We start from the raw sequence: 71,779 nt of genomic DNA on the forward strand, positions 1-71,779 counted from the left end.
ATATTGCTCTGTTTTGTTTATAGATCTAGGTATATATCTGGAACTCTCCCACTTAGCCTATTGCATAGTCTAAGTGTGAGAAGTTTTTTAGATATAATATGTGTTTGTTATAAATATGTGACTGTCATACTAGCCATTCCCAATTTTCACTTCACATCCCGTATCTGGGGCAGACACTTGTGAAGTGAGGGGGGGGAGCAAATGGCCAGTATGACATGTATATATGTGTTATTTGAGTCAGTGCATGTTAGTTTTTTTTTAGGTTTGTTTAGGTCTAGAAATTATGTGTTATGTTTTATGAATGGGCTTAAAACTCAACTGCCTCGAACTGACAGTGAGGGGAATTGAGGGAGATAAGGCATGCCGGAAAACAGAAACCACCCCCTCCAGTAACCCCTAGTCAGTGTAGATGATGCAAGTATGAAGGAAAAACCCATCCCTTAGGTTAGACACGAAAGTCCTCTTAAAAGGCGAGTTAGAAACCCTAAAGTGGAACTACTTTCCACTAAATACTGAAAAAAAAAAGAGAGGCTACCACATGATGTCGGGGGCAAGGTGACCGCGTGTAGCAAACCCTGAAGGCAATACTAAACCCCCTCCCATAAAAAAAAAAAAAAAAAAAAAAAAAAAAAAAAAAAAAAAAAAAAAAAAAAAAAAAAAAAAAAAAAAAAAAAAAAAAAACTACCCTTAGAACCCCATTTTCTAGCCTAACTTATACCCCGAAATAACCCATCAGCCACTGGAACTGTGTACGTGCAAGGCATGAGGCAAGGAAGCAACTGCCCAGGAGGACATACAAAAGGAACCACCTGAAGAAAAGAAAAACAAGAAAAAAGGAGAAAATCGATCTGAGGTTTCTAGATCCAAAAAAAATAGAAGAATGAATAAGGGTGGCAAAGCCACAAAAAGGAAAATTGAAGAAAATGGTCGCAGATACTTGACCACAAAAAGAGAAAGGAGGAAGAAGGAATAAGGGTGGCGAAGCCATTGTTAGAAGCTTAACTGACCAGTTGGAAGCCAATGTCAGAAATTGTCCAGCCGAAGAAGAAGCCCTAAAGCCAGAAGCCCGAATGCACACAGTTCTCCCTCATCAAATAAGTAGTTATTTTTGGACCTTAGAGCCTTAGGGACAACTACCCCAACGCTACAAGCCACTAGCCCCATTACAAGCCTTAAAGACCTTCGGGAGCTGCATGTGAGATTTAAGTCCGAAACATCTGTGGTTTAGCATTGAGAGAAAAAATCTCAACCCAAGCGTGGTAGCTAACCAAAACACCCAGGAAAGTCACCACAGTTATCTAAACGTGTCCATCCTCGTGAGATTCGACCTTTACCTCCATTATACTAGCCAGCAGAAATGGGTTGAGGAAATTTGTTTGAAGCCGTGTCCCTATGATTGTACCAACGACCCAAATTGGTCCGGAATCACTTCAAGATCACTTCCTGGTCACTGCGAGTGGAGCGGTTGGAAAACGACTGAGTGGTAAAGAACCTGGTTTTCAGGTGGTTACATCAGTCGTGGGTGGAGTTGTATCAGGTGGCGTCGGCAGGGGAGCCGCGGCGGTCGAGGGCGGAGGGGGAGAGGATGGAGATGGGAGGGTGAAGAGGATGAGGGAGGTGAGGATGGCGTTGGAGATCCAGCCAAGGATTCGTTTCTAGCTGAAGCATTTATTTTGCTGGCCGTGTTGTAGAGGGCAGGAAACTGTGTCGGTGATTTTGTAGAAATTAGGTAAAATATTTGAGAGGGGTGATTTAGGCAATTGATAAATGATTGGAGTGAAATAATATTAAAATAGAATAGAAAAAAGAGAAAAAATTAGAAATTCCTTATTCTGAAAAATACGCATTCCACGATCCCAAATTACGAAAGGTCGGCGAAATTAATCCCTCATTTCGAAAGGTCAGAAATTAATCCCTTATTCCGAATTCTCTCATATATTTTATGGCTAAAGGTCACAGCTCAGATATCGAACACGGTAAATTGGTTTTTGGGTAGGATTAGAGATGTCAAATGGGTCGGGCTGACCTAGGCCCGGTATGGGCCGGCCTTGGGCTGGGCCGCGTATATTAATTGGGCTCCAATTGGACCTTTTTACCAATCCAGGCCCTGGCCACTCAAATCCCGGTCCAGGCCCAGGACCGGCCCAAGCCCGGCGGAATCTGACTTATGCTGTTAATCCTGTAATGCATTTTGTTTCATATATTAGCTCTTTCAATACTATATTAGCTCTTTCAATAGTTGTTTATGCATGTATTATGTATATATATGAGTGAAGAATGAATACTCCATTATTCATTCTATAACATAATAACATTCGTATCTCATATTAATTTATTAGTATTAGATGTATGATTATACTATACTTATTAATAGTTAATAGCATTATATGTTACGCAAAATATTCGATCAATCAACTTAAATCAAAACATATAATGAATTTATTTCCATAATTATAGAGATTAGTTATTGACTAATTTTTTTTCAAAAATGGAGGATCCTAGAATTGATTGTGTTATGATAATTTTGATTTGTATAATTATAGAGATTAGTTATTAAAGATTTATCTCTATCAAATATAGTTCTATAAATATAGTGATTGATTAGATGTGTAATAAGTATGCAGATTGTATTATGCTTAAGTATAGATATGTACTCCCTCCGGTCTATAGTAATGGAGGCAAAACTTTTCGGCACGGAGATTAAGAAAAATTGTGTTAGGTGAGTTAAGTAAAGAGAGAATAAAGTGGAAAATGAAAAAGGTAGAGAGATGAAGAGAGGAAAAAGTAAGAGAGAGTAAAGTAGGTGTGGAAAAATGTGTTGACTTTTACTAAAAAAGGAAATGACTCTATTACTATGGAACGGACGGAAATGGAAAAAAACGCCCTATTACTTAATATGGAACGGAGGGAGTATATGAGAATGAAGATTGAGGGTTGTGCTAGCGTGCTAACTAATTTACAGTAATAACTAATAACTTTCAATTCAGTGTATTAAAATTATCAACACAAAGACATAATTATATCAATACAACATGTAAATTTAAATAATAACACAAAGACATAAGTTTATCAACACAAGAACATTTTAACATACAAAATTGAAATTAGTTATTAGTTATTACCGTAACTTAGTTAGTATTTGATCACACACCTGAAGCTTGATATTATTTCATACATACCTATATCTTTTCTATTAATATATTAATAAATGCATGATAATATTTTATTTATATGTTTCCAAGATAATCGTATCTTTTGTTAATGAAATTATGCAAAAAAATAATAATAAATCAATTCAATTACTCTACCTAAATAAAAGCTTATAACAAATTTGATTTCCTTAATTACATTTGTTTTGGATAATTATTGATATTGATTGTTTATATTTGCATGATTATAGATACCAGTTGTTAATTGATTTGTCTCTATTAAAAATAGTTCCATAATTATAGTATATTATGATTCCTAATTTTGTGGGATTATAAAATAAATATACGTGTGTAATCCATAACTAAAATACACAAATTTTGTGGGAATATATCTTCCCGTCTACAAAATCTTGTTTATACATTATTATACACTATACTATTCCAATATTGATCAATTAATGTTTAATTAGGACAATAAATATTTTGAACTTGGTCCAGGCGCCCTGGCCCGGCCCACTTACCATCTGGGCCCGGGCCCGGGTTGGGCTCATTATTTATGCCAAAACCCAGGCCCGGCCTGGCCCGGCACAGATATGGGTCTGGGCCGGGCTGGGCTCAAATCTCGCCGGGTCTCACTGGGCCCGGGCCCGGGCCCGGGCCCGGGCTGGGCCCATTATTTATGCCAAAACCCAGGCCCGGCCTGGCCCGGCATAGATATGGGTCTGGGCCGGGCTGGGCTCAAATCTCGCCGGGTCTCACTGGCCCGGGCTGGCCCAGGATTGACACCTCTAGGTAGGATTTTGACACCTCTAGGTAGGATTAATTATAACTAATTACTCCATCTGTCTCTCTTTAGGAGTCTCATTTGATTTCGGCACGAGTTTTAAAAATGTAAATGAAAGTTGATAAAAAAAATAGTAGAATGTGAGTTTCATTTTTATATATTAAATTACTCCTTAAATGGGACGAACTTAAATGGAAAATAGAGACTCCTAAAATAGGACTATGAGAGTAGTAAGTAAAGTTACATGAAATAGTTAACAAAAAGCAAGTAAATAATGGTTTTAGAATTCAGAAGAACAAGAGAATTCTAGTTATATGATTTCATAGCTTAAGTTTATTTATGATATCTAAATAGCGACTACATGGTTAATAAGACAAGTCGCCTAGTTATTCTCATTGATTGGTGAACATAGATTACTAACTTAAGGTCGTCAATCAAAAGATAGTAACTCCAAACTGATTGTAATATGGATCTTCATGTTGAAATTCTTCCGTATTTACCTAAGCTGTACCAATTATGTTGATCTACAATAAACCAATCCATCTCACTTTAAGTGGAGCATTTCTATTTCGGCACGGAATATTATGTAGTCTTGGTTTGTGAGTAAAGTGGAGATAATAAAGTAAGAGAGAGAGAGAGAAAGCAGAGAGGCTAATGTTTCTACTTTTAGAAATGTGTCATTTAGAGCGGGGCATCCCAAACAAGAAAATGGTTCACTTAGGGTGGTATGGAGGGAGTAATAAATAGTACTCATTCGGTCCCACTCTAAGTGGGGCATTTATATTTCAGCACGCGATTTTATGTAGTGTTGTTTTGTTAGTTAAATGAATAGAGTAAAGTAAGTGAGAGAGAAAAAGTAGAGAGAATAATGTTTCTATTTTTAGAATGTCATTTTTAGAGTGGGACATTGAAGAGAGTTTGATTCTGACTAGACTCGTGTGTGAATACTTCCAACTGGCTAGGAGGGTACCTAGACCTAGTTGTGTTGGTTAGGTCTGTGTCTATCTTCTCTATTAAAAGCCTCAACCCACTTCTACTGGCTAGTATAGTAGTGTAAATAACGGTTGTGATGACATTCCGGAAGAGTTGGTTTGCTACCACGCTTTAGGATTGAGTTTTAACTATGCGTAAATTAAATTGGGACCTTGACCTATCCTAACCAGTAAGACACGGAATGATTCATACTGCGGAATGTGTACGTGAAAGTGAACGTTGTACTGCTAATGTGCATGTGAAAAGTGGGAACTTACTTAAAATGGATAGAAAAAAGTAAAGGGAATAACAGACAGGCTAACTAACTACCTAAAACTGCAGAAAGCTGAAAAGGCGGAACGACAAAAGCTTAAAGCAATAAAGTGGTCCCAACTTAGATTGTAACATTGTCTTCTTACCAAGAAATGATGATGGCCAGAAAATCAAAACTCCATTAATGAATAATTGGAATCAAACTCAAACAATTCAGATGTAACACAATTCAAGTCCCGAAATTCAGATTTAAGTTAGAAATTTAACTGCAACAACTAAATTAGGTAGAAAGCAGCAGTTGCCTAACTAACTAACATGCAAAGTGGTGAAATTGAGACAAATGTCAGATCCATGCATCTAAAAGAATGACCGATTGAAACATAGAGAAACTCGAAGGAATTCCAGATCTAAGCATGTAAACAATAGAATCAACGTAAAGCTACTAGATCTATCAACTAGGCGGAATAAAAAATATGATTGAGCTGGAACACGAAATAGAACCAAAACAAACTTCATTACATTCGAGATTATCAACCAAAAGATGCTCATACTAAGATACCTAATGGAATCTAAATCAAATGCAACAAAACAAGCACGCAAACTAGAAATTCTTAAAGACAAATCAAGTAAGATTGTTTGGCTCCTTAGAGCGATGAAACTAATAATACTTCTAAGACTACGGGGGTAAATGGCTGTGACGGACGCCAACTTCCCTTCGGTAGGCGGCCGAAGATTCTTAGTGAAATCTGGACCAAAGAGCGAGCTATGAGAGTGGATGTAGCTAGTGTCCAATTGTTCCTTCCTTCTTCATTTGATCTTCTATTTATATGGTGGATTGCTTAGGGTTTCTCTTCTTCTGAAATAACAGCTCTGCCCTTCCTAATAGTTGATCGTTTCCTAGCAAACCTTTCACTCTCCTGCTCAAGCTCTGTGGCGTCCATATTGGTCAGTATTGCACCCTTCTGACATCATTTTCACTTGAACCTTCTTCGACTCCCTCCTGGCTGACTTGAACCCTAACCTGCACACTTCAACAACTTTCTTGCTCATAATATTCGTTAAAGCGCATCATCCTGACCAGTAACCAAAGCTTAAAACACGACTTATCAGACATCCCATAAAAAATGATTCACTTAGATTAATCAAAGTCATTAGCAGACTTAATGAATAAATCGAAATTGTAATATTAAACACATGAAATAAATTACACCAGTAAGGAAGCTTAAAGTCCAATAGATGCGCCCAATCTCCTTGAATCTCTGATATGACTCAAAATAAACTTTATAAATACTCCCCCGGTCCCACAATAAGAGTTTGTTTTGTCATTTTAGTTCGTCCCACAATAAGAGTCATATTTCACTTTTACCATAAATGGTAAGTAGGCCCTACACTCCACCAACTTATTCCACTCACATTTTTCTATAAAACCTAATATATATAAGTGGGACTCATTCCACTAACTTATTCAACTCACTTTTCTTTACACTTCTTAAAATCAGTGCCATAACTAAATAGGACTCATATTCTTGGACGGGTGGAGTAAGAGACTAGACAAGACACATATACATAGCCATCATAAAAGGGATTTTAAAAACTCTAGTTCTCCAACAATGAATTTTTAAAACCTCCCTATATACACTCTCAATTTTTGTCTCTTCTCTAGATAAAGTCCTATATGTGTGATCAGTTTTGTCTGCACAAAAGATCATACTATGAGTTTCAGAATATAACTATACAAGAAGATTCATGGTTGAGTACAAAATATTGTCACATGAAGAAACACAAGCAATCGTCGTTTCTCTGAAAAATCAAAACTATAAGTTATCTAGAATTTAAATTTTTTAGGTTGGTTAATTGCGCTCTTAGCATGCAGTTATTTGAATAATCATGAAAGCAGTTAAGTCTTCTGTTGCAAAACATAACGATTCGTTTGAGATACAGATTATTGTTTCATATCATAACCCATCATTGATCAAGCCATTTCAAGAAGTAATAGGATTGAATTCCTACTACTGGCAAGTAGTCCGAAAACTGTTCACGCAGATATTCACTTCCACGGTCAGATCATAGGCACTTGATAGTGCAAGTCTTACCATGAATATTCTCCACAAATGCCCTCAATTTCATAAAGAATTTTGACTAGTGACACATTGAATAGACATATCTAAATTTAGCGGAGTCGTTAATGAAAGAGATAAAGTACACTTTAGCATCTCTAGTTTGAGTTGACATTCGACAACATGCATTAGTATGAATGAACTCTAGTACTTCATTGGCTCTATTCCGCTTTTCCTTAAAAGGTTTCTTGATCATCTTTCCTTCCAAATAGGATTCACATCTATTTCTAGATTGATATTTTAATGAACCGTTTGTAAGCCATATCTCAACTTTAATGATTTCGATAATGAAATCTAATTCTAGATTTGAATTAATTCAACCACAACAATTATACTATAAAGTGGAGATAAAATCACCAACCTCCATCCATGCTTTCTTCATTTTGATGTAGAGGTTGAAATCCACCATTTGATGTTTATCCTGTCTTTCGACTGGATTCTCTAATTGATGTTATCCCCTCTTTCAACTCAAGCTTTAATGATTCTTTTAATGGACAAAGAATCAATAACTATATACATATAAATACCATAAATATATATATGTATATACATGTATTTTACTGCCGAGAACATACAATCTATTATTTTGTGAACGTCTCTTTCAGTTGCATGCATATAGCCTTTTATAGACTAAGAAGTCTGTTCATGAAAGAAGCTGACGGTTCACTTTTAACTAGAAAATAAATCAACCGACTCTACAACCAAAAGATACGTCGATTGGTAAATTAAAATGATGCATTGCTATTATATTATAATAGAAGTTACAACTTCTAATACAAATGCAAATGCCACCATTTCATATTAATTCTCGGCACCTATACACATACATATATAAATCCATTACTAATATATATTTAATGGGATGTATTCATATACTTTTTCTATCTTTTATGTTTTTTCCTTTTTAATCTCCACCATTCAATATTAAGATCTAAGGGCCGAAATTAAGGCCTGATCTAATCAATTTTATTCATTAAAAAAAATAGAAAAGGGCGTTTAAGGGAATTACATTAACGTCGGTTATGGTAAGTCCATGATTCTCTCCTTCACAAAATATTCTAGCGGTTTTATTCAACACATTACAGAATTCTTTCTTCTCTTACACGATTAATCTCTCATCATTCTCCATTGAACAAAATTCTGGTTTAAAAAAATCGTGCGGAAGTTTCATTTCGTAATTATCGTTTATAGAATATTTTTTGGGAGAGTACCGGGAATATTTTCTGTACAAGTAATTACTTCTAAAATGGAAGAAGGTTGTTCTGCAACAATGGACGAATCTTATGCTTCAACTATGGAAGAAGGTAAATTGTTTAGAACATTCTCTGATTATTGTTCTCTGAATATTATCGTTGGGCTTGGATTTTCTGTAACTGTAAATTGTTTAACGCAACCCTTTTCGATTTTCTGTAACTGTTAATTGTTTCTAGTTCTATAACCGACGTTAACAAGGAGCATTAGTTTACTTATGGGCTCGGCTAGGGTTTGGAATTGAGGCCGGCAGGGATGTCTTTATTGGATAAACTTAATGTACAATTTTTAAGTTTATAATGTAAAGTATTAAATAAATAATGCACATTTTATTTTGCATGGGCTAGGGTTTAGAAACGTGGCGGCTAGAGTGTTGTTTTATTTGATAATCTTAATGTACATTCATTAATGGATAATGTACAGTTGTGAATAAATAATTCAAGTTTTATTTTGTCATGGTTAGGGTTTAGACACGTGGCGGCTAGGGCTAGTGCACGTTTTATAATTTATAATGTTTATGTTAGCTGAGATTTTGTTTTTGTGATTGTGTACAATGGTTGTTTTACCTGATTGTTCGAAAGATTTGAAGCCTGTGGTTGGGCAGAAGTTCAAATCACTAGATTTTGATTTCGCGTTCTACGATGTGTATGCTCGTGTTGTTGGTTTTGATACGCGCAAATCACAAATGAGGAAAACCGATGGTGTAATTACTTGGTATAATGTGGTATGCAATAGGGAAGACAGCAAGAAGTCGAGCGAGGATGACCAAGCGAATGCACGGTCTGGTTTTTCGATAAAACGTCGACGGTTATCCAAGCGGTGTGGTTGTAAAACGAGTATCTCATTCAAGTTCTTCTCCGAAGGAGGAGTTTCAGGTTATACTATCGAGGATTTCAATGAGGTTCATAACCATTATATGGTTGAGACAGAGCATCAGCAGTTTATGTCAATCAATCGAAAGTTGGACGATGAACATCACCAATTTATTCTTGATTGTTCGAAGGCTAATATAGGCCCCACGCTTACGTTTAATGCGCTGAAGGAAATTCTCGGTGGTTTTCAGCTCCTTGGTGGCAATGTTGGGGTATAAGGAATGCTTCACGAGACATCAAAGCATACGCACATGGTATTGACGTACAAATGGTTTTGGATGATATGGCTAAGAAGAAGGAGATGTCCGAGGCATTCACATATGAGTACGAGGTTAATGCTAGCAACCAGCTGGTTGCTCTGTTCTGGTGTGATGGTTTGATGAAGAGGAATTACCACATGTTCGGTGATATTGTGGCTTTTGACACCACCTACAACACCAATAGGTATACCTGACGTGCATTATAACATTTTAATATGTGCATTATTGTATGCATTACAATTTACTTTATATGCATTATATCTGTCGTTTGATTGAATTATGTTGGCTTATGCTACGCAGGTATTGTATGATCTTCGCGCCATTCACGGGAAAGGACAATCATAGACGACCAGTAACTTTCGCTGCTCATTTGGTAAGCAACGAGAAGACAGGCGCTTTTGCATGGTTGTTTAGACATTTTGTCCAATGTATGGGGGTTGCTCCGAAGATGATCGTTACAGGTCAAGATTTGGGGATGAGATCGGCTATTGAAGAGATTCTTGTCGGGACTCTCCACAGATGGTGTATGTGGCATATCATGCATAAGTTGGCCAATAAAGTTCCTAGTCGGTTATTGAGGGACGAAGATTTCAAGAAAGAGTTCAATGCATGTGTCTGGTCGGACCTGCTTGAACCCGACGAGTTCGAAGAAGAGTGGAATGGAGTAATTGAGCATTATGGCCTGGATGTACGAGTATAGGCAATTATGGATAACTGCGTACTTCAGAGATTTCCCACTGGGCTCGATGATTAGGACCACCTCGATATCTGAGTCGGAGAACAGCTTCTATAAAAACTTTCTGAAGCCACGCAACAACCTTGTCGAATTCTACTTGAATTTCAAGCAAGCTATGGAATTTCAGCGGAATAGTAGAACAAAGCTGGACTACCAAGACGCTACTGCTCTGCCTGTATTGGCCACTACTTTGCCTTTCGAGAAACATGCTTCTACTATGTACACAGATAGTATGTTCAAGAAAATATAAGAGGAGATTGTTGAGGGAAATGACAGATGCCGCGTTTTGGGGTTCTCATCTACAGACAGTGTTGACACCTACAAACTTGGAGACAGCCTTCGCAATTCCTACTTTATGAGACATGATAGGACTGACGAGTCATATTCTTGCGATTGCAAATTATTCAGTAGGTAGGGGTATCTGTGCAGCCATATCTTCTTTTTGTTCCGGAACAATGAAGTTAAAAAGATTCCGGATAGCTACTGCGCAAGTAGATGGATGAAGACTCCGCTAGCTAAGGTTGTCCATAGACATTTTGATGAGACTTTACTTACACAGTCTGTTGTTGATGAAAGGAAAAACGTTTCAAAGCAAGGGATCTCACTGTTCTAAGGTTTTCTTCGTGGATTTGAGACGGACATTGATGTGCTTCGTGCATTCGTAGGTGGACTGGAGGAACTTGGTAATTCAATTCAAGCTAGAACTGCTACAACATCCGCCTCTGAGAAGAGGCGAATGATTGAACAGTTTTATGGAATGGAAAGGCCGGAAGTCGTTGAGGTCCACCCTCCGGATGTGGTAAAGACGAAGGGGCACGCGAGCAGCTCCGCTAGTCATCTGATTTCCAAGAGAGAAAAGGCTATCAAGGATGCTACTAGGCCTCGTGTAAGGCGTGCGACGAGTTGTGACATCACGACTCTAGAAATTGTCCAATGCTTAAAGAGGTTGAAACGAAGAATGAGCTGCGTAAGGAAAAGAGGAAATGTTGATGTATTTTGATTATAACAACATTATTAGTTTTTGTTTTGCGTTTTATGTTGAGTATTGAGGTCGATGTCTTCCCACTGTAAACAAGGTTTTGGAAATAATTGCTCATTTTAAATTGGTTTTTGTGCATTATTGTTATCTATATGTTACATTATTTGTATTTAGTACTTAATACTTTTTCAGAATTATTACAGAAGACGGGCATTTTGGAGAAACAATATTTACCTTAATGTGAATAACCGTGCATTACATACATAGTTTCATACATTATAAATGTGGATTTATTACATTATTTTGTTATACACACTGGTATGTCACTGCATTAGTATCCCGGAAAAATGCATTATAAATGAATTTACTTACATTATTTGTTTACTTACATGCATTGATTATCGAGCTTGTTGTGAAACATTATTATATTCAATGGTTGTGTTCTACATTATCCCTATATATTTTACATTATTAAGCAATAAATTGTCATTATTAAGTTATTTGTAGTCATTATAAGTTTTATGCAGCAAAAATTTAGTACCAACATATCTAAAACATCCCAACCCACAAATTCGATGTTCACCCTTCCAGCATGAGTTATCATAAAAAACCATCTAGTTCATATCCAAATTAAAAAACATCTAGTTCACTCGATCCCATAATTCTCGACCCACTTTTCGAAGCTGAATTTAGGCGGCCAATCCATCCAATGCTTCGTGGCTTGTGTTTGGTTGGTCACAGTCTTCGAGTTATGTGGAGAAGTTAGCAGAGCCGTTGCAAACTTCATTCGCAATATTTCCAGGCTCTTTGTTCCTTTGGCAGTTAGTCCGCAGTCCCAATCTTTCTCCCTCTCTCCAAAGTACGTCTCCATATGCCTCATCACATACACCCCCGTGTCCACGGTGCCACTGTTGTTCCTCCACGGCATTGTCACGACATGCGCATTACATTTTTTGACCTGTGCCGCCATTTTTGAAACCTTGGACTTCGTAAGTGCTGCTGCAAAGAACTCTTTCTACATCCAAAGAAAAGAAAACTTTAACAATTGCATATAATGTACAATTTGTGGTATATAATGCATAATTGATGGAGTTGAATGTATAGTACCAGCACGGAGGGTGTGTCCCCATATTTTTCTCCGAATGACCCGTGTGTTTCAGCCAAGGTGTGGTCAATGATGTTCATCTTGGAATCTGGAAGATCAAAACAGACCACATACTGATGGGTCGTCCCCCAAACTGGGAAGAAGAACTGCACAACGAAAGGAGCATTACAACACATAATATTATGTCCACTACAACTAAAAATCAACTACATTATTTTACTATAACTCACCATTTCATATTTCTCCCACTGATAGCTGCCCATTCCAATTGTTTACTCCAAAACCCTGGTCCAGAACGTATCAAACTGGAATTCTTCTGTCCATTCACGCATTGACTGAATCTGTAGTTTGTTTGTGTTAGCAGTTACAAACTTTAAGTTATTATAGTAACTTGACAGAAACATGGAGAGAACGGTGTACACTCACGCATGGTCTTGTAGAGAAGAAAAGCCTGGAAATCGTCTCTGGCGCCTTGTTCTTTTATCCTCTCTTTGACCTCAAGCTTTAATGATTCTTTAAATGGACAAAGAATCAATAACTTTATATACATATAAATACCGTAAATATATACATGTATATACATGTATTTTTCTGCCGAGAACATACAATCTATTATTTTGTGAACGTCTCTTTCAGTTGCATGCATATAGCCTTTTATAGACTAAAAAGTCTGTTCATGAAAGAAGCTAACGATTCACTTTTAACTAGAAAATAAATCAACCGACTCTACAACCAAAATATACGTCGATTGGTAAATTAAAATGATGCATTGCTATTATATTATAATAGAAGTTACAACTTCTAATACAAATGCAAATGCCACCATTTCATATTAATTCTCGGCACCTATACACATCCATATATACATCCATTACTAATATATATATTTAATACATACATGCGCCGCTTTACATATGTATATATGCACTGATGCATATATATATATAGAACATGTATTAAACTTATGAGGCAAGAGGGGAGGGTTATCAATACACCCGATTCTAATTCTTTAATCGAAACTGATCCATCACAGTGTCGTCTTTTATATTAGAATCCTTAATATTTAATATGAACTTAATCTTTAATATTAGACCAATAGATACATAGGTCACGTAAGAATAAAATATTCTTACACCGTTCACCAATCCTTTTTGGGTCAGCATAACCAAGTCTAAGGGCATGGTCAGTACATATATTCCTTCTTTCATGGCCACATTATAAGATTTCGTATTGCTATTGATTTAGCATCACGATTTTGCGTTTCAAATAGCTAATCAAGATTCTGTATAATGTTAGTGGCAGTCTGTATAACTTGATGACATTGAAGATAAAATGTAGCACTTTGTCATCTTATTAGTTTTGCTCCACTTGTTATATGAATCATAACCGCATTTGATACATTATTGAGAGTCAAAAAGAGTAGATTTAAATTCATTTTATTTGGGTTTGAGAAGAAATAAATGTAAATATCACGTAACATGCTCAAACCATAGTAAGACCAAAACTATTAAAAATCAATTGCACATCTTTCACATTGGTCAGATAGTCTATAGACCACTTAGTGACATGATTGACATTAACATAATACTCCCTCCGTCCAAAAAAAATAGGGTAATTGATGTATGACACGGGTTTTAATGTAGAATTGGTAAAGTAAGATAGAATGGAAAAAAGTAAGAGAGAAGGAGAAAAAGTAAGTAGAAATAGTGTTAGTGGAATGATGTATAGGGTTATTATTTGTTGAAAACTTTCCATAAATGAATGTGCTTTATTTTTTTTGAATGGCCAAAACTGATAAATGTGTCTTATTTTTTTTGGACGGGGGGAGTATATTTTACTAGTAGAATAATCGACATATAGTCTAGAAATTATTTGGATGACATAGAATACCTTTGAAGTAAAAATTTTATCGAGTTCAAATCTATAGAATATATAAAAGGGGAGTTTTGGGGGAGTTTTAGAGAATTTATTTGCTATTAAATTTAAATAATTATATTAAATTAAAAATGTTGAATTATAAAAGTCTACATGGAGTGAGTGGGAAGTTTTACAATGAAGGTGAGTGAGTGGGAGGTTATAAACATTAGATTAAAAGCTAAAATAAATAAATCTTACTTCAATCCAACTCCACAGAGTAAATAACAATTGTTTCCCCTCCAAACTCAGCCCCAATAAATCAATTGAGAAATATTGATAATATATGATTTTTGTTGTTATAGGTATATTTTATGCGAACTCACGACTTCAGTAAGACAGATGGGGTCGTCATCATCGTTGACGTTGGTGTCCCAATTACCAACTGCTAAGGAATTGAGGTATGAAATCTACTGGTTGTAAAAAATAATTTACTTTGATTTGTGGATCCATTGGAGTCTGAAACCTGCTGGTTGTAAATGATTTTTTACTTTGATTTGTGGATCCATTGGAGTACTTATTGTCAAATAAATATGCAATTGTAGTACTTCAAATTCCTCTCGGAATGACTTGATATTTGCATAATAGGTTGAGGAATCGATTACATGCATAATATTTTAGCCTATAAATATGTCATTTAAAGACTGGATATCCACACATATTCAAACATTCCATTTTTGCTCTTACCATAGGAGGAAAGCTTGACGCCATGAAACCATTCCACACCATGCTCAGTAAGCTCGAGACTTCCTCAATTTCTTTGATTGACTAATTTTATTCTTTTTAATTATGCTTTCGTTCCTTTTCATTTTATTAATTATATTTTTCTTTTTCTTAACATTATATTAATTATATATTTTTTTTTTTTCATTCATTTTTATATATAAAGTTTGATATAACATCGTATTTGTTTTATATATTATATGACTGTATCGGTATTTTTTTTCTTTTTAGTTATATTATTTGTTTCTTTCTGTTCATTTTTATCCATTACTATGTTTTTTTTAGATTGTTGTTGCCACCATTTTCTTTCTTTTGATTAAATTTTTAGTCCATTTATATTCCTGTATAGTTGAGCCATGTTAAAAAAATTATGTTGAAATTATAATTGGCTAATATTTTTTATACATATCTATAAGTATGTTGAGTCATATGAAAGGATTATTCTATAGGTAAATTTAATGTATAATTTAATTTGTCTTTAATTTTATTGAAAATTATAAAAATTGTTAGACGAAAGTAGCTATACATATTGATTATTGATTTTGTGCATTGGAAATTGATTTTGTTCCTTATTTTATTGTAGTTTTAGGTGAGGCGGACAACTTAATGATGACAAACTTTAATGATGACAAACGAGTTATTTTACCTATGAGTTCTGTTGAAGAGTGTGAAAATTGAAGGTTTTAGTTTATAATGATGAGGTTGATTTTAATTTTAAAGTTAATGTAGTGTATAAATTTTTTTTTAAAATGATGAGTTTAATTCTTTATTGTGTTTAATTCTTTATTGTGATAGAATTTTTATCTTCCTACTCCATGATTTAATGTTTAAACAATATATTTTATTATGCTGCAATGTTGATTTGTATAGGATTTTGATTCTCATATAACTAAAGTTTTACTTATATTGTTCATTGTTAATATTGATTATAATTTTGTTTAATTAATTTAAAATTTAAAATTATTATTTTAAAAATATATTGATATGTGCACAGATGTGATACTAGTTTTATTTAAAGTCATAGTTAATTGTCGTATAACATTATTAGAAACAAAATCAACTACTAATTAATTAAAGCTTGACAAGACTATGAATTAAGCTCCATGAAGGTGGAGATCGAGAGATAGAGAAGACGTAATATTTGGGAGAAGACGTAATATTTTGATATTGTTGAAAACGTGTAATATTTGAAAAGGCTTCAAGTTTTTCACCTTCAAGTCCTTTGGCTTTTCATGTTATGTAACCTCCAATTGGTTTATGGTGACCCTTAATGCCAAGACTTTTGAAATGGTCTCTCCTATCCTATAAATAGGTGGGTTTGAGAGATGAGAAACACACCAACAAAATGCATTCTCTCTTCTCTCTAGTTCTCTACATCATAGTAGCATTGCATAGCTCGATTCTCGGAACTTCATCAAGTTCGCCGGTGCCTAGCGGGTTTGAGGTGCTTCTACACGCTAGGAGGAAGTCGTTTTATCTTTGGGGGCAATACGACATTCCGTGAGCACTAGCCGGGGCGTAATTTGTCTTGCGGAAAGAGGGCTTCCCTCGACTCGACTTATAGTTCGGTTTGTTTTATTATTTCCGTTGTAATTTTCATTCCACTTGTTGTTATTATTATTATCTTCCTTCGATTGTAATAGTTAGAGTACCGCCTGTAACGGCTTGGGAATTTTATCCCATTATTTCTAACAATCGCAAGACAAATTAGTGTACTCTTCTAAGACATGGTTATACCAATTGAAGTTGGAGGAAACATGAGCTCCAAACCTGGAATGAAGAAACGAACAGTCGCAATGTCGATGCGCACTAAAGTGGTTAATTCCTTGAGATCATTTTTCTTGAGAAATGTGTTTATCGTTTGTCATTTGACAAGCAAGACCAATTTAGACTTGGTATAATGAATATACCAATGCACATATGGTTCAATATAATTGTGTACTTATTGTTGGAGACAATATTGTGCAAATTATTTGAACGTGTTGTTATAAACAACAAAGATCACGAGGTGGTCGCAATGGTCTCCGACGTGGACCATGGTAATAATCCAAATGAATGGTTTGTTGATTCGGGCAGAGGCAGACCTATGTGGGGGTATGGGGGTTCCTTGGAACCCCCACCCATTTTGCTATTTACTATATTATGTATAGTTAGAAAATATTATTCAAGTATTTAGTTAGCTCGGTTGGTTGGTGGTCTGGTCATGGAGCTACTTGATTGTGTGTCGAATCCCCCTTGCTTGTATTTCTTTTGAATTCTAAAATGGCTCCTTTAGTTGATTTCTCTCTTTTTAATTGTGATCAATTTTTTCACCTAGACATCCAAAGCAAAAAAACGTAGGCTGGAATAAAAATAAGTAAGAGCATGATAGAAATCAAATAAAAATACTCCCTCTATCCACGAAAAATAATCTCATTTCCAACATAGAAACTTTCTTTCATGCTTTATCCACTTTTTCACCTTTTCTCTCTTATTTTTTTACATCCCTTCTTCTACTTTATTACTTTTTCTCTCATCTCTCTTACTTTCATCCACAGATGAGACTTCTTTTTTTATGGGCGGAGGGAATATAAAATGTATCGGAGAAGAGAAAATGTAATTGATAAATACGAAGCAACACATAAGAGGAGAAAAATGCATCTCAAACTATTCATCTCTCTCGCAACTTCATAATGTCTCGGGTTGTTTCTACAATCGTCGACCCTAAAAAATATGCAACTATCGTTAGTAATTTGGACCCCCCAGTATAAAAATCCTGCGTCCGCCACTGGATACGGGTGCCACATGTCATGTGTGCTCCGAGAGAAACGTTTTTTCTACTTACAAATCTGTTGGAGGTAGAAAAGTACGCATGGGAAACCAAGCCTCTTTTGAGGTAGTTGGTGTGGGTAATGTGTTCCTAAAACTAGGATCTGGAAAGGTTCTTACCCTTAAGGATGTGCTGCATGTCCCAGACATCCGAAATAATTTGGTGTCAGGCTCACTTCTAGTAAATCATGGATTTTCACTAGAATTTGAGTGTGAAAAGGTTATATTGACCAAGAATGGAAAATTCATAGGTGAAGGCCACCTAGTGAATGGGCTTTTTGAGCTGAATGTTACGGTCATTCACCGTGGAAAAGGAATATGCAATAAGGAAGATGACACATCCTCTTATTTGCTTGAGAGCTCTGATTTATGGCATAATAGATTGGGACATGTAAATCTAAATGCTATAAAAAGATTAGTAAATCTTAATTTACTAAAAGTTGATAAGTTTAACTCACAAGAAAGATGTGAAGTGTGTGTTGAAGCCAAAATGGCTAAGTTGTCGTTCCATTCGGTAGAGCGGAGTACAAAACCTCTTGAGTTGATCCATACAGACGTATGTGATTTGAAATTTGTGCAAACAAGAGGTGGTAAAAAGTATTTTATCACATTTATAGATGATTGCACAAGGTATTGTTACCTTTACTTATTAAGAAGTAAAGATGAGGCAATTGAAGCGTTTAAAGACTTCAAAAATGAAGCCGAAAATCAACTTAATTGTCGAATTAAGTGTGTTCGAAGTGATAGAGGTGGTGAATATGTGGCGCCGTTTGCAGAATTATGTCATGCAAGTGGTATAATTCACCAAACCACGGCTCCATATTCTCCTCAATCGAATGGTGTTGCTGAACGCAAAAATCGAACACTGAAAGAGATGATGAATGCTCTGTTGATTAATTCAGGTTTACCCCAGAACATGTGGGGGGAGGCTGTGTTAACGGCAAATTATATCTTGAATAAGATTCCACTAAAAAGTAGGGATGTGACTCCCTATGAGTTGTGGAAAGGCAAGAAACCTTCGTACTCATACCTCAAAGTGTGGGGGTGCTTAGCGAAGGTAGAAGTGCCACCTCCGAAGCAAGTTGCAATAGGCCCTAAAACAGTTGATTGCATCTTTATTGGCCATGCACTTAATAGTAGTGCCTATCGTTTCCTAGTCCATAAGTCAGTTGTGCCTGGCGTGGCTGAAGGAACAACGATTGAGTCAAGGAATGCTATATTCTTTGAGAATGTTTACCCTTGCAAGAGGCAGGAGGATCGTTCTAGTGAAAGAATGATGGATGAATCCACTAGTTCCAATCCTCCAAAAAGGACGAGGTCAAGTCCTGAGGATGTAGAACCAAGACGTGGTAAAAGAGTTAAAGTTGCTAAGACATTTGGTCCCGACTTCATAACTTTTATGTTGGATGACGAACCAAAGTCGTTGGCAGAAGCGTTGTCTGGCCCAGATGCGCCATTCTGGCAAGAAGCAATCAATAGTGAAATTGAATCAATTATGAGAAATAACACATGGGTGTTAGTAGACTTGCCAGAAGGTTGTAAGACCTTAGGGTGCAAGTGGATCCTGAGAAGGAAATATAAAACTGATGGTACTATTGAAAAGTACAAAGCTCGCCTAGTTGTAAAAGGCTTTAAGCAGCAAGAAGGATATGACTTCTTCGACACGTATTCACCCGTTACGAGAATCACTTCTATTCGGGTGCTTCTTGCAATTGCTGCTTTGCACAATCTTGAAATTCACCAAATGGATGTGAAAACTGCATTTCTGAATGGTGAATTGGAGGAAGAAATTTATATGGAGCAACCTGAAGGGTTTGTAGTACCTGGCCAAGAAAGGAAGGTATGCAAACTAGTGAGGTCTCTATATGGATTAAAACAAGCGTCTTTGCAATGGCACTTGAAGTTTGACAATGTGATGTTGTCAAATGGGTTCACTATCAACGAGTGTGATAAGTGTGTTTACATTAAGAACACAAATAATGGGTTCGTTATTGTGTGTCTTTATGTGGATGATATGTTGATTATGGGCAGCAATAGTGTCATTATCAACGAGACCAAAAATATGTTGAAGAGAAATTTCGACATGAAAGATATGGGTCTAGCTGATGTGATTCTCGGAATCAAGATTAAAAGGAATCCTGAGGGAATAGCTTTGACACAATCTCATTACATTGAGAAAGTGCTTAAGAAGTTTCACTCCTTTAATTGTGAGCCAGCTAAGACTCCATTGGAACCCAATGTGCATTTGAGTAAGCACACGGGAGAGCCTGTAGCTCAAGAAGAATACGCAAGGATCATAGGGAGTTTGATGTTTATCACAAACTGCACCCGACCAGATCTTGCGTGTACGGTGAATAAGCTGAGCCGATATGCGAGCAACCCAAGCAAGGAACATTGGAAAGCTCTGCGTAGGGTTTTGAGATACATGAAGTATACTCTTAACTTTGAGCTGCAATACACAAGATATCCCCAAGTACTTGAAGGGTACTGTGATGCAAATTGGATCTCTGATTCAAAAGACTCGTTCTCGACGAGTGGGTATGTGTTCACCGTGGGGGGTGGAGCTGTTTCGTGGAAGTCAACGAAACAGACATGTATAGCTAGATCCACCATGGAATCTGAGTTTATCGCTTTAGACAAAGCAGGGGAAGAAGCCGAGTGGCTTAGAAACTTCCTAGAAGATATTCCATGTTGGAAGAAGCCAGTGCCGACAGTAGTGATACACTGTGATAGCCAAGCGGCTATAGGGAGAGCACATAGTGGCTTATACAATGGTAAGTCTCGACACATTCGTCGGCGACATAATACCGTGAGGCAGTTGATCACAAGTGGTGTTATCGCAGTTGACTATGTAAGGTCAGTGGATAACTTAGCGGATCCGTTAACGAAAAGTTTAAACCGTGATCAAATGCATAAATTGCTAAAAGGAATGGGACTGAAAACCACATTTTAAAAGATGATTATAGTGGTAACCCAACCATACGATTGGAGATCCCATGGGCTTGGTTCAATGGGAAAACAAAGCTATATGACTCTAGTTGTAACACTCGGAAGATATTTTATCTTCGCCCATTCTTTTGAAAGCATTGAGTGTTGTAACCTGCATGTGGTAAGAGGCTAAGTTTTGACTTTTAATGATTCTTAGAAGCCTCGAGGAGGTGGGTATTGCAGGATACCTGGAAAAGAATCACCTATGTAAGTGAAGAAGTGTGGGCCGCTTCAACATGTGAATCACTTATGAATCCAAAGTGGTGTTCCATGGCCAGTAAAGGACACAAACGTGAGAACTGATGAGTTTGTAAATAGTATTGTGTCAATATTATTGTCTCGGTATACACCAAGGAGGAATGGTTCAAGGCATCACGTCCACCAGGCCGCCGGTATGCCCGATAGTGTTGACTATGGAAAGTTCAAAGCCCCAAGCTACTATTCCAAATGCAATATTGTTTCTCGAGGATTGAGCGAAGAGTCTGCATGCATGCATACACGTCTTGTGTTGGTTTGAGCTTGCAGTGCTCTAACCAATGTGGGGGATTGTTGAAAACGTGTAATATTTGAAAAGGCTTCAAGCTTTTCACCTTCAAGTCCTTTGGCTTTTCATGTTATGTAACCTCCAATTGGTTTATGGTGACCCTTAATGCCAAGACTTTTGAAGTGGTCTCTCCTATCCTATAAATAGGTGGGTTTGAGAGATGAGAAACACACCAACAAAAAGCATTCTCTCTTCTCTCTAGTTCTCTACATCATAGTAGCATTGCATAGCTCGATTCTCGGAACTTCATCAAGTTCGCCGGTGCCTAGCGGGTTTGAGGTGCTTCTACACGCTAGGAGGAAGTCGTTTTATCTTTGGGGGCAATACGCCATTCCGTGAGCACTAGCCGGGGCGTAATTTGTCTTGCGGAAAGAGGGCTTCCCTCGACTCGACTTATAGTTCGGTTTGTTTTATTATTTCCGTTGTAATTTTCATTCCATTTATTGTTATTATCTTCCTTCGATTGTAATAGTTAGAGTACCGCCTGTAACGGCTTGGGAATTTTATCTCATTATTTCTAACAGATATATTGCAAGACAGAGAAAACCATCACCTTATACTATGGGTGTATGGTGTAGGTACATAAAGAGCATACAATAAAAACTCCCAAAAATGACTAACAAATGAAACCTAACTAAGTGACAGCTGGCTCAAGTATCAGCAAGTATATGACTGACTATATTTCATGCCTTATTCTAATAGGCCCTCTCAAGATGGACTATAAACGGTTGTGAAGTCCATCTTGGACAGCAAATTCTAAAAATGAGAAGCAGCCAAGGGCTTAGTGAAGATATCAGCAAGCTGTAGAGTGTTGATAACATGGACTATTCTGATCACACCCTCAAGTATCTTGTCCTGAACTGTATGACAATCAACCTCTATATACTTAGTACGTTCATGGAAAACAGGGTTGGAACTAATATGAATTGCCGCCTGGCTATCACAATATAAAGGAACTGACTTGGTCACCCCCAATCCAAAGTCCTTGAGTAAGGCAACAATCCACACCACTTCACAAGAAGCAAGGGCCATCGCCCTATGTTTTGCCTCCGCTGAAGATCTGGAGACTGTATGCTGCTTCTTCGAACGCCAAGAAATCAGACATGTGCCAAGAAACAAGCAAAAACCAGAGATTGATCTTCTTGTATCAGGGCAAGCTCCCCAATCCGCATCAGAAAAGATGCTCAAATGAGGTTCTCCCTTAGCAGAGTAGAAAAGACCGTGGCCCAAAGTACCATTCAAATATCTTAGAACTCTCTCACCAGCAAGCATGTGCTCCGAGCACGGTTTTGACAGAAATTGACTAAGCTTGTTTACAACAAAGGTGATGTCAGGCCGTGTGATACAAAGATACACAAGGCGGCCTATCAATCTTCTATAAGGAGTGGGATCAGAAAGTGGATCCCTTGCATCTTGATGGAGAGACTTGGTAGAATCCATGGGTGTAGAAGATGGCTTGCAGCCAAGTAGACCAACATCCGAGACCAAATCCAAGGCATATTTGTGCTGAGAAAGAAACACACCAAATTGATTTCTAGAAATCTCAATCGCAAGAAAATACTTACGGGTGCCCAGATCTTTGAGCTTGAAGTGAGCTTGCAGAAAAATCTTGAACTCAGTAATCAGATCATTCTCAATACTAGCCACTAAAATGTCATCAACATAGATAACCACACCAAAGAACTTCTCATCTGCTGAATATTTATAAAAATAGGAATGGTCAGAAGCAGATTGAATCAGACAAAAACCAGCCAAAACCTGAGAGAACTTTAGGTACCACTGTCTTGAAGCCTGCTTAAGGCCATACAAAGACTTCTTGAGTTTACAAACCAGCTGACCAGATCTAACCGGTGGATTTTCAATAACCAAACTAGGAGGCAGAGTCATATATATCTCCTCCTCTAGATCACCATACAAAAAGGCATTGTTGATGTCAAGATGAGCTAATTTCCAAACTTTTATGGCTGCCAATGCTAACATTAATTTCACTGTGGTGAGTTTTGCAACAGGTGAGAAGGTATCATGAAAATAACCCCAGCCTGTTGAGTGAAGTCCTTAGCCACCAAACGAGCTTTATACCTTTCTACAGTAGCATCAGCCTTGAACTTGATCTTGTAAATCCATTTACAAGATATAGGAATCTTTCCAGAAGGTAGGAAAGTGATCAACCATGTAGCAGTCCTTATCAGAGCCTGCAGTTCATCTTGCATACCCAACACCCACTCTGGATGTTGTGCTGCTTGTTTATAGGTGGATGGTTCAGTGAGAATGGAAAGAAGAATGATGAATTTGAGATAAGGTTGTGACAGCTTGGCTAAAGAAAAATAGTTTGAGGTAGAAGTTACTGAATTACAAATGTAATCAGAAAGGTGTGTAGGAGTGTGTATAGTTGTTCCAGATTTTGACTTATACGAAGTAGAGGCGGAATCTGGAGTATCGGAAGTATTTTGAGGAATGAGAGTATGGTTAGTATGAGAGGAAGATGTATTATGGTCAGTATGAGGGGAAGATGTACTTGGAGGATGAGAAATATCAGTAGGAAAGTGAGATGGTGACTGATGTTCAAGAGGAAATTCTGACTCATGAAATGTCACATTTCTACCGATAAAAATTTCATGTGTATCCAAGTTCATGACTTTGTACCCTTTATAGCCAGGAGGGTAACCAAGAAACAAGCAATTTACAACTCTTGGAGTGAACTTGTGCTTGCTTTTATCCAATGTGGAAGCAAAGCAACTATTGCAACTAATCCATGGCTGATAGAGAAGATCTTCAAGGCCAGGACGCAAAATCGGACCATCAACAAACACCAGCTTGTTTTTGGCAAGGAGAGCAGTGGTGAAAGATCGACTCCAAGCAGGATAATTAGAGCCATTGAGCTGCTGCGAAACAAGGATAGCTCCCGGGCTATCACTTGGATGAAGATAGTACGGACTAGATGTGTCCTCAGCTGGTGGAGGACGACCACGATCGCCGCGATTGTTCATCGGAGATCGGGAAGAAGATCGGAAAAATAGAGATGTAAAGGAAGATCAAAGAAAATCAGAGATAAATCGCGGAAAAATTTCCACTAATACCATAACAAGACTATGAATTAAGCTCCATGAAGGTGGAGATCGAGAGATAGAGAAGACGTCATATTTGGTAGAAAAGAATATTATTTTCTGATATATTGCAAGACAGAGAAAACCATCACCTTATATACTAAGGGTGTAGGTACATGAAGAGCATACAATAAAAACTCCCAAAAATGACTAACAAGTTGGCTCAAGTATCAGCCAGTATATGACTGACTATATTTCATGCCTTATTCTAATAAAGCTTGAAGCTCATTTGGATAACTCAGCGGAGAGAGCGGCGGCCAAGGAGGTGACGGTGGTCGGAGACACTCCACGGCTTCCACCCAAGTACCATTTCTGTATCATCTCCGCCACGTTCGCGTTCTTCACCTCCATCTTCGATTCTTCATTTCCATCCGTTGTAAATACAATCTATATATAACCCAAACATCAATTTCCGATTTACAAATAATAATGTAACAAGTTGTATTTGTGAGAATTGTTACCTCGACAGTTTGAGCAGCAGTAGGTGGGAAATAAAATGTTATAACTGAATGATGGTTGAAATATTTGGATTGGAAGAAATGAACAACTTGTTCCAAAGCTTCTTCCTCTTCTTCCTCGTACTTATCCTCTTCAGCCAAACGATCCCTAACAGAACCCTCCAACTGCACTCCATATTGCGACCCTTTTATCTCCTTAATCACAACCACGCGCACTAATTTCTCCACCGGAGCTGCCAATTTTTTGCCATATCCAAATTTATTTAAGATATGTCTACAAAGAATAGTAATCAAATAATAACTCAATCTTCCATGATAACTAATAAATATCCTAATGATAAACTGAATAGGAAAAAATGTTTCATCAATAAAGATCTCATATGAAATGAAAAATAACATTCCATACAAAGTTTGCTTTTGATCTAAAAAAAGAAATTAATGTTATCTTCATTAACTGTAATACTATATCGAATTAAAAATGATATTAAGTTTTGTTATTGATCTATCTTCAGCACTAATGTTTGTATTGATTAGCAAATGATGTTGTAAACTTTATCTCCTATAATAATTACAAATTTGTCTTAGTCGCGAGACCAATTTTCGTCAAGAAAGTGTGCGGGCGGGCGTCGGTTGACTAGCCGAACGCCTGGTCGGGCGATTTTCCTGGGATGGCTTTTTTCTACCAAAACTTGTTTTATTTACTCTTTAACTTCTAGTATATGTACGCGTATTACAGTTTTTTCATGGCAGCTTTGATTTGAACACTCATATTTATTTTTGAATATTTATTAAAATCTCTTGTGGTTGCATTCCAATCTTTTGTTGGGCTAAGGTTGAATGGTAAGGTATGTTTTATTAGTTCTTGTGTTGCTAGTTTTGTGGAGTATTATGTTATTGTTTAAGTGAAAGTAGTCATTGGATTATTTATTGTTCTATCATCTTCTTCTTCTTTTTCACCATTTTTATTGTTCTATTTCTTGTTTGGTTTGTTGAATTTGTTGAAATATTTGTAAGAACAAATTCGGAACATCATATGTGTCTTGAATCCCTAACGTTCATATTAACAGTTTTACACAAATATTTGCATTAGTGTAATATGTGTTTCATCTTAGAGTATAGTAAAATAGAGTCCTTTTGTCTATCTATCGCTGAGTCATATTCATATTTACTTTATACACTTTTTACATTTATGTTTTAACACAAGTTTCTTAAATCGTATACTCACAAAAAATAGCTTTACAACATAGGGACGAAGGGAGTATTGATCTATTTGATTCATTTGGAATTTAAGTTGAAAAAAGAGACTAGAGAGATGGTTACCGGAAACTAGGGCGTCGAAGAAGTCATCGTCTTCGGCTAAGTCGGCGGGTGACTTGCCTTTCCATTTTTGGAGGTGAGCCCCAATTTGAGGATCAATGTAAACTCCAATTGCTGTAAACTTAATCTGTAGGAAGTGTATCTCTATGTCCGTAATCCCTTATTACATCAAACAAATTCAATTAATTACTTATTCATAATTCAATAAAAAAACGAAGCAAATATAACTTACATTAAATAAAAATAAAAATATAGTTACATAAAATATGTAGCATCATATTATTTTAATACAAATGGAAGTTACTATTCCCTCCGTCACATAAAAATACGGTCAATGTGTATGCACGGGTATAAATTAGTAAAGTAAGAGAGTGGAGGAAAATGATATGATAAAGTGAGAGAGAGGAGGAAAATGACAGTTAAAGTAGTGTTAGCGAATAGTGGACCTACATTATTAAATTGATATAACTTTACAAAAATGGAATGCACATATTTTTATAGGACGGACGAAAATAGAAAGTGCACAGGGGAGTATAAATTTCCAAGACTATTAGTAGTACTATATTCTGTATTATTGCTACCACCTACCATGCACCATTGGAATTTATTTGGAGATGGAAATGCAGTTTTATTTAATATTTTAGTGTTCTTTAATGATTCTACAAACTAAACATCATTTTGGTGTTCAATATTCCATTTAATACGAAGGCACCGATTGGGTTAAGTTTAAAGGAGTGCTTCCAACTGCCCATTCGAACACATTTCCAGATCACTTTACAGTGTGCGTTATCTGTTTAAACTTATCAAATCAAATCAAATCAAATCAAGAAACTAATTACATCCACATAATAGTATTCCATGAAATGCAATCAAAATTAAATATCGCAAATTTAATGTTTGTTTTACTTTGGCATTTCCTATGCACATCATAAATGCAAACATTTCCATCCAAAAAGTAATGATCTTCACATGATAAGTAATCAAGTATACCTAAAATTATAGGCTTAATACCTCAGAAAATATGGTTTTATTAAGTTATATCAAGAAAAAGAATTTTTGAATAGATTTTATAATTGTTTATTTTGTAAGTGATAAATTTTAATAGACCCTCAAAACGAACTCGGGCCTAAGCCTTTTCTATATTATAATAAAGCTTCAAACCAAATATGTCTATAAAAAAATTTATATATACTGTAAAAATAGTTATAAAATCTAACACCATCTTTATAGTCATATCTATCATCCAAAGTAAGCAAACTGAGAAATGAGAAATGATCTGAAAGATTATAGTATAAGAATTAAGGAAAAAAAGTACAATTGAGAATGAATATATGTATTTTATACTTTACTTACCATGAGCCACTAAAGGCAATGGCTTGGTGATGGATATTTGTGGAGGAAATGAAACTTCATCCACCATCACAGCATCATTACTACCCACTGCATAAACAATCCATAATAACTATTATCACCTCAACACAAAGTATTAAATAATAATTAAATAGATAAAAAAATGTTGGAGAGAATTCCTACTCTGTGATATCGGCTCGGATTTTGGGAGAGATTTCTAATCGATTAGATGGAGATAGAGAGAGAGCGTCAAAATTGTATTCTTTATAGCATGTAGGAGCCAAGCATTTAAGCTACCTTCCAACTTGACTTAGAGGGTAGGTAGTTGAGTAATTTAAATAATACGGATGAATTTATTTAGTTTGATATTATCCGCTTTGAAATTAAGCCTGCGCGAATTTGTACTAATTTATTTTTAGGTCATTTGAAAAGGCCTCAAATTAATTGGGTTGGACAACACTTATATACTGCTTTCAACTTCCTCACTTATCCGATGTGAGATGAGTTTGTACACAACAAGTTTTTAGTACTTCCTTCGTCCCGCCATAAGCAAGCCACTTCTTTTGTCACATGATTTAAGAAATTGATATTTAAAGAGTTACGTAGAGAGAGTAAAGTATAAGAAAGACAAAAAGTAGAGGAGTGAAAAGAATGAAGTAGGTGGGAAAATAAAGTAAGAGAGATGATTTTTTGCTTAAAATGAAAATGACTCACTTATGATGGAACATCACAAAAAGGAAAGTGACTCACTTATGATGAGATGGGGGAGTACCTTATATTTATATTACTACATCCGTCTCCAAAGAGTATGAACATTTGATTCGGCACGATTTTTAATATATAATTGAAAAAGTAAGAGAGAGATAGAGAAAATAGTTATTAAAGTATTGTTAGTAGAGAATGAGTCGCACCTCATTAGAGAGAAAAAAGCTTCCAAAATTAGAAATTCACTTTTTAGGGACGAATCAAATAGAAAATAGTTCATAATTTTTAGGAACGGAGAGAGTACTATAATTATTTTAAAGTTTATTAATGTACATATGTTTATTGACTTTTGTTGTAATTAATTTTGTAGCAACTAAATTGCTCTTAATTGGTATGAGGTGTGTTTTTATACTCGAGTAGGAATGGTGTGTAATTTATTTATCTATAAGAAATTAATTAAAAATTAGGTAGGGGAAAAACTAGGAATATTCGTTGGATGACATGGATGCATGAACACCGCTAGATTTACCAAACAAGACCCTGCCCTCGTTGGTCCAAAAATCATCGTTTTCTGAATTTATGCTGCTCTTCTTTTATTGAAATGGTTGGTGCTATAATCAATGTTTAATTTAATGAATTATGCAGCTCTTTTATTGGAATGGTTGATGCTAAAAATCAGTGAATTATGAATTACCTCCGTCCCGCGCTAGGAGCTACGTTTACTTCTCTGCACTCGTTTTATAATAATGATATTCCTTCGTCGTTACAAGAATATGCACTCTTTCTTTTTTAGTTTGTTCCACAAGAATATGTACTTTCTAATTTCGGAACTCTTTTCTCTCTAATAAGGTGGGACCCATTCTCCACTAATAATAATTTATTTACTTTTTCTCTCTATCTCTCTCTTACTTTACCAATTTTGCAATAAAACTCGTGCCGAACACAAAGTGCATATTCTATGGGGACGGAGGGAGGGAGCAGTATATAAGCCCTCATTTCACTTACATGTCATGTAAAACTAATAATCCTAAACATATGAGTTATGACCGAAATATAAATTTGATTCAGAATATTCATTTTTCAAAAATCGAGTCCTAAAACAAATGAAATTGTCGTCAAATTGGTCATTTTTTATAGTTCAATCAAAAACTAACGATTAACGGACGATTAGTAAAATTTTGACTAAATTAAAATATTAATTCATAATTAATAATTAAAGTGAAGTCTCCTCTTCTCGGTTGATGCTCCTTGGCCTGGCCCATTCCCAATCAGAAATCAGTTCCCCACCATCAGAAATCAGTTCCCCACCATCAGAAATCAGATGAGGAAATCTGTTGTGCTCTTTTTGATATGAAACCGCTACAAGCTCCTGGTGTAGACGGACTTCATGCTCAACTTTTCCAGTCTCAATGGAAAATTGTAGGCCCCTCAATTTGTAAGATGATTCGTAATTTTTTTGAAGGGGTTGCGATAGACAAGGCTCTTAACAAGACAACCTTGGTCTTGATCCCTAAAGTGGATAATCTTGAAGTAATAACAGAATTCTGGCATATTAGCTTGTGTTGAGTGGTGTATAAAGTCACTACTAAGATCATCGTCAATCGAATGACGAACCTTATAAATTTGTTGTCTCTCCCAATCAAGTGAGTTTTATCAAAGGAAGGAGCATCACAGACAACATTATTATTGCTCAAGAATGCGTTCACTCGATGAATAATTGTAAAACTAAGGCAGGTTGGATGACTATCAAAGTTGATTTAGAAAAGGCCTATGACAAAATTCGGTGGGAGTTCGTTGAGGATTCACTTAAAGATTTGGAGCTGCCACAAAAAATAATTTTGATAATTATGGAATGAGTGTCTACTACTTCTATGCAAATTTCTTGGAAAGGAGTTTTAACGGAAGAATTTAGACCGAAAAAGAGGGATTAGACAAGGTGACCCTCTCTTTCCATATCTCTTTGTTATAGGCATGGAGAGACTAAGTTACACAATAAACAAGGCGGTCGATGAAGGAAGATGGGTCTAGATGAGATTCAGTAGAGGTGGATCTCCAATCTCTCACCTCTTCTTTGCGGATGACCTCGTTCTTTTCAGTATGGCTGACTGCTCTAATGCGAAGGCTATCAAAGAGCTCCTACATCAATTTAGCTAATACTCAGGTCATCGGGTTAGCATTAACAAAACTCAACTCTACTTTAGATGCTGACACTGCTAAGGAAATTGAGAGCATTTTTCACTTCAAGGTTGTGGATAATCTAGGCATGTATTTGGGTATTCCTTTTCTTCATGGTAGAGTCACATGTGCTAATTTCAAGTATATTATTGACAAGGTCCAAAGAAGGTTAAATGGGTGGTCGGCGGCTTCACTATCCTTGGCAGCGAGAGTCACTTTAGCCAAGGCTGTCCTTTCTGCCATTCCAACCTATTGTATGCATGTAGTCATGTTACCTGCTAATGTAATTGATGAAGTTGATCCGACGATTTGTATGGGGTGGTTCTGAGCAACAACCAAAACTCTCATTGGTTAATTGGAAGACCGTTTGCAAACCTATTAGCTCGGGGGGGTGGGGGGGTAGGTCTACGCGATCTAAAAACACATAACCAGACATTCATGATAAAGCTTGTGGTTCGTCTAGTTTCAGAAGAGAAATCACTATGGGCTCGGATTCTTAGAGATAAATATAATGTTAGCTGTGCATGCCCATCAATGATCAAAAGGAGCTCAAGTTCTTTTGTGTGGCGTTCCTTATCGAAGATTTGGGACCGTGTCTACGACAGCATTTGTTGGGCTATTAGCAATGGTGTTTGTACTAACTTCGTGTGTGATACTTGGATCCCGTCTCTTGGGCCTCTCGTCGCTCATAAAGTTAATGATCTTCCAGCATTTGTGGATGCTTCTGTTTCCAATATGGTAAATGATGATGGGGAGTGAGACTGGTCTATGTTTCAAGATCTACTCTCTCATGGCACATGCCGTAAAATAGCGAGTATTTGTCCCCCCGGGCCTGATGTGTGCACTTGGCGTTGGGCCTCCAATGTTAAATTTTCAGTTGCAGGCGCTTATGAACTTTTATCTGCCGACCTAATGATTTCCACGGAATAGAAATGGGTGGCGGCGTGGAGTTTCAGAGGTCCCCAAAGAGTGAGACTCTTTTTGTGGCTTGTTATGCATGGTCGTCTTCTTACTAATGCTGAGAGATGTCGTAGACATATGGCTGATGATTCATCTTGCAGCAGTTGTGGTGCTTGTGAAGAAAATATGGAACATATCTTTCGTTCCTGTCCCAATGCAGCAGCAGTTTGGGGCTCTCTTGTTCCCCCCAGCATACGCAGCAGGTTTTTCTCCCTGCCTTTTGATATTTGGCTCATGGAAAACCTTAGTGATAAGAATAGAACTGTTGACGGTGATTGGGGCTGCTTATTTGGTTTGGTGGTGTGGAAATTATGGTCTTCTAGGAATGATATTGTATTTCAGGATGCGAGCTTCAATGGTTCAACAATTATAGCTCAGTGTCGAGCTTGGGGAAGGGTTGTTAGATCTAATGAGATTAAGAAGCAGACCGTTAAGAATAGATTCGCTAAGCTCATTCATTGGTTTGCTCCCGCCCCGGGCTACAGGAAATTGAACTCTGATGGTGCAGCTCGACAAAAGAAGCATCTGTTGGTGGGGTTATTAGGAACTCAAATGGAGAGTGGTTTTTGGGATATGCCTGACGCCTTGGGAAAAGCTCTGTGTTGACTGCCGAGTTGTGGGCTATATACGATGTGTGACATCCCTAACCCGAAACTTGCATTATTTTGCATATTATCATATTATTTTGTCATTGCATAATAAATTATCATTTATACTATATAGATATTAAGTGTGCCATAAAGGATATATTTATGGTTATGATCGACTCACTATAATCGAATATATAGATAGTTTTCATATACGGAAATCATTAAATAGATGTATATATATATTGTATTATAGTATAAAATACCACGTATATATAAATAATTATGTAAATGTGTGTGCATGTGTACTATATAGTACTACTAATTATGTACGTACAGATATATATTAGTACATAGAAAATGATAGTAATCCTAAATCAATATAATATAAATAATAGTTGTAACATTGCTTGAAATAAAATGTGTTAGTATGTACGTGGCTACTAAGTAATAGTGCCACTAATCTTATAGGACAAATGTCAAATAAATGGACTATAATTTGCATGTTGCTATTTATTTTAATATTTATAATTATTATCAGTAGCTTTAAGTTATTACTTTTCAATAACCACTTTTGCCTACTTATATAATCACACGTATAGTCAGTGAGCAAAGAAAAAAATAAAAAGAGAAAGGGAAACAGAATGATGCATAGTTAGTAGAGGAAAATTAGAAGAAGAAAGGAAATAAGAATTGTGGATCGCAAAACCAGAATCAGAATTTAGTTCAATTATTTATCAGGTGTGTATAAATCACACTTTTAATTTTATATGTGATATTTGAGTGATTGCTAATTGTTGAATTTGATTGAGTAATTGAAGTATATGGTGTGAAATTTACATGGATATGTTTTATATATTATGTTGGAATTATTTGATTGAATATAATATAGATATGTAGTTGATGACATTGATATATGTTACATGTGGTTTTGAAAGTACATGAATCATGTGATTAAAGAGGATCTGTGACAGCCTTGCACTGGATCTGAAATATTAGAGGGACCTATGAGTCCAAATACAGAGGGACCTATGAGTCCAATACAGAGGGACCTTCGGGTCAAATACAGAGGGACCTATGAGTCCAATTACAGAGGGACCTTCGGGTCATAGAGGAATCCCGGACAGATACCAGACTTGATTTGTCACAGAATAATAAACTGCGCAAAGTGGCATAATGCATATTTATATGAATTATTTTTAATATATGTTGTTTATTGTTAAATATTTTGGCTAGAGAATATGTTTGATTTTCGTGATGTGAAATTAAAGGTATGGTTTATATATACTGAGTTGTGGCTCATATAAACCACTAATATTTTTCAGGAATAAGAGATTAGTGAAGTTTTTGGTTGACGTTGGTCGTAGGAACTGCACGTGTTATCAGGTTCGGCGGCTGACGCGTTTTGACAACCTTCTCCTCCTCATCAGTTTTGCATGTAGATAAATGTATATTCTATAGAGTGGTGAGAAGGTCCTACTATAGTTTAGAAAGTTTAAAATATGTACTTGATCAATAGGGGTTTTGAAACTATATAATATGTGTGCTTTATGTACTCGAAATGTGGTTATTTGTTTTAAAGTTTGAATTTTTTTATAGTAAGTGCATACGTCATAAGAGTTGAGGTTTGACAGTTTAGGTGGTATCAGAGCGGGGATAGAATCCCGATGGGACATAGCATTCATGCATATCATATGATAAGTTTTAGTTATAAGTTGCATCACATTTGAATTATCAGGAACATGGGCATTCATGAACATGTGTCACCGAGGAGAGAAGGGTCAGCCGCCTTGCATCATTCATTAACTGTTCAAGGATCTCATATACCTGCTGCATCATCTGGGGATAACCAGCAAATACCTAGAGTGGTTGAACAAGAAGTACAAGGGCCAATGATGAGGCAAAGAGGTAGAAACTTTAAAGAGCTCCGAAAAATGGGTGCGGTTGACTTTTATGGGACTACTGATCCAGCTGAGGCTGAGATATGGCTGAAGAGGGTAGAACGTGTGTTCAATCAGATGGATTGTATTCTAGAAGAACGTTTTGATTATGCAGTGTCTCTTCTTCAATGCGATGCTTACTATTGGTGGGAGACAGTCCCACAAGCCATGATACAACCTCCCGTACTTAGTTGGGATGACTTTCTTAGAGAATTCAGTAATAAATATATGCCGGCGGTGTATTGTGATGAGAAGCAGAAAGAGTTTTTGTCCCTTAAGCAAGGAGCTATGTCTGTTGCTGACTATGAAGTGAAGTTTACTCAGCTTTCTCGATATGCATCTGCATTGTTGCCTACAGAACAAGATAAGTGCAGACGTTTTGAAGATGGACTGATATACGAGATAAGAAGTAAGATTACACCTTCAGATCTTCACACTTATAATGATTTACGGGCAGCAGCTATTCGAGCTGAGAGACTGGTGAAAAAAAGACAAGTTTATCTTCAGAGACAGAAGAGAGGACCACCACCGTATGTTGGCGAGTCATATTCTAGAATTCCAAGGCGACAAGGTTCCTTTTCATCAATGTCGAATTTTAGTAGAGTAAGTCCATCTGCTAAGAGAGGTGGACGTGTACCATCTTTTAATCCCGAGTGGGGATAGGGATCTGCTATGACAGCACATGCACGACCTTTATGCACGCATTGTGGGCGACCACATACAGGGGAGTGTCGAACCAGGGGCTTGCTATCACTGCGGACAACAAGGACATTATTATAGAGAATGCACACTTCAACCTGACAGAATATTAGGTGGTAGAGCAATGACGGAACCAACAGTACAAAATGGGCGACTAGCAGCATCAAGTAGAGGTTTTGGTCGAGGTCGTGGACAAGGACATGCTATAAATGCTATTATAGGCAGAGGACGAGGACAGTCAGAGGCACAAGGATCTACACTCCAGGGACATGCTCGTGTGTTTGCTATAACTCAAGATGAGGCATCTAGAGCACCCGAGGTCATTACTGGTACACTTTACTTATTTGACGTCTATGATATATACATTGATAGATCCGGGATCTACGCATTCATTTATATCACCTGTCATAGCATCACATATGCATAAAGAATCTGAACCTCTAGAACATAGCTTAGGTGTACACACACCTTTGGGTGAAGTTATTTCAGTATATACAGTTTATCGAGATTGTGTGTAAAAGTAAATTCAGTAGAACTGCTAGCAGATTTGATTCCCTTGTTTATACATGAGTTTGATATTATACTGGGTATGGATTGGTTGTCGCGCCACCGGGCTAAGGTTGACTGTTATGCTAAAGAAGTGATGATAGAATCTTCAGGACGAGATCGTGTGATATTCTACGGCAATCGACAAATTGTTCCAACTTGTCTTATTTCAGCTACATCGGCTTTTCGATTAATACGAGGTGGATGTGAGGCATACCTTGCTCATGTTATAGAGTGTGCTACAGTTCTTGATAATGTGAAAGATATTCCTGTTGTTAAAGATTTTCCTGATGTTTTTCCTGAAGATTTACCTGGATTGCCACCTGATCGAGAGACAGAGTTTACTATTGAGTTGCTACCTGGTACTGCATCTATTTCGATTCCTCCTTATCGGATGTCTTTATTGGAGTTGCAAGAGTTGAAGAAACAATTACAAGAATTGTTAGATAAGGGATTTGTACGACCTAGTGTTTCACCTTGGGGAGCACCAGTATTATTTGTGAAGAAGAAAGATGGCACATTGCGACTTTGTATAGACTATCGAAAGTTGAATCAAGTGACGGTGAAGAATAAATATCCATTGCCGAGAATAGAAGATTTGTTTGATCAACTTCAGGGTGCACAAGTGTTTTCAAAGATAGATCTTCGATCAGGATACCATCAGCTGAAGATAGCTAAAGAGGATATTCCAAAGACAGCTTTTCGGACACGATATGGCCATTATGAATTTTTGGTGATGCCTTTCGGACTGACAAATGCACCTGCAGCTTTTATGGCACTAATGAACAAAGTATTTCAACCATTTCTGGATCAGTTTGTGATTGTTTTTATCGATGATATATTGGTTTACTCGCGAAGTAAGGAGGATCATGTCAATCACTTGCAATTAGTACTACAAGTTCTGCGAGATAAACAACTGTATGCAAAGTTGAGTAAATGCGAGTTTTGGCTAGATCATGTGGTATTCTTAGGACACGTGGTGTCAGGACGAGGAATAGAAGTGGATCCTCGAAAGATTGAAGCAGTCGTGAACTGGAAAGTGCCAACTACTGTCACAGAGGTTCGAAGTTTCCTAGGTATGGCTGGATATTACAGACGTTTTGTGGAAGGATTCTCAATTATTGCAGGACCAATGACAAAGTTGTTACGAAAGAATGCTCCTTTCACATGGAATGAAGAATGTCAGAAGAGTTTTGATGAGTTGAAGCATCGATTGACTACGGCACCTATATTAACTATTCCCACAGGTACAGGGGGATTTGTTGTTTATAGTGACGCTTCTCAACAGGGACTCGGTTGTGTTTTAATGCAAAATGGAAAGGTAATCGCTTATGCCTCGCGACAACTACGAGTACATGAAGTTTCTTATCCTGTTCACGATCTAGAGTTGGCTGCTGTTGTTTTTGCCTTGAAGATTTGGCGTCATTATCTTTATGGAGAAACATTTCGAATTTTTACCGATCATAAAAGTTTGAAATATTTGATGAGTCAGAAGGAGTTGAATATGAGACAAAGACGGTGGATGGAGTTGCTTAAAGATTATGATTGTACCATTGAATACCATCCTGGGAAGGCGAATGTTGTTGCAGATGCGTTGAGTCGAAAGTCAAGTAGTATGATAGCACATATGCAGGTAACACCATTATCAGAGTTGGTTGCTCTTCGAAATTTGAATGCAAGATTACAGCTAGACATTAGTGAAGGTTTGATAGCTACTCTAGAAATTCGCCCAGTATTGAGACAACGAATTCAAGATGCTCAACCAAAGGATGAAAAATTTGTGGAGATCATTGATGGAGTACGACAAGGTAAAGATACACCGTTTACTCTACAAGATGATACTTTGATGTTTGGTAGTAGACTATGCGTACCAGATGTTGATAATCTTCGCCGAGAAATTCTAGATGAGGCACATAATGCACCTTATGCAATGCATCCAGGAACGACAAAAATGTATCATACTATGAGGCAACATTATTGGTGGCCAAGGATGAAAAAGGAGGTGGCAGAGTTTGTTTCAAAGTGTTTAACGTGCCAACAGGTTAAAGCAGAACATCAAGCACCCGCAGGTTTGTTGAAACCTTTAACGATTCCGGTATGGAAATGGGAACGCATTACGATGGATTTTGTTACAGGGTTACCGAGAACACAAAAAGGAAATGATGCTATTTGGATGATTGTGGATAGACTAACTAAATCAGCACACTTCTTGCCTATACGATGGGGTTGTTCGTTAGATCAGTTAGCTGAAATGTATGTGAAGGAAGTGGTACGCTTGCATGGTATTCCAGTATCTATTGTGTCTGATAGAGATCCACGATTTACTTCTCGATTTTGGGAAAGTTTTCAGACAGCTATGGGAACTCGCCTACATTTTAGTACTGCTTTTCATCCTCAAACAGATGGTCAGTCAGAGAGAACTATACAGACGTTGGAAGAAATGCTTCGTGCGTGTGTTATTGAATTTCAGGGCTCATGGGATAAGTATATTCCACTGATGGAGTTTGCGTATAATAATCAATTTCACAGCAGTATTGGAATGGCACCATATGAAGCATTATATGGCAGAAAATGTAGAAGTCCAGTATATTGGGACAAGGAAGGCTTGGAGATTATAGAAGGACCAGAGATTGTTCAAGAAACTATTTCCAAGATTGACGTCATTAAAAGTAGGTTGAAGGCAACACAAGACAGACAGAAGAGTTATTATGATAAGCATCGGAAAGAGATGGAATATAAAGTGGGAGATAAAGTGTTTCTGCGAGTTTCACCATGGAAAGGAGTTATGCGTTTCGGACAAAAAGGTAAGTTGAGTCCTCGTTACATTGGGCCGTATGATATTGTCGAAAGAGTTGGACCATTGGCGTATAGGTTAGCACTACCTCCGGAATTAGCACAGATTCATAATGTTTTTCACGTCAGTATGCTTCGACGTTATCGATCTGATCCTTCACATGTTCTAAAAGATCCTGAGATACAGATTTGTGAAAATTTAAGTTATATAGAAGAACGTGTCAACATAGTAGACTGCCAAATAAAACAACTACGAAGAAAAGATATCCCAATGGTGAAAATTATTTGGAAAAATCACGGAGTTGAAGAAGCGACTTGGGAGACAGAGGAAAAGATGAGAAAGAACTATCCACATCTGTTTACGGGTTAGCAATTTCATTGACTATGTCAACTTAGAAAGAAATGAATTTTGTGGACAAAATTCTTAAAGAGGGGAAGAGTTGTGACATCCCTAACCCGAAACTTGCATTAGTTGTAACATTGCTTGAAATAAAATGTGTTAGTATGTACGTGGCTACTAAGTAATAGTGCCACTAATCTTATAGGACAAATGTCAAATAAATGGACTATAATTTGCATGTTGCTATTTATTTTAATATTTATAATTATTATCAGTAGCTTTAAGTTATTACTTTTCAATAACCACTTTTGCCTACTTATATAATCACACGTATAGTCAGTGAGCAAAGAAAAAAATAAAAAGAGAAAGGGAAACAGAATGATGCATAGTTAGTAGAGGAAAATTAGAAGAAGAAAGGAAATAAGAATTGTGGATCGCAAAACCAGAATCAGAATTTAGTTCAATTATTTATCAGGTGTGTATAAATCACACTTTTAATTTTATATGTGATATTTGAGTGATTGCTAATTGTTGAATTTGATTGAGTAATTGAAGTATATGGTGTGAAATTTACATGGATATGTTTTATATATTATGTTGGAATTATTTGATTGAATATAATATAGATATGTAGTTGATGACATTGATATATGTTACATGTGGTTTTGAAAGTACATGAATCATGTGATTAAAAAGGATCTGTGACAGCCTTGCACTGGATCTGAAATTTTAGAGGGACCTATGAGTCCAAATACAGAGGGACCTATGAGTCGAATACAGAGGGACCTTCGGGTCGAATACAGAGGGACCTATGAGTCCAATTACAGAGGGACCTTCGGGTCATAGAGGAATCCCGGGCAGATACCAGACTTGATTTGTCACAGAATAATAAACTGCGCAAAGTGGCATAATGCATATTTATATGAATTATTTTTAATATATGTTGTTTATTGTTAAATATTTTGGCTAGAGAATATGTTTGATTTTCGTGATGTGAAATTAAAGGTATGGTTTATATATACTGAGTTGTGGCTCATATAAACCACTAATATTTTTCAGGAATAAGAGATTAGTGAAGTTTTTGGTTGACGTTGGTCGTAGGAACTGCACGTGTTATCAGGTTCGGCGGCTGACGCGTTTTGACAACCTTCTCCTCCTCCTCATCAGTTTTGCATGTAGATAAATGTATATTCTATAGAGTGGTGAGAAGGTCCTACTACAGTTTAGAAAGTTTAAAATATGTACTTGATCAATAGGGGTTTTGAAACTATATAATATGTGCGCTTTATGTACTCGAAATGTGGTTATTTGTTTTAAAGTTTGAATTTATTTATAGTAAGTGCATACGTCATAAGAGTTGAGGTTTGACACGATGGCTTAAAGCTTGCATGAGAATACAAACTTCAAAATGTTGTTGTGGAATGTGACAATATAACCGTAGTGCTCATGGTTAACTAAAAGAGAAATGAAGGTTGCAACTATAACATTGTTAGACACATTTGGGCTTTGATTGATAAAGAGTGGCATGTAGAGGTTAAGCATGCCTATCGCGAAGCAAACCGGGTGGCAGACTTGATTTATAGCTAACTGGGGTTTGAAGATGCACGGATCTTTCGACTGCTAAACGATCCTCCAGGAGACGTCGGCCATCTACTTCAGCTAAATAAGATAGGTGAGCCCGTCTCATGATCTGTTGCTGCCTAAGCATTTGTATCCCTAGAGCTTTGGCTCTCCTCTTGTAACAAAAAAAAAAGTGAAGTCTTCTCTATATTATTATCTCTCTTACTTTACTATTTCTACATTTTAGTTATTTATTATTATTTTTATAAAACAAGTGCAAAATAATAAATGTGACTATTAATGCGAACACGAAGTAGTATGAATTATGGAGTTCTTTTATTGAAATGGCTGATGCCAATAAAAGATAACAATATAGAAATCCCCAAAAAAATGGGATTAGTTTCCAAAATCTCACCCTCTCGTTAATGTCGATAAAATTAATAAACAAAGTCAACATAGATCTCTATGTTACAAACCCTAGGGTAAATATGTTTGATTCAACTTATTTTAACACGAGTAATACTCATAAGTGTACGGGACTAGTGAACAAATAATAAACAAGAGTATCGTATCTCAAAAGACTAATAGTATCAACTTAACTACCGTAAATCAATTTTAACTTCTATGCTAACGAATATGCTCTCAAATCATGCCTCATGCAATGTCTTTCTCCAAATTTAAATCACTATCTACTTAATTTGATTAAAAAAGGTCTTTTATTTTTATTGTAATGTAAGCTCTTTGTTAAGGTGGAGAAAAATTGGCTAAAAGAATGCCTAAAATCTCAAAGCAAAGATTATTACAAAAATCAACTTTTAGACTATTGCCATCGAACTCGAGGGGACAGCTAACGGATCGTTGGATCTCTGTCGATCACTGACTCGTTCGGCAGCTGTTAACTTAAGCCTGTTTCCTTTGATTTTCAATTTCGGCATCGTTTCCTAATTCTATTTTACATTTTCTCACAAACGATGTCAAAATACCAATTTGTACTCCCCCCGTCCTATTAAATATGCAACATTTGAGAATGAGCATGGATTTTTATGTAGTGTTGTTTTGTGAGTTAATGAAGAGAGAGTAAGGTAAGAGAGATGAAAAAGTAGAGATAGAGATGTTTCCATTTTAGGAAACGTTTCATTTTTAATGAGACAATCTAAAAAGGAAAACATTTCATTTTTAATAGGATAGAGGAAGTATAAAATAAGCAATTAAAGATATATTTTGCATGTATGACATTCAAAACGAGCTAAATCTAGCTCTTAAAAACATTTAAATTTTTTTATCATTAATATTCCCCTCGTCCCACAAAAGATGTTACACTTGTGGAACGACATGTTATATGAGGTTTTGTTTTGTGTGTTGGGTGGAAAAAGAAAAATATAATATTTATTTTATTGTGAGAGAGAACTTTTTCTGAAAATGAAATTGTGACGTCTTTAATGGGACAACTAAAAAGGAGAGCGTGACATCTTTTTATGGGACGGAAGGAGTACACGGTAAGTGTATAAATGCCATTGTCGAGCCGTTAAAAACAATTTATTGGACACACCTGCTCATAGTTCCATATGAATATATGATATGTCTATACTAGTGAATAATACATCCGTTCTAAAATATAGACAAACTTGTAAATGATACACATTTTAATGTGCAATTGGTAAAATAAAAAAAGATAGAAAAAATAGTAAGAGAGAGGAAAAAGATAGTAGAAGTGGTGTTTATGGATTATGATATCCACATTAATATATTATTAAAAACTTTTCATTTTTAAATTTGGTCTAATTTTAACACGAAACAAATCTATGTTTTGAAAATTGGAGTATTTTCTTAGTGTTTATTTAGAAAAACAAATAAAACAAAAAATCGTAATTAATCAATTAGATTCAAGTGCAGTCTGCAAAGCGCTTCTTTTTGTTTTCTCAGCGCGCTTCCTCTGCAATTCAAATCCAATACAGACGAAGAGATACAGTCGTAACCCTGTTGACTTATTTTCAAATTTTCCACTCACATACCTTAATCAACAAATCTTTAATCCATCCATAGCCTTCTTTTTCTCTCATTCCTTTTTCCAATTTTGCAGTCATTTCCCTTGTCCGGCTGATTAAAGCTGAAACCTTTCAGTTTCAATTTGAGGTTTTTCTCAAAAAGAGGCGTCTATCAAAATCTTGCAATTAAACTGACAGATCTTTTCCAAAAAAGTTAAGCATTTCATGGATGGTGAGGATTGGGTTCAGAATCAGTCTCCAAACCACAGATCTGAATCAAAGGTTGGATTTTTCTTTATCTTCGAAATTGATATTTGTTTTAATAGAGCTTTTGGTTTTGATTTGATTGGAACAGAAAAGGGGTAGCGTTGAAATTCAAGAAACATCCGAAACTTCTCAAAAGAGTGTTAAAATGGGCGATCTTGAACCAGTTTTTCGAGCCGAAGGTATATTTGTTGTTGTATTTTCTTCAACTAATTTTACTGTTTTATTTGGATTTGGATATTGTATTACTGATTATGATTAACCTTTTACATTCGATAAAATCAATTACTTCCCCTCTTTTGTTTGTTTGTGTTGATTTAAGTGAACAATATGTTTCGTTCTGTTCTGTTGTATGTACTAGCATCTATTGAACTCTTTGCCATTTGTTGGATTAAATTAAAACTAAAACATGAAATTGATCAATTCAGCAATTCCAGATTCCAGAGAGCTTGATCTGAATGTTCGTGTTGGCTCCACCAGTTATGTGGTTACTGGCGATGATCCAGCACGTGTTGATGAATCAAACAACCTTCCTGCGTCTGAGAAGGAAGATGTCCTAACTAAGGCTAGAGGGTTTGATTTGGACCTAAATGCTGCAGATGTTTCGAGTTCTATCAATGAGTCCATCTATCCTTGTAAAATGAACAAGCATTTGAGGTCGAGGGAGGACTCGGACTGTGTCAGTTCAGTAGGCCCATTGGATACAAAGGATCCAATGAGAGTCTGGAAGGGCTTGAAGCAAAATAATTACTTGTCTGCACCTTATGGGGCTCCACCGGGTACCCTGTCAAAGACGCGTGGAAGGAAGAAATCTAGCAACGATGTAATGAAGAAGAAAATTGAACGTGCAATGAAAGAACAGGTTGATAGATTTGCTAGAGTTGCTGCACCAAGTGGTTTGCTTAATGGGCTTAATCCTGGGATCATTAACCATGTGAGAAACAGTAAACAGGTTCACTCTATTATAGAGGCATTAGTGAGATCAGAAAAGGACGAAAGTCTAATTTCAGGAAGCAAGAGACATAATCAGATCAAGACTGGTGCACATGAACTCTCTGATAGAAGAGAAGCTATAGATGTGCGTGGTTTTGGAAAACAGATCGCTGGGCTTGATCATGGGGATGCTTTACTAGGAAGAAGGCAGATGAGTGATTATGCATTCTTCTCGAAATCTTTATATCCAAATACGGGGATCACAAGAGGCGACGGTGAATCACATATGGGGTACGCAAGAACATCATCCGTAGCAATTGGCATGGAGAATGCCAGTTGCTTGTCAAGTGATGAATCTGCAAACATTAGCAGTGTTACTTCGCTTTCTCTAAAAGGTTGCTTACTTGTGTTCTTCTTTTTGTGGTTTGAGACATGTTAGTTTCGAGGCTCAAGGAGGTGATGCTTTTAGCACGAGCTTGCGTTACACATTCAGTCTTAACTATTTTAGCAAAATACAGAAAGCTCTATAGCTTATGTTGATTTTGTTTCGTTTTCAGCTGCCAATATAGCTTCACAATGGTTGGAACTTCTACATCAAGATATAAGAGGGCGTCTTGCAGGCAGGGTTTTTCTTTTCAATAAAATTAAGTTTCATAGTGGCTGTTTAGGCTTTAGATATATTTTCTAATCGAGATTGGTCTCTCCATGCAGCATTAAGACGAAGTAAAAAAAGAGTTCGTGCAGTTATTACCACGGAATTACCCCTCCTAATATCCAGAGAGTTTTTGTCTGACCAAGAAAATGATTTACAAATGATTAATTCTACTGCTGATGCTCACTCTGATAGATGGAGCACTCTCTTTGGGCAAATGGATAAAGCACTTTCCGAAGAAGAGCGCCATCTGGTGAGGTTTCTTATATGTACTAGAATAATCCATGTTTGGGATCTGTATTTGCAACTGCTTCAGGCATTCCCAACTTTACCGGCTATCATGTCTAAGCTATTAGTTCTTTGTATTTCGGTGATTTGACATATTTGTCGCTCTGTTTGATTGGATGTATATTTGAATGTTGCCTAGTTATCGTGGGTCCTTCTCTGCACTTATATTATGCTATCATTATTTGGTGAATTATAGTTATTTTCCTCCTAATTTTGATGTCCTCCCGTTCGTTGATGCATTTCTTATTTTTTTCCCCTATTTTTTCGAGAGTTTTAAATTCTTTGATAGACTATTTGGCCACCTCTAGACCACCCAGCATGTGTGATCTGAATCATGGCTTTATTTCTTTGGATCGATCGTGTTCTTCACAAATGCACGGCTTTTAATCTTTCATGTATAAAGTTACTGTCTTATATCCTCGTCATAAGAGCTATATATGAATATGATCTCTTATCTCTTCGAATATATTATCAGGAGAATTGGCTGAACCAAGTGAAGGAAATGCAGTCACATTGTGAAATTGGTCTCAGCGCAAATGGTTCGCATCACCCTTCGGAGCAGGCACTTCCTCACAGCAGGTAAGAATATCTGTGTGACCGGCAATGATATCTTTCATGTTAAATCAAAGCCAGAAGCAGTTATTAGCTAAACTGTTGAAAATGCAGATCGGGAGCAGCGGAAGATTCGGAGAAGGATTTAGCTGTAAGGGCTGCTGCTGCTTCGATATATTCGACTTGCAACTTCGTGTTGTCAAGAGAAAACTTGCCTTGTTGCTAGTTACTCATGAGCTTGCTAACTGACATTGATATATTCTTGACTGGACTTGGATAAATATGTTATATGCAGTCCTGTTGAATTTCTTTTAGCATTACTACCATACTAATCTGCAATTTCTAAAATTTTCATTCATGTTTACTAGGATTGTCAAATGAGGTGTTAACAACAACAAATAGCCTACAATAATGTTAATTCACAGCTATTTCTCCCATTACTCAATTTTATCTTCAGGTAAAACCCAGATTCAATCTTGCATACCTCAAAATATTCAAGAGCATGTTGTAGTTTCTCCGTCCCAATTAAGATGAGTCTATTTTTGGGCATGGAAATTAAGAAATTGCATTGAAAAGTGAAAGTGGGGAATAAAATAGGAAAAATAATGAGATTAAAGTACGTGATGGAATAAAATAAGAGAGATTGAATGTTTTGTTGTGTAACAAAAAGGAAATGATTCAATTTAGTTGAGATAATCCAAACAAAATACAATTCAATTTAGTTGGTACCTCTCACCGAGAGGGTATAAAACTGTTTTGAATGGAAATTTATTTACACGAGAAAGACAATGGTATGACTTACAGTATCATATAATCACCATCTTCACTTTTTTTGAGATGTACTCCCTCCGTTCATAGTAATAGGGTCGTTTTTCCATTTCTGTCCGTTCCATAGTAATAGAGTCATTTACCTTTTTAGTAAAAGTCAACACATTTTTCCACATCTACTTTACTTTCTCTTACTTTTTTCTATCTTCATCTCTTTACCTTTTTCATTTTCCACTTTATTCTCTATTTACTTAATTCACCTAACACAATTTTTCTTAATCTCTGTGCCAAAAAGTTTTGCCTCCATTACTATAGAACGGATGGAGTATTTAATTATCACCATCATTATTTTAATTATGCAATTGGTTAGAAATAATTTCCTTGTAACCAAGTTCCGAGTTACAAGCCGATTCAACCATTTGATCTGACATTTTGGAAGAGGTTGAAATCGGTGTAATCACTGAATCACATTTTCACTTCATTTCAATTCGTATAGACTATACTGTTCAGTAAAATTTGAGATTTTCTATATAACATGAAATCTCATATCAACCTCACCAGAACGAGGTTTTATTCTTTTAAAATTGTCACATTTGCCAAAAATTCCAATAAAAATGAACAAATTATTTCTCAAAAATATAAATTAAGAAAACAATTTTGTGGCTGCTGCTGGGATTCGAGCCCAGGTCTCCACGGCCACAACGTGGAATTCTTACCACTAAACTACAGCCACATTATTGGTAAATGTTTCTACCATTATATAATTTAGGCAAAACTGGTGAGGGTTTGTGTTCTCTTTAGTCTTTACAATCTGTCTCTATATTAAAGTGAAGTGGATGACTCACCTAATCTAACTACGTAACACACACACACAGATAGTTATTATTTTTAAATGAAATAAGTGCAAGATCGATTAACATTGTGATCACAGTTGGTTTTGATCGACAAATCCCATTAGCCTCTTAAAACTCAAAGAACATGAATAAAACTGCAGGCCGGACCGCACCCGCCCGCAACCTAGCGCATTAGGGGGGGATGTCTGGGCCGCGCCTGGGGACAAGACAACAGCCTAAGGCCGGGCCTGGTTGCGGCCCAGACCGGCGTTACACAATCCCTGGACGGGATGCGTCGCCGTCCGGCCCATTGTTGGAGGGGGTTCGGGCCGGACCCAAGCCGCAATTTTGAAAGTTTTTTTTTTAAATTCAAAATTTTCTTATAAATAACATCTAAATTTCACACCATTTTCATTTCCAATCTACTTCATTTATCTCCCTCTCAAATTAAATCACTCAAATACATCCGTCAAAATGCCTCCTCGACCTGATCAAAGAGTAATCGAAGCTGACATTGCAAGAATGTTAGAGGAGGCGATGCATGGAATCCAAAAGGAAATAAACAATGTGGTTGCTCGCTACCAAGCTGCTATTCAAGCATGGAATGAACAACACGTCCGCGTACCACGGAATGTCGGACTCCGATGTATATCCACCGAGACCATGAACAAGCTCATTTGCGGCTATTCACCGATTATTTCTCTAGAGATCCTCGATGGAGTGGTCAGATGTTCCACCGTCGGTTCCGGATGCGGAAGCCTTTATTCCTGCGGATCATCAACGCAATTGCAGCTCATGACTCCTATTTCAAGCAAACCACCGATGCTGTTGGCCGGCAAAGTATATCGACTTTGCAGAAATGCACATCTGCCATATGTCAACTCTCTTACGAAACTACTTCAGATATGTTCGACGAGTATCTCCATGTAAGCGATCACACTGGACGAGAGTGCCTAGCTAAATTATGTCTGGCAGTCGTCGAAGCATTCAAGGATACGTACTTGAGAAAGCCAACGACCGATGACACCCGGATGATGGTGAACATGCACGAGCTGCAGGTCCACGACTTCCCTGGGATGCTGGGCAGCATCAACTGTTTGCACTGGCAGTGTAAGAATTGCCCAACAACATGGAGAGAACAGTACACTAGCGGGCACAAGGGCTCATATGTTGGAAAAAACGTGTGGTGAAGGCAAGACTTTTGGCCTCTCATATGGCTAAGTCCTTTGGCCTTTCATCTTGTGTAACCCCCAAAATCTTTATGTAGTGTCTTTATGTATTGATCTTTCATGTCTCCATCTCTAGCCTATATAGGGCATGGATTTATATAGATGGAAAACACATCAAGAAATCATTTTCTATTCTCTCTAGTTCTATACTTCATAGTGTGCATCATAAGAGCATTGTCTAGCTCGATTCTCGGAGCTCTATCAAGTTCGCATGTGCCTAGCGGGTTTGAGGTGTTTCTACACGCTAGGAGGAAGTCGTGTTATCTTTGGGGGCAATACGCCATTCCGTGAGCACTAACCAGGGGCGTAATTTGTCTTGCAGAAAGATGGCTTCCCTCGACTCGACTTATTGTTGGATTGTTATATTTTTATTTTCTTTGTAATTTTTATTACTGTTATTGTTGTTAGTTTCCTTTAGCTTGTAATAGTTAGAGTACCGCCTGTACACGGCTTGAGAATTTCATCCCATTATTTTTAACATCACATTCGACGATCGTGTTGGAGGTTGTTGCCTATCAAAGATTGTGTATCTGACATGCCTACTTTAGTATCGCTGGGTCGAACAACGACTTGAATGTGTGAACGAATCTCTACTATTCAACGATTTATGTGTTAGGCGAACGCCAAACGTAGAGTTCACGGCCAACACCGTCAGTACAGTATGGGCTACTATCTGGCTGATGAGATCTACCCACGATGACTCGTGTTCGTGAAGACAACGTCGAAGACACCCAAAAGCAAGAGGCGGCTCGGAAAGATGTAGAGCGTGCATTCAGAGTCCTCCAAGCACGGTGGAGTATAGTGAAAGGAGCTGCCCGTGGATGAAAACGTCATTCAATCGCCGACATCATGTATGCATAACATGATCGTTGAGGAAGAAGGAGACAACGTCACGACATGGTGCGCCGATGAAAGCTCGAGCACCACCAGTTCATTCGTTGTAAACGACCCTCTAGTGCAGGTTGTTTCTCTCGACATGCGCAATGTTGTGGCCCGTTCAACTGAGATGGGTGATGAAGAAGCACACACTCGCCTCCAAGAGGATCTAATTGAAGAAATTTGGATGCGCGCCAACGTTTTTCAACATTGATGTTATGTTTTAATGTTTTTTTTTTTATTTTAAATTTCTATGTTTTTAATTTTCAATTTTTGAATGAATTATGAATTTCCTGTGATATGATTGCTCAACGTTTTCAATTTTTATGAGTAAAATAGGTTGTAGTTGTGGATAGTACAATTTAATAGTTGGTGCCTGGATGAGGCCTGCAGGGTTATGGGAGTTGTAGCCTGACCCTGAAAATTAGGGAAATGATGACGTGGAGGGGACTTGGGGCCTGGATTCGGGCCAGGGTTAATGATGCTATTAGGATCATGATGGGTTTGTAATATAGTTAATTCTTTAACCTTTCACATGTACTCCCTCCGTCCACGATTTAAAGAACCTTTTTGGCTTGTTAACGATTTATAGAAACTATTTGCTTTATTCCACTTTTAGTATGTGGATCTCACATTCTACCAACTTTTTATACTCACAATTCAATATAAAACTAATGCTTTAAATGAGTATCACATTCCACTCACTTTCTCTCTTTACTTTTATTTACAAAGTTAAACAATTTCTTAAAACCTGTGTCGAATCAAAATGACACTTTAAATGGTGGACGGAGGGAGTAAAAAAAAAATTACAGATAGCGTTTTGATTGGATATCATGGATAAATCATTCAAATTAATATGACTACGTTTGGGATAAATATTGATGATTTGTTTAGAAAAATTAAATACTACTCCCTCCGTTTTAGGTAGTAGAGACACTTCTTTTTTGCACGGAGATTAAGAAAAATTGTGTTAAGTGGGTTAAGCAAAGGAAGAATAAAGTAGGAAATGAAAAAAGGCAAAGAGATAGAGATAGAATAAAGAGAGAATAAAGTAAGTGAGAAGAAATGTGTTGACTTTTACTAAAAAAAAAAATAATTCCACTACTATAAAACTAACCAAAATGGTAAAATGACTCCACTATTATAAAACGGAGGAGTACTGTACAAGTGCCACAAATTATATAAAACTAGTATGAGCTGCACAACCCATTAAATTTTCTTCACACAAAATTGAAAAGACCTTATTAGGTCCGACTTGAATATCACCAACTTTTTTTTTGAAAAGTTGAACACTTTCTCGATAAAAGATGCACATCTATTAGTATCATCAACAACATTCATTATAATCTAAGCCTGAATATGACATAAATCAAAATAGTCAAATATAGAATGATATTCCTTTCCGTATGTACAATAAATTGATACTTTCGGTCGGTATAAAAAGATGCTAGTAATTAATAAAATGATATTTTATTTGTATAAAATGATACTCACTCTGTCCCCGATTTAGCCTTACACTTTTCCATTTCGGCCCGTTCCCAATTAAGAGTCACACTTCATTTTTATTATAAATAGTAAATAGGTTCCACATTCCACTAACTCAATTCACTCACATTTTATTATAAAATCAATATAAAAAAATAGGTCCCACATTCCACAAACTTTTTTAACCAATTTTTCTTTTACATTTCTTAAAACCCGTATCCGGTCAAAGTGTGACTCCTAATCGGGGACGGAGGGAGTATATTTTATTTATAGAATGATAGTTTGAAGATGATTTAAATTCAGCATACTATGACATTTTAGCGAAAATGATATATTTTATTTGTAAAAGGATAGTTTCAAGATGATATAAATTCAGCATATAATGATATTTTAGTGAAAATAATATATTTCGTCTATAAAATACTAGCTCCGTCCCTTAAATTTTGACATACTTTGACCCGGCACGGGTTTGAAGAAAGTAATGGAAAGTGAGATGAAAAAGTTGATGGGATGTGGGTCCTACTTTTAAAGTATTAGTTTTATAATAAAATGTGAGTAAGAATGAGTTAGTGGAATATAGGGTCCACTACCAAAAATGGTAAAAGTGAAGTGTGTCAAATTTTTAGGGACGGACCGAAATGTTAACTGTGTCAAAATTTGGGGGACAGAGATAGTAATAATTTCGGAAGGATTATTATGGTTATCACCCTAATTAGATTTATCATTCTAATGCACTCATGTTATATCCTGAATTTTTCATTTGAGAATTTTTATTAGCTCTATCATATTAAATTGAGAAACAAATCTTGGTAAAACTATATACAAGTATATGGAATATTATATATATACTATATGAATGACTCTTTCAGTCTTATTAACGTTTATATACCTAATTATAATGGGTTAAAAATCAATTTTCGAATTCCTATTTTTCTTCTTGTTTCTCTTTTTCTTGTAACCTTTTGACTTAGTATTTCTTTTGTCTAGAAAGAGGCGACATATAGTGTCACGTGAAGGTTGAATATTATTTGGAGATGATGAATAATACAAGTTCCAGTACGACAAAAAATTAATACACCATAATAACCCCTCAAACAATTCCCCCTACGCAACAATTAATTTAATAGTAAGTCATTAATTCTAGTAGTAATATTTTTAATATGATATTTTTTCAAGGGCGACCTAGCTAAGTCATGAATTCTCCGATAATGGGCCCAAAAGCGACAATTTCTTAGACTACATGGGCGACCTAGCTAAGCTATTTTCGGGGGCTTCGCTTACCGACAATACCATGACCAGTGTCGTTAAGCTAGGCGATGGGCGAGTCCTATGCTTGACCGAGACCCAAAAAGGCTCTATTCTCATCGACCCTGACACGTTAGACACGTTGGGGAAGTTCGAATACACTGACAATTTGGGGGGCCTCATCCAAGCGGCCCACCCAATTGTCACTGATACCGAGTATATTACTTTGTTACCCGACCTAATCAACCCAGGCCACCAAGTCGTCAGGATGAACCCTGGCACCAATGAGAGGAAACTCATGGGGCGTGTCAATTGTCGGGGCAGGCCATCCCCTGGTTGGGTCCATTCCTTCCCGGTCACCGAGAACTATGTGGTGGTCCCGGAGATGCCACTTAGGTATTGTCCACAGAATTTGCTAAAGGCTGAGCCCACAGAATTGTATAAGTTTCAATGGCTCCCTGACTCCAAAGCCTACATGCATGTTATGTGCAAAGCTACTGGCAAGACTGTAAGCTTTTTTTAATAAATTTTTCCTTTTTTATTTATTAAAAATAGTAATTAATGTTTTCTTGTTTAATTAATTATAAGGTGGCGAGTGTGGAGGTTCCTCCGTTTGTGACGTTTCTTTTCATCAATGCTTACGAAGAGACAGATGAAGATGGAAGAGTGACGGCTGTTATTGCTGATTGTTGTGAACATAATGCTGATCCTGCCATTCTTCCAAACCTTTCACTCCATAATCTTCGCTCGTTACACAGCCAAGATGTGTTCCCTGGTGCAAAGTCTGATTAATATCTTTTTATATCTATTTAATTCTTTAATTAATTTGTTGTTTTATGGAGTACTAACTACTACATTAAAATGTGTTGTATATGAAGGGTTGGGAGATTTAGGATTCCAATTGATGGGAGCCCTAATGGGACATTAGAGGCAGCATTGGATCCAAATGAGCATGGGAGAGGCATGGATATGTGTAGCATTAACCCTAACTTTTTGGGGAAGAAATATCGCTATGCATATGCAACTGGTGCAAAAAGGCCTTGCAACTTCCCAAATACCATTACTAAGGTATTCATTCATTAATTAATTTATCCTAATTTCCCATAACACTTCACTTTTGTTTAACATAATTTTGTTTTCTTCATGTATGTAGCTTGATTTAGTGGACAAGAAGGCTAAGAGCTGGTGTGAGGAAGGCTCTATCCCATCCGAGCCCTTCTTCGTTGCTAAGCCGGGTGCCACTGAGGAAGATGATGGTTAGTTTTCTCTTTTTTATGAGAATGCAATCTCATTGTTGTATACTAATAACATATGTACGATTGCAGGTGTTGTGATCTCAATGGTTAGTCAGAAGAATGGTGATGGATTTGCCTTGGTGTTAGATGGAACTACTTTTGAAGAGATTGCTAGAGCTAAATTTCCCTATGGTCTTCCTTATGGGCTGCATGGATGCTGGGTTCCCAAGAATTGATCATTTACCTAATCTACTAGTATTTGGATTTCACAATATTGTAGCAGACCATGCTATTAATTATGTATATTGTGAAATTGTTTTTCCTCCATTATATCTGAAATATGAAAAAGAATCTTGAGTTTTGTCATTTGCATTGATTCTGTGTCATTTCTAATTTGATTGTATTGAATAAGTCCAGTAATTTATTATAAACTTTATACTATTAGTAATATATCGATGATAATACTTATGGTTATATTTCTTAGACGATATTATATACCACGTTTAAAGTTGACGGGAAAGACCAGAAAATGCGGAAAGTGTATGATTTTTGGGAAAAAAACACCCTATTTTCAATTAGTTAAAATGAAAATGTTTTGTTTATGCCACATCTTTTAGAGACATTTTTATTTAGTGAAATGTTAGAAGTTAAAACTGTTCTTTCTGTTTAGGAATTACCAAACGGAAAATTGCAACACTACATCGGAGTAATGTTATTTTTAGATATATTATTTATTGAGTTTTATTATATTTCCAATCTGCGTGACATGTTGATTAGAACAATTAAATGAACGACACAAAACCAGCCCCAAAATCTGCTACAACATGTTTTTCAGCAAGTAAAAATTCCATAGTACATCAATACCAAGTTAGTATAGTGAATTGGTATACCTCACTAATAAATCATTGACAATTGGAAATAAAGAAATGGTACATATGCCACATTAATTAAACACCAATTCAATAAAAATAATTGCACAAAATAGACATTTATTAATTATAGAAAGGGAGATTATATTACTACTATTAAATATGAAAATTATAATCACAAAATATTAGAATAGGCGTGTAATATATAAGTATATTGACTTTTTAATGTAATACTTAATATTTCACACATAAAATTTTAATCAGACTATATTACATTACTTTTCATGCCAAAGAAAAAAAATTATATTAAAACTCCTTGATAGTACTATTTTGAGATTTTAAAAATAAGACCTTTTTTTCTTGTTTTATAAGTATTTATTTATAAACAAAAACTTTACAAAAATAAAAATTAAGAAATCCATTATAATTTTCAATATTTTTTTATTATCATTTAAAAATTTTCATGAAATTTTTAAAATAAGAAAATAAAAAATCAAACTGAAAAATATTACTCCCTCCGTCCCATTTAATATGCAATATTTTTTTTTCGGCACGAGATTTTATGTAATGTTGTTTTGTGAGTTAATGAAAAGTGAGTAAAGTAAGAGAGAAAAAAAAGTAAAGAAAGTATTGTTTCCAGTTTTAGAAACGTTTCATTTTTAATAAGACAGACTAAAAAGTAAAATGTTTCAATTCTAACGGGACAAAGGGAATATTATTTTATATAGAATAGCTTGATGATTACCGAAAATTTTAGTTACATAAAAAATAGTACTACTATCAAAGAATTGTAATATGATTTTTTTTCTTGGCATGACAAATAATGTAATATGATTACTTTTTATGTTTAAAATATTTAGTACTTACATTAATAGGTCAATATACATATCTATTGTAATTATATTGCACGCCTATTTTATGATGATATTTTCTAATTTAATAGTAGTAATATAATGTCACTTTCCATGAATAATGCATGTCTATTTTGTGCAATTAGATTTATTGAATTTATATTCATTTGATGTGGCACGTGGGCATCCATTTGTCAACTCACTATGCCAACTTGGTATGGAACTATGGATGTACCATGGAATTTCTACTCGTTTTTCAGCTGGCATGTTAACATTCTAAATTTCAAACTGATAAGACTAATTTCATGCATTGGTTATGAGGTTAAATTCTATAATTTTCCGGGTCTGACAAGGTTTTGTAAGCCAGGTGTGTAGAGAAAAGGTCAGATCCAAGAAGAAGAAGAAATCGCCTGGAGCAGGGAGCTGGCAGAGGAAGCGAGCAGAAAAGGGAAGAAATTCACTAGACGGATGAGCATTCTGGACAAGGGCAGAATGGGAAGCACAAGGAAGAATCTAGAAGCTCCGTCCCTTATAAATAAGAGCACACGACCCACATGATCATCATCATTTTCTTAGCTCTTAGCTCAGCCTTTCTCATTCTCTACACACACACTTGGGGGAAATTAGTTGGGGGGTTCACGGTTAGAAAGTTCATCGGAGTTGTGTAACACCGTCACCACGGGAGGCGAAGATACTATCTATTTCCTGCTTTCAGTTTATGTTTCTGAATTTCCCGAGACTTCGCTGTTCGAAGCTCGACTGTATTTTGTTAATTTTCTGTTTGATCCGCATTTGATCGGCTATGGAAGTTGTTATCCTGTTTTCGTTACATGTTATTGCTGCTTTTCCGTTTACTTTTGATGCTTTTTGCAATTGATCTGAGTTTGGAGTCGAATTGTGTAGAGATTGTAGTTGATCGGTTGAATCTGTGTGATTGGAGATGGAATTTGTTGTGGAATGTTGTGGATGGCTTGGATCTGGAGTGGATGAAGCGTTCAGAGTTTGGATCTGTTCATGTTTGCATGGTCTTGATGTTTAAATTCTGTTTCCTTATTTACTTCGTCTAGTGATAGTAGATCTGTTTAAATTTCAGTAGTTAATTGTAGTAATTGGTTTAATTTAGCTTGCTCTGTTTTCATTTCGCGTTTTGCTCTGTATTTCCTCTACACTCCGTGATCAAGGATTTTGGGAAAATGAAGTCATTGTTAGTTAATCCTTTAGTTAGTTAATCTGCAGCTTTACGTTCGTACTTTGCCAATTTGGGAAAATGGTCCCCACGATTTATCTTTCCTCTGTCTAGGTTAGTTTTAGGAAGTCGTTTACCGGGTCTAGTAGTTGTTTCCGCTCTGGTAAATTCGAGTATGTCGTGTTTTTCGTCATGCATGTTCTGTTATTCCTCCCTAGATCTAGCTGTTAGGATAGAGCATTTTGTTTCCCCAGTCTAGTAGTTAAATCTCAACCCCAAAAATGCGTGGCAGCAGCCACAAACAGTACTCAGGTCGCCTTACATGTTTACTTACGCCTCCATCTCTGTGGGATTCGATCCCTACTTCCATGTACTAATCCTTTTTAGCATAGCGGGTTGAGGCTTTTGAAAAGCAAGGGGTAAGATTGTGCGCACCAAAGACCAAGGTTTTGAGGGTTCCTTGAATTCCTCTGGATCTGAGAAGTCTGATTTTATTTTGCCCTACACGTCACTCTCCTACTCACTCTCTTTTCACAAACCCAACAAATGCTATAGCGCTCACCCCAAAATTCAACTTATTTCACCATTTTTCATATTTTGTTTTTTCAATTGTCGATTTAGAAAATAAATAACATAGATTAAAATACCAATACAATAGAAGAATAAAGATATTTAAATACGAACAATGTAAGAATTGAAAAAAGAAAATAGTCTTGCTGGAAAGCCTGCGATAGCATCACGGAACCTGCCGCTTGCGCTCCACCGTTTTCCCACAAGCAATATAGCCCCAAAAACCGCATCACGCGGCTGGCCGATTTTGAGACTCTATTATGGATACTCTCAACTTAAAACTGAGCAATCACACTCTAAAAACATCTAATATTCAAACATTAATTATTCGAAATCTAGTATGCATATGCACGTTTTTAACAAATACTTCATATGTCCCTAAATAAATAAACTCTTTCCTTTTTGAACTGTTCCCTAAAAATAGAAATTTTCTATTTAAGGAAATTTCTTTCTCTAATGAGGTGAGATCCATTTTCGGCTAACACACTTCTCTTTCTATCTCTCTCTTACTTACTAATTTTTTATTAAAACCCGTGCCATTTCAAAAGTTCCTATTTTTAGGAGACGGAGAGAGTAATATACTACTAGTGTATTCTCATTAACTTAATAATTTATTATTATTTAAATATTCTGTGTAAAAGTTCTCTATTCTAAACTTGCGAATTAATGTGTTTAGCTAATAATTTTTTGATAAATGTAATTATATATAAAATGAATTGCATCTGCAATATGATAATTTTCTCATTTTTTTATCATAATTTAAATTTTGTTGACATATTAATTAATTAATTACTTAATTAATTAATAGTATTAAATATATTTTGCAACATATTAATATAATTTAAGAAACTTCAAAGTAAGAAAAAAAAATTTAATTGGAAGAAGACTTTTAATTTAGTCGTTGAATTTTTAATTTTTTTTTAAATAAATTCTGAAAAATTGAAAAAAAGTAAAAAATTATTAAAATTTTCCTACTTCCCCAAATATTACCAGTTTTATCAATTTTTTTTATCATCAACTTATCATAAAATAATCAATAAATACCCATTCATGACATTATTGTTTTTCACACCAAAAATAATTCCTAATACGAATGGAATAATTGGTTGAACAAGGATAATACGAATAGAATAATTGGTCGAACAATCATTTTCACAACTTTTCCTCACTCATTTTTCTCTCAAAATATCAATTCTTAATTGTGCAAATATGTTCGGCCAAGGATAATACGAATGGAATAATTGGTTTAACAATCTCAACATCGACAATGTATCATCGTCAAATAACCCAACGTTCGTCGACGCCCGTCTACCAAAGGCCTGCCCTCCATCTGAGAAGTGGTCTGCCGATCCTCCATGTCGCACTTGCTGCACGGTTCCTACTGGTCTATGCAATGTTATCCCAAATTAGGGAGAAAGAAAATTCGGAGGTCGGTGGCCAATATGATTGTCGGGAACCAATAAACTTGGAATGCTTTTTGGGCGAGGGTTACAGAAAACTACAACAATGCGCACCCGAGAGGAACGTCCCTCGTAGTCTGAAGGTGCTCCATAGTCTGAAAAACTGCGTTGCCAAATCAAAATGAATGCCAACAACATTTTGAGGGCGGCTATGATGCGGGAGGACCTTCAAGTATGTCAATACTTGGAATAGTGTTCGATATCGATAAGTGCGCGGGTGGCACCTAGTCCAACACAGGCTCAAGTTCAATAAAGGCGAAGCACATGACGGGTAGCCAAGTACTTGTTAAGTGGCGGCTGTTGTGGTGGTCGATCCGAGCCCGGCGATGAGGAGGTCGCAAGCTAGTTTGTGGGAGCCAATGCAGGGGCCTCGAGCTCTGGTGCGAGTTTGCGACATAGTGTGATTGGGGCGAAGACGACAAAAGCAGCTAGAGCTAGAGGCAAGGGACAAGGCGAACCAAACCAAGCACCCAACACCGCCCCATCTAAGGGCCGGGATAAACTTTAATGTCCTTGTTGTTCAACGACTGACGTCGCCCGTATGACGTCGTCCCAATTAAGAAAACATTACCAATGAATTCACCTTCTCATCTATACTACTAAAAGGGAGAGTTGGATGGAAAGTCAATATTGTCTTTTTTGGAGGGAAAATGTGAAGCTAGTTTGTTTACCCTTTTGGTCATTTTGAGAATGACAACCATTGGATAGAAAATTGGTCCAATTAAATGATAGCTTCCGTATCAAGATTTGGAACAATTATAAAGGAATATTGAATCTGCAAAATGAAAAATAGAGAGAGAAGGGTGAGAAGAAGAAAGAGGAAGGAGAAAGACTGAAAGAGTGCATCGAGGTGGCTGTGCAGATCCCCAATCATCGCCGGAGCGGCGGCGGACGGCAGCAGCGGCTGTGGCGTGATAATGATAGAGAAAGGTGAGAAGGAGAAAGAGAGAATTGCGGCGACGCAGCACAACCGGGACAACACAGTGGTGCGCTGGGTGAGACAGCGAGAGAGATGCCGGAGATGCGGAGTAGGAGGCGGCGATGCAGCTTTGCAGGAGGGGTGACGACGGGCGTGAAGCACGCGGACTAACAAGCGAGGCACGGCGGAAGGAGCGGCGGGGCGGGCGGTGGTCGTGGCGGCGCTGATTTGGGAGAGAAAAATGGCGGCTAGCGAGGGAGGGAGTAGTAAATTCTTCATTTAGAGTTTATATTTTCTACATATTTATTATATTTTGTATTCATTATTTGAAATTCTTATGTCCTGTGCTATGCATAACACATGTGTTAATACTAGTGGCTCAAATGGGATTCCCGCTGAATACGACCTGCTATTTGCGCCGCAATCGCAAACTCCACAACGATTGAAAGTCGCGCCTCTTTTAATTTGTAGGATTTAATTATGTATATTTCAATTAATTTTTTTTTAATTATGCAATATTTAATTTTTAAGATTTTAATTTTAATTTTCAGTTTTTTAATTAAGTATTTTTGATGAAATATTTTTTTGGTTGCATTTTTAAACTGAAAAAATTAAATTGTGTGTCCCATTAATAGTTAACAGAAGAGATGGTTAAGTGCATCTAAGAAAAATTGGAGTAAAAGGTACTCCCTCCGTTCTATAGTAATAGAGACGTTTCTTTTCGGAACGGAGATTAAGAAAAATTTTATTAGGTGAGTTAAGTAAAGGGAGAATAAAGTGGAAAATGAAAAAGGTAGAGAGATGAAGAGAGAAAAAAGTAAGAGAGAGTAAAGTAGGTATGCAAAAATGTATTGACTTTTACTTAAAAGGGAAATGACTCTATTACTAAGGAACGTACCAAAATGGTAAAATGACTTTATTACTCCTACTATGGAACGGAGAGAGTAGTATAGATCCCTGAATAGCATAGTTAAGTGATGCATAAAAGACATGATTGTTGGTGACCTCAATGTCATCAAAAGATTTTTTACACCTTTTAAGATATTTTTTATTTTTTCTCACCTTTTTTATTCAAGGATATTTTTCTGACAATTTATCTTTATTCTTTTTAGGGGTACTTAAACGGTTCCCAGGTTCTCGGTTAACCAGAATCGGAACCAGAACCGGCCAGTTAATTGAGGAATCGGAAACTAGAAAACCGGTTCCGGTACCAGTTCCAACTTTTTATATAAAACCGGTTCCAGTTGAACCGAAACCGACCTATTCTTAACCGGGAAGCGGATTACAATTCAATTTTATTTTTTTTATAATTTAATTTACTAATAAATCTAACTTAATTGAATAAATATTGAATTGTAATACATTAATCTGAAACATTGAGTGCTTTTAAGATTTAAAAAGTGTTAAATTTGCGAGCTCTGTTTTCTGAAGTATTTAAAATGTTTAAACCGTGATGCTTTGAATCTACAATTATTTCCCCAATCCAATTTTTATGAACTAACTACTATGAGTAGAACATCATAAGTTTGGTTTTAATTTCCTAAATAACTAGCTAAAATAAACTAGTCTGACCTACTATACTAGGCATCACTCTTACTCATATATGAATATTATTGTATTGCTGGTTTGTATTTTTTGTGTATTTATTTAAATTTTTAGATGTTATTTGTTATGTTTCCAGATGTTGGATTATTATTTTATTAGTATTGAATCATTTAAAATTATAAATATATTTGAATTAAAATTACACATCGGTTCTGGTTCCGGTCTAGTTTCGGTTCTAGGATTTATAAAAAATTGAAATCGGTTAGCCAGTCAACAGGTACGATTAGAACCGGAACATGCCGAATATCAGGCCTAATTAAGTGTATGGAATATTCATCTTAAATCGAAGACCACAAAGTACAAATGTTACTTTCTTTCATTTTTGTGTTTTCATTTTTATCCTTGTGTTCCCTATTATTTCTCTATTTTTATGTTTGGTCTTTATATTATTATTAATATTTTCATGTCTAACTATTAACTATTTTTATATCTCTGATAGAATAAAGGACAATTTTGGTACTAAACATATGACCAAAATACAAAGTTAGTCCAAAACATTCACTTTTTAAAAATCGGGTTCGTAACAAATAAAATCGTTGTCGATCCGGTCCCTTTTTACGGTTTCGTCAATTTCTGACAGTCAACCATGGATTATCGATTTTTTGAGCGATTAGGCTTAATCTGGGATTATTAATCACCTAATTACTTTCTAATTAAATTGTTTTCTAATTATTTTTCCATTCCTAACAAAATCAAAATAATAGGCGCAACTTTTAATTGTTAAATGTTCAGGACCTATTTGATCTTGTTTATGAATATGGTGGACTAGTTTGATGTTTATTATGTTGTACTAGTTTGATGTTTAGAATATTTTTTCCTTCTTCTCCGATGAAGTCCCATAATGTAGCAAAATCAAACGCAAAAATTCTGTTTCAAAATCCAGATTCAAAACATACATATGCATTTCAACATACATTGTCCAACATTTAAAATTGAAAATTCAGAAATTTCAACAAAAATTAGGAATTTCACTCAAATCCAACAAATTACTTGAATATACAAACAAGTGTTACAACAACAACAATCATAGACAAGACCACACAACATTCATTATTTTTTCAACATTATGCTATATTTCTGATAATTCAAGGCTAAACAATCAAAATCGGAACCGGCCACTAAGGTTGACGAATTGACGGCTTCGTCTTCGTCGATGGGCTCGCACCACTTAAAGAAAAAACATTCCTTTCTCTCACATGCAAACTAAAGCTTCCCCTTATCGGTTTTGCATGGTTGGTGACAATACAAAGCGATGCCACCATCTTGCAATTCCAGAAAGCGAAGCTAAATCGGAGGTCTCAGACGGCGCCAGCGTCGCCGAAACCCCTGCTCTACCTCGACTCGGCCATATCCGACGGGTTTTGTGGTTGTTGCCGTTAGAGTTTGTATACTAGAAATCACCTTTCGAGTGATTGAATACTGTTAAAACTCTTATTTTATTTTCCAAAGGAATAAACAGATTATGTTTGTCATAATGTTGTTATGTTTTACATTTAATGGATGTTTATTACATGTATAAATGTATAAGTAACTTAACAAAGTCTAAGTCTTTGTTTTAGTAGACCGGTTGTGGGTGTCGTTCACTTTAAGGTAACACGGTCAGTTCTAAACAAAGAAAAAGAAGAATTTCACAACCTAGATAGGCTTAGACTACCTATCGTGAAAGGTTGCAATGTCAGTCCGATTATTTCTAAGCCTTACTGAAATAAGATGACATTGGTGTGGTATAGCACTGAATAGATCTAACAGCGAGACAGTCTTTATGCTATCTACAGAAAGACGAGGTCATGTAAATTGTTGTTTCTTAATCAATGTACGTTAGCATTGAGCATACGGTATTGATTATGCACTACTTTGACTTACCAAATGGTGTGGGTTTTTCGCAACCCAATAAGCCTGGTATATTGGGTAGTGGTGATTAATATCTAGCGGTGCTAGGATTGCTATTATGTTGAATCGTGCGCGAGGTGAGTCTCGTTTGATAACATCCTCAAGAGAAGCTTGAAATAAGGTTTTATTATTCGGAACCTAGCTAGTTGGAGTTTAATTACTCTATGAATAATAAATAAGATTTTCTTGCTGAGTCCTCTCTTGGAATAAATAAGATATTAATTAATTAAGTCCATAGCAGACAATAATTAATTAATGGATGTTTCTATCTTAAGCGCGGGAAATAAATATCAAGTAATGGAAACCCGAAGTACTTATAATTTCGGATTTGGATGGGGAATGTGCAATATTACTTCTGTAGTGGCTGCTCGTAATATTCCAATTATAAGCTTATATTAAATTGGGTTTAATTTAATTAGTAAAAAGCTAATTGGAGGAGCCCATATCCAAAGCCTTCCATAGATCCCTGTCTGGGCCCAATATGTGACTTATTATAAATAGGAGAATAAAGGAGACAGAAAATATACTTATTATTTTCTCAAAATTTTCGGCCCCCTCTCTCTCTAGAAAGGGGCGATTTTTCTTCTCCTCCGAGGGAAATGATTTCTGTCTTCTTTATTTAAGTCCTAGTACACTGGTGAGATCAGCCCACCCTGATATCAGTTTACAGTCCGGGAACCAGACAGAAGATCCGTGGTTTTGTACTAAAAATCTTCACGTGGAGAAGGCGCTAGCTATCTTCGATTCTTTGGAGAATCATCAAGGTATAATGGCTAAACCGTAGAAAAGCATGTTTTAGGTTTCAATTAATTTAAAGCATGTTTTATTTGAGTTATGAGCATGATACATGTGATAATTACGCGAATAGAATTTGTCTAAATAATCTACTAAATAGATCAGAATTATTATGTAATTGATTTATGTGAGTGCTTCGGCTGCCAACCCCCTTCAATTGGTATCAGAGCCAGTCTTTGGCTCTGATTATTTAGATTTAAATTTCGCGAAATTCATGTATGCATGCGTTTTTGTTTTCGAAGCATGTTCTTGTTTTTAGTTGTTATTTTTTATGCATGATGAACTCAAGAACAATCGAAACAAAGAACTCAAATATTTGGAACGCACGAGACGTGCGATTCGTCGGCGCTTGCGCCGAGACGAATCGCGCTACATGCGATCGATGAAGGGTTGTCGAGCGAGTGGTCGCGACGGATGGCGATCGACCGGCGACGCACAGACGAGGGTGGACTCGTGCGCGCCGCCGGTGTGACCACCGGTACCGGCGATCTCCGAGCAATCACGCCGAACGAGTGGGAGTATCGAAGCGATCACGCGGTGGCGTGAATACGAGCATGGGCTCGTCCACGCCGCCGGCGAGACCGTGGTTTCGGCTTCTCTCCGGAACATGCGTCGGTCGACGGCGGTGGAACGAGACGGAGCTCGCTGCTCGTCCGAGAGCAGCGGCTGTCTTCTCCGCCGCATGAAACCCTAACCCTAGTCGGATTCCGGGATGTGCGACGCCGAGCCTAGAGCTTCGCCGCCATGAGCGGTCGTTGCTGGCTTAGGGCGCATCGTCGTCGGTGTAAGTAAGACGCCGGAGCAGCGCGGCGGACGGCCGCGCGATCGGCGACGTCGACCGAGGGAGTTTCGCTGCGCTTCAAGCGCCGGAGAGGGAGAAAGAAAGCAGCCGCGATGTTGATCGCGGGATTCCGGCGGAGCTGGACGGCCGTCGTTCCGGCGAGTCCTACGCCAGAAATTTCGTCGTCGTTGATCGTGCGAACCTCGATCACGAGATAACGATGAAATATTATTTTAATGATTATTTGATTCCATAATTAAAAGATATCATTAAAACATTATTATTTAATGGAAATAAAATATTTAGGGAAGATTTCCCTAGATTTTAGGAATATTTAGATTATTGACTATATCTATGGAAATAAATATATTTATTTCATTCCTAGATGATATGGACAAGAATAATTTAATAGTTTCCTAATTATATTATATATCTAGAATCCTAATAAGGATAAGATATGTAGGATCTCATTAAATAATAAAATATATTATTCTCTTCCCAATCTTAATAAGGAATTAATTTAAGTTTATTTATTCATGTCAGTCAAAGATATAAATAATTAATTATTTTAGATAAATCTTATAGAAGACATGAATATGGATTAAACTTTAGTAATTAATATATTATCCTTTAATAAGATGTTTAAAAGATTATAAAAGATTTAATTATCCAGTCAATTAAATACCAACAGAATTTAATTAAGCCTTTAATCTGCACTAAGGCTAAGGATAATTAATGAAAAACCATAACTTAAATATCTAAGCGATAATTACGAACTAAGTTTGTATATGGTCTCCATCGATTGGTCCACAACTTATGAAGCTAATTTCTGAATCTTATCGCCACCCATGCTGTGGGGACAATAATCCTAAGAAATAGCGAGTTCATATAGGTGGACTTCTCATATGTAAATAGTATGGACTAGAAAGTAGTTTCCAATATTATCGCCACCCATGCTGTGGGGACAATAATCCTAAGAAATTACAAGTTTCAGAAGTCCAAACAGAATTTACGAGATAGCTTGGTCTTGTTATCAACGCATGAGCATTGTTATGGGAGTGTGTTGTAGAAACGAGATTCTGTAATGCTAAATCTGATGGTCGTGCTTAGGCAACATTTGGCGGCCATGCCGTGCTGCGGTCTCTGGACTATTCGTCGGTGTTGTGACCAGTAAAAATGTTAAAATTTTAATGCGTATTGACCTCTGCTTGAGGGTACAAAATTTTAATTTTACAGTTGTGAGAATTTGAAAAGTTTTATGGTTAATCTCCTCAATTTCATCACATAAGTTTATGACAAATAGTAAATATTCTGTTTTGCAGTGCAAACTAAATCGTCAACATGTCACTCAATCCTCTTTCTGCAATTCTTAAAGAAAACAAACTCGAGGGCCAAAATTACATAGAATGGAAACAAAATTTGGACATCGTTCTCACGGCTGATGAGTACAAGTTTGTGCTCACTACTCCACGGCCCCCAGTGCCGGCGGCTAACGCCGTACAGGCAGTGAGAGATGCGCATAGACGGTGGCATAAGGCGAATGAGATGGCTAAGTGTTATATGTTGGCCTCCATGTCAACAGTGCTTAGACATCAGCATGCCGCCATGGCTACTGCCGCCGATATTATGCAAAATCTCACAAATCTCTTTGGTACTCAGAATCGAACGGCTAAGTCTCAAGCCTTTCGGAGTATCATGTGCAAGACTATGAAGGAAGGCTCGTCTGTGCGGGACCATGTCCTCGAGATGATGAGCCACCTCAATCAAATTGAGGTTTTGGGAGGTGTCATTGATGCCGAGTCCCAAGTTACTATCATCCTTCAGAGTCTGCCCCCTAGCTTTCAGCAGTTCAAGCTCAATTTTGAGATGAACAAGAGAAATTACACCTTGGTTGAGTTGTTGACTGAACTTCAGTCGGCAGAAGATCTCATGAACCAAGCTAAGGCTGCGATGGTCAGTTCGTCACATCGTTCCTCTGGCCCTAGGCCTGGCGCAGGAAAGAAGAAAGTGACGAACCAGGTCGCACCTAAGGAAGCTAAGGGAAAGAGAAAGAGGAGGTCGGGAAAGAAACAAACCGGAAAGTGTTTCAAGTGTGGATAGAAGGGGCATTGGAAGCCAGACTTCCCTAAAAAGGGCAAGGCTACAGGTATGCACCAAGCTCTAGTTGTCGAGGTCATGTTTGGCTTCGACTTCATCTCATACTTGGGTTATAGACACTGGAGCTACTGATCATATTTGTTTTGATCCTGACTTAATGCAGGTGACAAGACGGCTATATGATGGAGAGATCGAAGTCCAGCTGGGCGACGCTACTAAAGTGGCGACCGTTGCAATGGGAGACGTTTATTTGCGTTTTAGTAGTGATAGATTTTTGGTTATGAAGAATGTTTTGTTGATACCTTCTTTTAGAAGAAATTTAATTTCAGTTTCTAAATTGGTTTTTGATGGATATTCGATTTCTTTTAATGACAGTTGTGTTATTAAGAAAGATGGTTCTTATATCTATCGTGGTATCATGGAAAACAATCTGTACACAATCATATCTACACAATTTAATAATCGCAAATTAGAACTCAATAATGCATCGAAAATTTCAAAGAAAAGAAAGGAACCTTCAAGTTCAATGAACGAAACGTACTTATGGCACCTTAGACTTGGTCATGCCAACCAAAGGAGGATTCAAACTCTCGTGGATCAAGACCTTCTTAAAGGACTAGATACTGAATCATTTTCCACGTGTGAATCCTGCTTGGAAGGCAAGATGACTAAGAGACCTTTTAGGATGAAAGGTAATAGGGCCAAGGAAGTACTAGAACTCGTTCATACTGATGTGTGTGGACCAATGTCAACCGAGGCAAGAGGCGGCTTTCGCTATTTCATCACTTTTATTGATGATTACTCGAAAGTTGGATATGTTTATTTGATGCGCTTTAAGTCTGAAGCTTTTGTCAAGTTCAACGAGTTTAAGGCTTATGCTGAGACGCATCATTGAAAAAACGTATCAAAAGCCTGCGATCTGATCGCGGAGGCGAATACCTCAGTGCCGAGTTTTTGGACTACTTATCGGTAGAGGGAATTGAATCCCAACTGACTGCATGCCGGGCACACCCCAGCATAATGGCGTAGCTGAAAGAAGGAACATGACCTTGTTAAACATGGTCCGATCGATGATGAGTTATGCACGACTGCCTATTTCGTTTTGGGGACATGCCTTGCTTTTCGCGAGCCATATTTTAGACAATTTACCGTCAAAATCTGTTCCTGCCACTCCATATGAGTTGTGGAATGGGCGCAAGCCCAATTTTGAGCATCTCAAGATATGGGGGTGTCCAGCTCATGTTTTGGAAAAGGATCCAACTGAGTTGGACTTAAGGACAAAGGTATGTTTGTTTATAGGATACCCCAAAGGATCGAAAGCTTATGAATTCTATAGTCTCCGAGACAAGAAAGTCATTGTGAGTACACACGCGACATTCTTAGAGGAAGACTTTGTTATGAATCATAAACCCAGCAGTGAGGTGGCTCTTGAAGAGCTCACTTCAGTCACAAGTTCCATTAACCAAGAACAAGTACCAATAGTACAACCAATTCCCGAACCTTCAACTTCTACACCTAATGTTGTAGTGCCGCGCCGCAGTGGGAGGGTCTCTCATGAGCCCGAAAGGTACATTGGTTTGGGAGAATCTATGGATCACTCTTCGGACAACAATGTACTAGATCCCTGAAATTTTGCAGAGGCGCGGACGGATGTCGATCATTGCCAATGGGTAAGTGTAATGGATTCGGAACTACAATCTATGATAGACAAAGACGTCTACGATTTATCTGTCCTACCCGAAGGCTGTACTGCCATTGGAGTAAGTGGATATACAAACGTAAACGTGGACCCGATGGACGAGTTAAAGTCTTTAAAGCAAGACTAGTGGCTAAGGGGCATACCCAAAAGGAAGGTGTCGATTACGACAAGACCTTCTCCCCGGTGGTCATGCTCAAATCGATCTGGATACTATTGTCGATAGCAACTTACATGGATTGGGATGTGTGGCAGATGGACGTTAAGACTGCGTTCTTGAACGGTAGTCTTGAGGAGACCATCTACATGGAACAACCCGAGGGTTATGCCGTCAAGGGCAAAGAGCACATGGTTTGGAAGCTTAAGAAGGTCATTTATGGTCTCAAGCAAGCATCTAGATCATGGAATCAGTGTTTCGATCAGACTGTTCATAAGTTTGGATTCAAAAAATGCCCTAACAAAAGCTGCGTGTACAAGAAGGTTGAGAAGGAGAATGTGGTGTTCTTAGTTTTATATGTAGATGACATTCTTCTAATTGGAAACAATAAAAAGATGTTGTCATCAGTATGAAAGTGAAATAAATTGGTTGAATGTAAGATCTACTTATCATTTATAAGGAAAATGAAATAAGACTCTTAATAGGGACATATAGAAATGATAAAAAATACTACATCCGTTCACCAAAATTTGTCTCATTTTTCCATTTCTGTCCGTCCCCCAAAATTTGCCTCATTTCACTTTTACCATTTTTGGTAGTGAACCTCATATTCCACTAACTCATTCCTACTCACATTTTATTATAAAATTAATAGGACCCACAATCCACTAACTTTTTCTAACTCACTTTTCATTACATTTCTTAAAACTCGTGCCGGATTAAAATGAGACAAATTTTGGTGGACGGAGGTAGTACGACTTTAGGGGACTGAGGAGTAAAACTTACTGACATATATTTTGTGTTGGATGTATAGCTTCATTTCCATTTATAATCACAATCCATAAAAATATGTAAATGCTCCTACCAAGTCAACTCGAGAAGAATTTAACAAAAAGCTAAATTCTACATTATGTATATTGGTAGGTACAATACATTAAATATGCAAAGAAATATAGTAGAAAAGAAGAGAACGAACACCTAAGCAAATAAAGCAATACAGTAGAAAACATAATCAACTAAAGAGAAAAAAATATCAGTAACAATGGTGGTGGTGGTGGTGGTGGTTGTGTCTGTGGTCATCAAAACCGAAGCACTGCAACAAAGGATAGCCGGCGACAAACACGCACTGTCCGATCATTCTGAACACCGACGAAACAAGAATGCAAGGGCAACAACAACAAGCCAACAATGGATCATCATATGGCCCTCCGCTGTGGTGGTGCTGATGGTGGTGATGATGCCCCATTTCTTCTTCAAATCAACTAATCGATCATCACAAACAATAGCAATTAGCTCAATTTCTTATCACTAAAACATGATTGGGAGGATAGATAAGTACCTAGCCCAGATAAATGGAAGTGGAGCTTTTTTCCTTGGAGATCTAAATCAAGTAAATGGACAGCCAAAAAATTATTTTAAAGATATTTCGAGGCGTGTGATAGGCGCGTCATGCTCGTGGCCCCCTCATTATTCATCAGGTTAAGTAATCCCTCTGTCTCAAGGAAGATGACCCATTTCTTGGGTGGCACGAGATTTTATACAGTTATATTTTGTGTGGTAAGAGAGAGAGAATAAAGTAGAGATAAAGGTGTTTCCATTTTAAGTAATGGGTCATCTTGATTGGGACAAATTAAAAAGAAAAGTAGGTCATCTTCAATGGGACGGAGGGAGTAACATGTATGAATTTTTTAGAGACAACCAATCTATTTTAATTTGCAAAGTGGGCATCTTTATTAAATTAAGGTTGCCTTTTATTTGATAAAAGGATTTTCTCCTTCGATTATATTTATTTTGTTCTTTTATATAATAATCTAGATCCAGAATGAAATTTTATGGGTGCCAAGTTGCAATTTCTTAACCATTAAGATACTCATTTCGTTTCTTGTTAATAGAGGCATTTGTTACACAGAGAATAATAATATTGAATTAAGTGGATGGTGAACAAAGTAAGAGACATGAAGAGAGAATAAAGTAAAAGAGAATGTGATTTTTTTCCAAAAATAGAAATAACTCAATTATCTTCAAACTTCCCATAATAGAAAAATGACTTAATTAACATGAAACGGAGGAAATACAATGAAGGAAGACAAAGATTTTTTTTTTAGCAAGATGTGAATTAGTAATTTTATTGTTGACGCGAACCCAAGTGTTTATTGGGTTCTGAAGAGAGGGCAAAGGCATGACAAGGAGTCAAGTCAGAGTTAGGGTATGGTTCAAACAGTAATTGGCCTATTAAGATGATTTCCAAATGCTGTTTTTAGACCACTATTGTCTTAATCTTCGAAGAGCTTCACGTGAGTACCTTGTATGCATCAATCAGAGTTCGGATGAGAGAGTCGAGCGGTTTACAAAGACTACGTAGAGTAGTGCCAAACCAGCGACTTGCTGGCTCAGAACTGACTCCAGGACGGTCCTAGCGAGTCGTTGCGACTCGCCGGCAAGTCCAGACTCGTTTTAGCCTCTAGTTGACTCTAGGGGTGAGCATTCAGGTTTCGGTTCGGGTTTTTGCCAAAACCGAACCAAACCCGAAAAACCGAATTTAGTTCAAAATTCGAACCGAAAAATCAAAAAATCGAAAACCGAAAACCAAACTTCAAAACCGAACAAAACCGAAAAACTGAAATTTAAAAAAAAAACCGAAAAACCGGAAAAAAATAGTATATACTCCCTCCGTCCCGCTTAAGATGACACGTTTTCCTTTTTAGTTTGTCCCAACTAAGATGACACATTTCCTTTTTTGGTAACTTTCTCTCTCCAATTAATACACTCAACCACTTTTTCTCACTCCTATTAAAATATTCATCTTCCTTTATCTCTCTACTTTAATACTTACACCCACCTTTTCTCTCTCCAATTAAACACTTTAACCAATTACTCCTAAAATCCCGTGCCGGCTAAGCAATGTGTCATCTTAGCCGGGACGGAGGGAGTATTAATATATACTCCCTCTGTCCAATTAAAAATGAAACGTTTTCTTTTTTAGTTTGTCCTATTAAAATGAAACGTTTCCTAAAATGGAAACATCTCTATCTCTACTTTTTCATCCCTCTTACTTTACTCTCTCTACATTAACTCACAAAACAACACTACATAAAAACACGTGCCGATTCCCAAATGTTGCATATTTAATGGGACGGAGGGAGTATAATTTAATTTATTTTATATATACTAATAGAATATAAATATATATAATATAAAATTAATAGAATATATATAATACATATTATATAAAAATATATTAAAAGAATATATATATATGATATAATATATTAAATTTATAGAATAAATATATATAATTTTATATTTAAAATATAATTCAATTTTTTGGTTATTTTTTCGCCCGAACCGAACCGAACCGAACCGAAAAACCAAAATTTTTGTATTTTTAAAACCGAACCGAACCGAAAAACCGAAAAACCAAAAAAATCGAACCGAATTTCAAAATTTCAATTTGGTTCAGTTCGGATATTCGATTTTCAGTTTTTTTGCTCACCCCTAGTTTACTCGAACTACTTTTACCTCAAGAAATTAACCGCAAGCGTACGGGCCTAAGTATAGTTGATGGCAACTGAAGTTATCGTATCCACAAGGACTAGATTGCCGGCTTAAGTGTCATGACTTGATTTCAAACACTATTTAGACTACGAAAGGTTGTTTTTTGGTTTTCATCTAATTAAAGTACTCCCTCCGTTCCATAGTAATAGGAGCGTTTTTCCATTTCCGTCCGTTCCATAGTAATAGAGTCATTTCCCTTTTTAGTAAAAGTCAACACATTTTTCTACACCTACTATACTCTCTCTTACTTTTTTCTATCTTCATCTCTCTACCTTTTTCATTTTCCACTTTATTCCCTCTTTACTTAACTCACCTAACACATTTTTCCACACCTACTTTACTCTCTCTTACTTTTTTCTATCTTCATCTCTCTACCTTTTTCATTTTCCACTTTATTCTCTCTTTACTTAACTCACCTAACACAATTTTTCTTAATCACCTTGCCGAAAAGTTTTGCCTCCATTACTATGAACCGGAGGGAGTAATAAAGTAAGTACAGGTACATATTCTCATTTTGGTGTCATCTTCTCCACATTTTGGTGCTCCATACATTCATTTCATCGCAAATCCACCCTCAACAGTATCCTCCGAGTGAAGTTGCTTCGACGGCTTCAAAAGGAAAGCCTCTGTGGCATGGACCTGCTGAGATTGTAGCTCAAAAATGGCTTTCCCTTCCTCATAGCTTCTCCCAAAAGTAGCTCTTGTGATCACATCCTCAACCAAATTCTGGAACCAATCAGAAACATCCACCTCCACTTCCCCACCATTGCACATTTCCTCACTCCATTTCATCACCGCTGCTTCCATGCTCTTTTCCATCATTGGCATCATCAACTACCATATTCCACATTCCAAATTAAAGGTTTGATTTTTAGGCAGTGGAGATTCAATTGCTTCGAAGGCTTCGATGGTCCATCCCTCTCCACCCTCACCTTCTCCAACTGCCCCGTCTCCCCCATCCGTCGACCTCTCCGCTAATCACATCAAGGGCAAG

The 71,779-nt window shown here is 36.7% G+C and overlaps 6 protein-coding genes, 3 long non-coding RNA genes and 1 other non-coding gene across 12 annotated transcripts; 6 read left to right on the top strand and 4 right to left on the bottom strand.

Annotated features, from left to right (window-relative positions):
- Positions 1-22,231: 22,231 nt before the first annotated feature.
- Positions 22,232-23,455, bottom strand: LOC125189852 (uncharacterized mitochondrial protein AtMg00810-like). Its single transcript, XM_048087080.1, has one exon. The coding sequence runs from the start codon at positions 23,453-23,455 to the stop codon at positions 22,232-22,234; it is 1,224 nt and encodes a 407-aa protein (XP_047943037.1).
- A 1,160-nt stretch (positions 23,456-24,615) lies between these two features.
- On the bottom strand, positions 24,616-28,020 carry LOC125186930 (chalcone isomerase-like protein 2). Its single transcript, XM_048083418.1, has 5 exons — positions 27,888-28,020; positions 27,708-27,794; positions 26,358-26,513; positions 25,041-25,270; positions 24,616-24,966 (listed from the first exon to the last, which is right to left on the bottom strand). Coding segments are annotated over exons 1-5 (636 nt in total). The 5' UTR covers positions 27,889-28,020; the 3' UTR covers positions 24,616-24,804.
- A 4,648-nt stretch (positions 28,021-32,668) lies between these two features.
- LOC125191270 lies at positions 32,669-33,704 on the top strand. Its single transcript, XR_007171073.1, has 2 exons — positions 32,669-32,872; positions 33,457-33,704. It is a non-coding gene; the product is annotated as an uncharacterized LOC125191270 (long non-coding RNA).
- Positions 33,705-33,873: 169 nt separating this feature from the next.
- LOC125189854 lies at positions 33,874-34,734 on the top strand. The gene has a single exon (XM_048087081.1). It carries the CDS (start codon positions 33,874-33,876, stop codon positions 34,732-34,734), a length of 861 nt encoding a protein of 286 aa, XP_047943038.1.
- A 3,986-nt stretch (positions 34,735-38,720) lies between these two features.
- LOC125186154 lies at positions 38,721-39,741 on the top strand. Its single transcript, XR_007170367.1, has 2 exons — positions 38,721-38,924; positions 39,509-39,741. It is a non-coding gene; the product is annotated as an uncharacterized LOC125186154 (long non-coding RNA).
- Positions 39,742-41,946: 2,205 nt separating this feature from the next.
- Positions 41,947-44,997, top strand: LOC125187458. Of its 3 annotated transcripts, none has more exons than XM_048084056.1 (7): positions 41,947-42,276; positions 42,321-42,440; positions 42,687-43,586; positions 43,749-43,811; positions 43,903-44,096; positions 44,607-44,710; positions 44,798-44,997. In XM_048084056.1, the coding sequence occupies exons 2-7, from the start codon at positions 42,407-42,409 to the stop codon at positions 44,907-44,909; spliced, it is 1,407 nt and encodes a 468-aa protein (XP_047940013.1). In that variant the 5' UTR covers positions 41,947-42,276; positions 42,321-42,406; the 3' UTR covers positions 44,910-44,997. The 3 variants fall into 3 exon arrangements, with proteins under 3 accessions (XP_047940013.1, XP_047940011.1, XP_047940012.1); XM_048084054.1 differs by having other exon boundaries at positions 42,350-42,440; XM_048084055.1 differs by having other exon boundaries at positions 42,350-42,440; positions 42,696-43,586.
- A 1,112-nt stretch (positions 44,998-46,109) lies between these two features.
- TRNAH-GUG lies at positions 46,110-46,184 on the bottom strand. Its single transcript has one exon. It is a non-coding gene; the product is annotated as a tRNA-His (tRNA).
- A 744-nt stretch (positions 46,185-46,928) lies between these two features.
- Positions 46,929-47,474, top strand: LOC125189855. Its single transcript, XM_048087082.1, has one exon. It carries the CDS (start codon positions 46,929-46,931, stop codon positions 47,472-47,474), a length of 546 nt encoding a protein of 181 aa, XP_047943039.1.
- Positions 47,475-48,375: 901 nt separating this feature from the next.
- LOC125189856 (carotenoid cleavage dioxygenase 8 homolog B, chloroplastic-like) lies at positions 48,376-52,590 on the top strand. Its single transcript, XM_048087085.1, has 6 exons — positions 48,376-48,588; positions 51,061-51,627; positions 51,708-51,901; positions 51,998-52,187; positions 52,273-52,375; positions 52,445-52,590. The coding sequence occupies exons 1-6, from the start codon at positions 48,376-48,378 to the stop codon at positions 52,588-52,590; spliced, it is 1,413 nt and encodes a 470-aa protein (XP_047943042.1).
- Positions 52,591-68,114: 15,524 nt separating this feature from the next.
- LOC125191314 lies at positions 68,115-68,609 on the bottom strand. Its single transcript, XR_007171083.1, has 2 exons — positions 68,570-68,609; positions 68,115-68,492 (listed from the first exon to the last, which is right to left on the bottom strand). It is a non-coding gene; the product is annotated as an uncharacterized LOC125191314 (long non-coding RNA).
- Positions 68,610-71,779: the final 3,170 nt, after the last annotated feature.

This window comes from Salvia hispanica, chromosome 5 (assembly GCF_023119035.1).
Source record: "Salvia hispanica cultivar TCC Black 2014 chromosome 5, UniMelb_Shisp_WGS_1.0, whole genome shotgun sequence".
NCBI lineage: Eukaryota > Viridiplantae > Streptophyta > Magnoliopsida > Lamiales > Lamiaceae > Salvia > Salvia hispanica.

What these genes read in the sequence shown, in the direction of transcription:
- LOC125189852 (XM_048087080.1), bottom strand. Translation starts at nt 23,455, where the DNA reads ATGTTAGCATTGGCAGCCATAAAAGTTTGGAAATTAGCTCATCTTGAC.
- LOC125186930 (XM_048083418.1), bottom strand. An exon ending in CTTCGACGCCCTAGTTTCCG is followed by an intron (nt 25,271 to 26,357) that starts GTAACCATCTCT and finishes AAAAATTGGCAG; the next exon opens with CTCCGGTGGAGAAATTAGTG. An exon ending in CTGCTGCTCAAACTGTCGAG is followed by an intron (nt 24,967 to 25,040) that starts GTAACAATTCTC and finishes GGTTATATATAG; the next exon opens with ATTGTATTTACAACGGATGG.
- LOC125189854 (XM_048087081.1), top strand. Translation starts at nt 33,874, where the DNA reads ATGGGCATTCATGAACATGTGTCACCGAGGAGAGAAGGGTCAGCCGCC.
- LOC125187458 (XM_048084054.1), top strand. Translation starts at nt 42,220, where the DNA reads ATGGATGGTGAGGATTGGGTTCAGAATCAGTCTCCAAACCACAGATCT. An exon ending in ACCACAGATCTGAATCAAAG is followed by an intron (nt 42,277 to 42,349) that starts GTTGGATTTTTC and finishes TGATTGGAACAG; the next exon opens with AAAAGGGGTAGCGTTGAAAT. An exon ending in TATAAGAGGGCGTCTTGCAG is followed by an intron (nt 43,812 to 43,902) that starts GCAGGGTTTTTC and finishes CTCTCCATGCAG; the next exon opens with CATTAAGACGAAGTAAAAAA.
- LOC125189855 (XM_048087082.1), top strand. Translation starts at nt 46,929, where the DNA reads ATGTATATCCACCGAGACCATGAACAAGCTCATTTGCGGCTATTCACC.
- LOC125189856 (XM_048087085.1), top strand. Translation starts at nt 48,376, where the DNA reads ATGATCGTTGAGGAAGAAGGAGACAACGTCACGACATGGTGCGCCGAT. An exon ending in TCCCAAATACCATTACTAAG is followed by an intron (nt 52,188 to 52,272) that starts GTATTCATTCAT and finishes TCATGTATGTAG; the next exon opens with CTTGATTTAGTGGACAAGAA. An exon ending in TGCCACTGAGGAAGATGATG is followed by an intron (nt 52,376 to 52,444) that starts GTTAGTTTTCTC and finishes GTACGATTGCAG; the next exon opens with GTGTTGTGATCTCAATGGTT.